This window comes from Oncorhynchus kisutch, unplaced genomic scaffold (assembly GCF_002021735.2).
Source record: "Oncorhynchus kisutch isolate 150728-3 unplaced genomic scaffold, Okis_V2 Okis06b-Okis10b_hom, whole genome shotgun sequence".
Lineage (NCBI taxonomy): Eukaryota > Metazoa > Chordata > Actinopteri > Salmoniformes > Salmonidae > Oncorhynchus > Oncorhynchus kisutch.
Window position 1 is genome coordinate 6,616,573 of NW_022261983.1, and position 72,089 is coordinate 6,688,661.

The 72,089-nt window shown below is 43.1% G+C and overlaps 3 protein-coding genes across 5 annotated transcripts in view; 2 read left to right on the top strand and 1 right to left on the bottom strand.

The window, feature by feature from the left end:
• Positions 1–709: 709 nt before the first annotated feature.
• Positions 710–18,774, top strand: LOC116359983 (cytochrome P450 2K1-like). The gene is made up of 8 exons (XM_031814271.1): positions 710–963; positions 10,219–10,381; positions 10,539–10,688; positions 10,790–10,950; positions 11,121–11,300; positions 13,133–13,274; positions 16,586–16,912; positions 17,118–18,774. The coding sequence occupies exons 1-8, from the start codon at positions 760–762 to the stop codon at positions 17,303–17,305; spliced, it is 1,515 nt and encodes a 504-aa protein (XP_031670131.1). The 5' UTR covers positions 710–759; the 3' UTR covers positions 17,306–18,774.
• Positions 18,775–23,550: 4,776 nt separating this feature from the next.
• LOC109881693 (cytochrome P450 2K1-like) lies at positions 23,551–50,343 on the bottom strand. 3 transcript variants are annotated; one of them, XM_031814277.1, is made up of 9 exons: positions 50,138–50,325; positions 40,691–40,819; positions 40,346–40,508; positions 34,718–34,799; positions 34,232–34,327; positions 27,589–27,730; positions 26,049–26,233; positions 24,847–25,015; positions 23,551–24,734 (listed from the first exon to the last, which is right to left on the bottom strand). In XM_031814277.1, the coding sequence occupies exons 2-9, from the start codon at positions 40,782–40,784 to the stop codon at positions 24,547–24,549; spliced, it is 1,119 nt and encodes a 372-aa protein (XP_031670137.1). In that variant the 5' UTR covers positions 40,785–40,819; positions 50,138–50,325; the 3' UTR covers positions 23,551–24,546. The 3 variants fall into 3 exon arrangements, with proteins under 3 accessions (XP_031670137.1, XP_031670138.1, XP_031670139.1); XM_031814278.1 differs by having other exon boundaries at positions 24,847–24,988; positions 50,138–50,313; XM_031814279.1 differs by lacking the exon at positions 27,589–27,730 and having other exon boundaries at positions 26,049–26,228; positions 50,138–50,343.
• Positions 50,344–68,628: 18,285 nt separating this feature from the next.
• LOC109877030 (cytochrome P450 2K1) overlaps positions 68,629–72,089 on the top strand; it is a 13,415-nt gene continuing 9,954 nt past the window's right edge. The window contains exons 1-2 of the mRNA XM_031814270.1: positions 68,629–68,950; positions 70,540–70,702. Coding sequence (XP_031670130.1) covers positions 68,747–68,950; positions 70,540–70,702 — 367 coding nt within the window. The 5' untranslated portion in view covers positions 68,629–68,746. The remainder of the gene's footprint in view (positions 68,951–70,539; positions 70,703–72,089) is intronic.

Sequence of the window (72,089 nt, forward strand, 5' to 3'; positions counted from 1 at the left end):
TGTCCTATTCAAACAGGCCAACCAAAGGTACATAACACTCACAATGTCAGTTACTTATAACAGTTAGATGACTGACTTCTCTAAGCTTGGATACACCCCAAAGATAAATAAGACAAGATGTAGACTTCTGATTAGCCTTGGTTAGCAGTGAGTCAGACTGCTCCATATAAATTGTTAATCAATCAGTATACTTGACATCGGCAGCTTTTTTTTGTGAAATTGGAGTTGGAGTCTGGATATTCAATTCCAACGAGTCAGAATTGGAGTTCACCAAAAAAGCACTCAGAATGTTTGTGTAGAATATACCTCGTCACAACACTGTGATCTATCAATCCACTGGGCACACACACTGGTTGAATCAACGTTGTTTCCACGTCATTTATATTTCTACACCCCACTAAAGTGTCAAATGTGAAAGACTCCCCAAAATGTGTGCATTTGTGAAAAAAGGTTGGAAATATGTATCTAATAGTTGCTAAATGACATTCAAAAGATGGTGGTTAACAGAGTCAAACCTTAAAGGTCTGTAAATGTTTATTTTTACACTTGCCTTCAATTGTATCTAGTGTTGATCAAGGTCTAATAAACTATGGGAAATCGTCATAGGACCTTCGCATAGATAAGAGCACGTTTTTTTCAGAATGTTTAGCCCCTCCCCTGAGGCTGTTCCATGCTCTATAAAAGGTGAGCCTCCATTGGCAGGCAGATCAATGAGCAGGAAGTAGTCACTATTTTTAGCCCTGTTAGAGCTGTTTGAAGATGTCTCTTTTAGAATGTCTTCTCCAGACATCGAGCACAGTGACACTGCTGGGGGCTCTGCTGTTTCTGCTGGCCCTTTACCGCCTCTCCTCTGGTTCCAACTCTGAGGAACAGGGGAAGCAGCCTCCAGGACCCAGGCCTCTGCCCCTGCTTGGTAACATGCTCCAGCTGGATCTCAAGAGGCCCTACCGCAGCCTCTGTGAGGTGAGAGGAAGTCCTGAGATTAAACTATGTTGTGGTTGTTGATATGATCTGTGACATTGTTTTATCTGGCTAAATATATTCAAAATGTCGGTATTTTAGCAGGTATAAAACTTCCAGTTAGTTTCAATAGGCATGTATTGTCAAATCAATATGTTGAGTACATGGTGTTTCAACCAGTTAGCCCTCTAAAATGTTTTTATTTTGATGTGGCCCTACTTACCACACTCGCTCTGAGTTTCTGAATGTTTTCAGAGAATGTTCCTCCATTAATGTTCCATTTCAGTTTTTTTTTAATGTTAAGTGTTGTCAAACAATACAGGTGAAATGATGACCACTGTGCATTCACTCACATAATAGAGGCCTTTGGCTTGAAAATCGTATCTGTCATAAATGCTTAAAGGGATTGTTTTGTGTGTTTTTACCCCTATCTTAATAGTTTTCTTGTCACAGACCAAACAACTCACCAAAATAGCTCACACATACTTTAATCCAACTTATATTGCAACAATATCACTCCTGAAGATATGTGTCAACAGAATTATTCTTTATTTGTTACAGAACTGCTGCCAACAACCTTTAGCTCAGGTTTTTATATTTACATTTCATGCATTGTTTACTTCACAGGGCGTTTCGTAACACCTGCATTGTTTACTTCACAGGGCGTTTCGTAACACCTGCATTGTTTACTTCACAGGGAGTTTCGTAACACCTGCATTGTTTTAAGTCACACACTGATCTCCACAGTCTGTTTGGTTAATTTATTTGGAATAACTTCCAGATGCTTTGAGAGCTTAGTTAAAGGGACAATCTGCAGTTCAAACAATAAAGCTTACACCCCACTACTGTTTTAGGTTAACAGCTGAGGAATGGGGCTGGAGAAATATAACCCCTCTGAAATTATAGACAAACCTATGGATGCAATGACCATCCATAATAATACAATTATAGTTTTAACCATGTTTAGAGGCTACATGTATTTATTTTTATGTTTAACAAACTCATACTTTGGGTTCTGATGGGGTATGACAGTTGAGCTATGCTCATAAGGTATTTCTAGTTATATTCTTCAAGAATCAATAGCTATAATTAGTCATTTAAACTTTAAAAAATGGATGTACCAATGGCAGATTGACCCTTTTTAAACTGGTTTACTCTTTAGAACTCAGTGTTTGTTTGTTTGTAAACAATGTGATTCTAAACAAACACTGTATAGCTTCACAACGTTGTTAAGGGCTAGATTGAATCCGATCACATTTGTCCACTATGCACGTTTTAAAGGCAATGTTCCCGCATTCTCAGAGATCACGTTCACGGAAAAAGCTGCGTATGTCGGCTCAATTGGATATTACCTTTACATTCTGCATTGTCCAAATCAGCAATCGGATTGAATCCTGGCCTAAAAAGATCCTTTCATGGATGGTCAGTCCTTGCATCCATAGCGCCATCTGTGAATTTGAGTGGTTGCATTTCTCCAGCCCCATTCCTCAGCTGTTTACCAAATTAAGTGATGGGATGATGTTTTGATGTTTGAATTATAGACTGCAGCTTTAAGATTGGTGTAAAACTCAGGAAAACATTGACAGACAGCTTGTGGAAACACCCTTGTGGTCATTGCCTGGTAAGGTAAACAATGGGCCACATGTCATTATGAGCCTAAATAGTACACTCCCCGTCAGTGTTACACGGGGAGTGTACTGCCCCATCGTGCATAAATGTATTTTGTCCCCACACACCAAACGCCATCATGACACGCAAGTTAAAATATCAAAACAAACTCTGAACAAATTATATTAATTTGGGGACAGGTCGAAATCATTCAACATTTTTAAGGCAATTTAGCTAGTTCGCTTGCACTTGCTAGCCAATCTGTCCTATTTAGCTAGCTTGCTGTTGCTAGCTAATTTGTCCTGGGATATAAACATTGAGTTGTTATTTTACCTGAAATGCACAAGGTTCTACTCCTACAATTATTCCACATATAAAACGGTCAACCGAATCGATTCTAGTCATCTCTCTTCCTTCCAGGCTTTTCACCTCTTGACTTTATATTGCGATTGGCAACTTTCATAAATTAGGTGCATTACCGCCACTGACCTCGTTCGTCTTACCCACGTGGGTATAACCAATGAGGAGATGGCACTTGGGTACCTGCTTCTATAACCCAATGAGGAGATGGGAGAGGCAGGACTTGCAGCGCAATCTGCATCAGAAATATAACTAATTTCTATTTTAGCCCTTGGCAACGCAGGCACTCGTTGGAGCACATGAGCAATAATTGAATAACATAGATTTCTACATTTATTTTGCAATGCTGAAGCAGGCGACGCGAGTACAACATGTCTTTTTATTCATTTATTTAACTAGGCAAGTCAGTTAAGAACACGTTTTTATTTTCAATGACGGCCTAGGAACAGTGGGTTAACTGCCTGTTCAGGGGCAGAACGACAGATTTGTACCTTGTCAGCTCGGGGGTTTGAACTTGCAACCTTCCGGTTACTAGTTCAACATTGCCTCTCCCTAGCGTTCTCACTACTTAGAAAAATTTAATATTGTAGGGCGTCCTGAATGCCCCTATTCATGACGGTGCTAGCAGCCACGTGAGTGCTAGCTAGCTTCCGACCAGAACGTTAGGCTAGCCAAGACGCAAACAAACTATACAGCTACAAGTAGTGAATGGAGTTACAAACGGACTGTGCTTGCTAAACAAGTTAAATGTCTTACCTGTGATTACATTGTTTCCACATTTATAGAGCTCTAACTATGTGTAGCCTACTTGGACACCGGCTCCCCACAATTTCCCACTCTCCCATGCCGAATAGCCTGAAGCCACAGGCTCTTCTTGCTGGCTCTATTTCCCTACGTGGGAGCATTGCGAACCGTAGGTCGTGATTTTTGACCTGGTTACATGTACATTGAACACACAGCAGGTTTTCAGCATGGTTTGTTGTTTATATATAACAAAAATATATCCAACAAAGTTGTCTCTCTTACACTGGGGGTCAATGGAAAAGAATGTTTGATTTTCCCCAATTTGTGGATGTGGTCGAGGGGAATTCCATATTACGTGAATATCGACTCGGAGTATGCCTCAACCCATTTTCTCTTCAATGCTCTCATGGTCAATAGAGCTGATCATGGACTGTTGGCTCTCAGACAAACAGTAGCAATACACAATTGCATTTCTATTGTTTTTTTTGGACTAATTACAGAATACAGTTCACTAATACAATTCTTCTTTAGTAAAGCCTGAGTCCCCTTAGAAGCTTAGACATAAGGGAACGTACATGAAAACACCATAAGTGTACTGAACAATTTTTGGCTTATATATTAACATTATAAATGATATGTTCAGAATTGTATTCATTGATCAGACATTCAGTTGATAACTTACAATAGGCCAGTATAGCTGAAATATTGATCAACATGAACAATCATGATAAATAATGGTGACATTTGACATAAATAGATTCTTAGAGCCATAATCCTAATATACTGTAGGCATCCGGCCTCACTACAGTGTGCAAGATCACACTGATTCGTACAATGTATAACACTCATCTTCCATCTGAATGCTTGAAATAAAACTATACAAAGTAACAATGTGATATCATATCATGTAAAAGTGAATTACTTAGGCTTTAGGAAATGCCACAAACTACAGAGCTTGATGGTGAGGCGAGCGGGAGAGGAGGGGGACCCATGTACCCCGCTTCAGTCACCCACTTGGCCACAGTCACCCCCAAGATATAAGCGGGAGACAAATCCAGCTTTGACCTCCTACCTGTCAGGCCTCTCATACTGGGCAGACAGGGGTCCTGGGATGGACAGCTCACACAGCTTCCCCACATACGGTGCTGGATCAAGTGTGACCTCGTTGAAGAGGCGATCCAGGAGCCTGTCTACGTAGCCTGAAATGTATTTTTTGTTGTTGTGACCAACTTGTTTAATTTGTTTTCTTCAGAGGGTTACAGATATAAAACCAAAATGCATGCATATAAAGATAACCATGACCCATTTCCCCCTTAGTCCCTGTACCCCCCCTTCACTGTGGGCCAGAAAGCAAGGAAAGTAACAAAAGTTTAAATACTGTATCATTGGTTTGTATACGTGGGCCTTAGCTGAGTTTGTTCTTTACAGAGTCCAATATATTTGTCCAGGTCTCAACTGCTCCTTGTCTAGTACCATTCATTCTCCCTGTTGATAATTCTAATGATGGAACTTCTAATAGTAACTGTGTCCTTTGGTTAAATGGTGAGAGTGAGGTGGTTGCCATCTTAAGAGTCAACATTTATTTCACAGCAGTGCTGCCTGCCAGCAGTCATTTTCTCTAAGAGAGGCTGTCAAGGGGCTGTCATTGTTAAGTAACATAATAGATGGAAAGCAATGAATATTTAAATTCATGCACTTCTACATTTATTTTGTAACTTTGCCCTTGAAGCATTTAACTGCAGGGCACTCCCACATTAGATGAATGTGCTTACCTATTTCAGGGGACACAGTGAACCGTTGGCGCCAATTTCATTGTAAAATCTTTCCTTGGTCCAAAACAAACTTAAAATGTATACTTTGATGGTTTGGATTACGGGATGCCAAGGTAATATTTTTCCATTTTCTGTTCCAGTTAAAGCGTGGTTCAGATTCAATTAGATCTGTGGGCCATACTTGTTTAATGGCTAGCTCAGATATGAGCTTTCCAAAAGTTGTTTATATTATACAGATCAGTCCTTTCGGGAGCCCAGATCATGTGTTTACAAATCTCATCATTGGATGGTTTGGTAGTCGCGTTTCCCACGGGACTCCATAGGCCAACATAGCTGACCTAAGTTGTAAATATAGAAAAAACGAGTTGCCTGTAATGTTTTTGAAAAGGGAAATCTTTCTTAAATGGATCGTGAAATGTATTTCATTTTATTTACTGTTCTGAGTTATGATACTATCAATTAGCTGATGTAGTGATCTACTCATTTGACAATGTGTTTTTGAAGTACTCAATTTGAAATATGCAATATTTAATTGTTGCACCTTTTTCTGAAACTTTTCAATGTGTGTATTTTTTATTTTTGTGTACCTGAAATGTTCAATTGATTTTAAATGAATAATTATGACTAGGGCTGTTACGGTGACCGTATTACTACCACACCGGCAGTCACGAGTCATGACAACAGTCAAATTCCACGTGACCATTTAGTCACAGTAATTTGGCTTCTCCAAGCTCTGATGCTGCTGATGGTCATTAGTAGCCTACCAAACATGCTAAATGACTGGTACCCAGCACTCTACTGTGCCTCTAAATACTCTGACATCACTGCAAATGTAATCTAAAAATCTATTCAAACACTTCATGAGAGCTCATGAGTTCATGTTGCGCAACATTTCTATAGGCCATGCAATTGCGCGAGAAAAAGCCTCTATTTAATAAGAGGAGGTTCCCATCAGCTTTCTATAGGCTATGCCTACTATATTTATTGCTCAGCTTTCCTAATATTAAGCACATTGCTTCTCTTTACAACAGAAGTATAGCCTACCTGGCTGGTATGAAAATGAACCGTGGGAAAGGCATCCTTCATTTGCTATTTAAGTGCTTTACATAAATTACATAAATGTTTTACCCCTGCCCCCGTTTGAGACAAATGCATAATAATGGTCCATTCTAAATCAAAACAAATGTTACACATATACAGTGCCTTGCGAAAGTATTCGGCCCCCTTGAACTTTGCGACCTTTTGCCACATTTCAGGCTTCAAACATAAAGATATAAAACTGTATTTTTTTTTGTGAAGAATCAACAACAAGTGGGACACAATCATGAAGTGGAACGACATTTATTGGATATTTCAAACTTTTTTAACAAATCAAAAACTGAAAAATTGGGCCTGCAAAAGTATTCAGTTAATACATTGTAGAAGAAATAGCATAATCGTTTATCAACAATTTATGCTAAACGTTCTGAACTGTTGTGTCAGGCTCATTGCTTAAAACAGTTTTTTTTAATGCTATTGGTTGTATTAATTTGGGATCTATCGCATCCCACAACTATCCCAGACTATGTTTGGAATATTTATTTCTAGTTAACTTTTGTACTATGGGGGATAGTAGATTGACATGGAGTAGTGCTTTTGCTGTTTGTTAGGCCCACTTATCTTGTTGGCTGACAAAAAGTCAATTACAGTTCTTCCAATATGCACCTTGAATTTGGATGCAAGCAGTTATGTCCCTCTTCACTTGTAGCCTGTGAGAAAGACCCAATCACTGACAGAGCCATGTGAGTGAGAGGCTTTTGGAAAGCAACCAGGAGAAGGGAATTTACTTAATTTTCATTTGAACAAGTCAGTTAAGAACAATTTCTTATTTACAGTGACAGCCTATTGGGAAACAGTGGTTTAACTGCCTTATTCAGTGGCAGAATGACAGATTTTTACCTTGTCAGCTCAGGGATTTGATCCAGCACCCTTTTGGTCACTGGCCCAACACTCTAACCACTAATCTACCTGCTGCCCCTTCAGCCCAAAGGCAAGACGGCCACTGGCTGCAAAAGGCATGGATTTTTTTTTTTAGGTTGTACACAAAGGGAATGCAGCAAGGAACTTCGAGGCATTATCAAGCGCTTGTCAAATTGTGAATGAGACTGATGAAGTGTGTACAGCCTGCGCAAAAAACAAAGCAGAGCTCATGCCCTTCATGCTTTTTTCAAATGATCATTAGTCGCATCATGCAGCCTTAGAATGTATTAAAAATCAAAACACTTAGCCCAACATTTGTATCACAACCAAAGCTAAATAAATAACTCTAAATGAAGCATATAGGAGGACCTGTTTCTTTGTTAACCGCTCAACACAGAATAGCCGTGTGCAAATATCCTTTCTATTTTTTTCAGCTATGTTAAATTTCATTCTTCATACTATAAAATATTTCCACGTAATTCTAACCAAATCTTGCCTGCTGAATGAACTAGTGAGCCCACAACCATATGGCATAGCCAGATCAGGGCCTAACATAAGGACAACTCAGCGTATGCTATTCTGTTCTTCTGAAATAGACTACATTTTCTTCATATCATGTTTCTAAAATAAATCATGGATTTATTGTGATGGTGTAGGCTATATTACATGGATTTATTAGACTTTTTAAAATGTTGATGTTCCGAAGGTCTGTATTGATGGCTTGTAGTCTATGCGTGGAAGCCATGAGATGGTAAATGTGCTTATGTTAATTAACGGTTAATTACCGTGAGACCGGCAGTTATTTGCTTGACAATCACCGGCTCTTTCATGACCACAGCCCTAACTATGACTTCCAGTATGTTGGGTCTGTCTTCGCAGGCTTCACAACATATCCCCTTTGCTTGGGAAAGCTGATTTTTGTATCACAGCATTCCTAATGCGGTAGTTGCCTGGGAAGCTATGCACACCGAGTAGATGTTTAATTTTCTAAAATGTCTCATTATAGCTTGATGATAGTGGAAAGACAAAAGGAGATGGAAAGTGAAATAATAATACCTCCCCACCATTATGATTAGCCCCAATGACACAAGCTACATCAACTGTAGGATAACCCACACAATGGAATAGAAGAATATGATTGTCAGTGGTAAATTACAAGTACTATACACAGGGACTTTCACTGGGGGGAAGCTTTGCCTTCACACAGCCTGTCAGCACGCTCTGTTGTGTTTGTGCAGTCTTTAAATCGAGTCCGATGAACACTCCAAACAGCCTACCGACAACTGAGGCATCCGCATGGTCCTAAAGGACGTTGGCACGTTTTTTAAAATCACATTTCAATGATAAAACTGGGGGGGACAAACATGCAATTTCATAATGTGGGGGGACGTATCTGAAATTGCATTTTTGTTCCCCTCAGTTTTATCATTGGAATGTGATCAAATTGTGGCAACTGTGTGCTTTAGGGCCATGCGGACACCTCATAGTTGTCGGGAAGGCTGTAACAGGCTGTGTGAAGGCAAAACATCTGGAAGGCTGGCTGGACGAGCACTTGAGAGTTGAGCACAATTCAGTCAGTGTGTATGTGTTCCGCTCTTTCATCGAGTTGTAAAAGGAAGCAGAACAGAAAATGGCTACTTTAGTTGACTGATATAGCTGGCAAGGTAACTGTTTAACTTTACAGAAAAAAATGAACTAATGTTTATTCGCAGTGCTGGGCTAGTATTGTAACTGACATGTAACGTTGTCTAATGTTTCATCCCCTCTCGATTGAGGTGAATGAATAAGCCACGCTAGTGAGTAGCTACCACCGCCAGGTCAGCTCTAGTCTCTAGTTATCTGGCAGTTGCGAGATGAGACAGTAATAATAACCATCTAACCACAGTGAGTTGTATTAGTCAGTATGGCAATGTAACGGTATTGATCTGTCAGTTTCCCTCGCTAGTTCCCTACTTTTCACACTGACAGTCATAAATAGCTCTAAAGTTACAGGCTTCACTGTCATGGTGCACAGTAGAGGTCTGCGCAGGACTGATTTCTAAATCCTGCTCCTGCTCTTCCACCCGCTACAGCAAGAACTGGTCTCAAACCTAACCGAAGTCCCGCAATGACATTTAGGCTTATGTGAAGCAGCTCATTAGCCAGCCATGGTCCCAGCTATTTTGCCCCCTATAGGCAATATCAAATGCGCAAAAATAACTAAAGATATGGGCTAAATTAGCTGAGATTCTCACATGGCCCTTTCTATTACTGGGCTATGTCAGGAAATATGCTAGATGTAGTTTAAAGAGAGCAGAGTTGGAGAAACTTACACTTTCTCTTGAGCTATTTTTATAGCCTACCTTTTTAGGAGTGAGAAGATTTTCAGACTGAGAAATATGGGTGATCAATATGTAGCCCTATTTCTAGGCAATGTAGTAAACTATAGCCTAATCATAGGCCTATTTAGGAAATATATTCAATTGGAAAGATAACTACACTGTGCTTCTCCGACCACGTATACATAGGCTATAGTCTACTCTGTTTAGTTGAGATCTCGAAAGGTACTGCTACTGAACTGGAAGCAGCAAGAATGATGACAGCGACACTTGACGTTTAGCAGTCTTATAGGTTAGGGAGGGAGGGAGGGAGAAGGGACCAGTAACTTTATCAGCTTTTCCAATGTACCAGCTACTGTACTTTTTTTTTACTTGGGTCAAACTGCTATGAACTGATTACATTCAAATATCATCGAATTTGATTTAAAAAACATGATTGTCACTGTCCGGGACCTTTTTAATAAACCATGCATTTAGTCTTATTTTATGTTCTACAGCTGTCCAAGAAATATGGGTCTGTTTTCACGGTTCATTTTGGACCCACAAAAGTGGTCATCCTGGCAGGATACAAGACGGTCAAGCAGGCGCTGGTCAACCATGCAGAGGAGTTTGGGGACAGGGGCATGCTTCCTGTGTTGTATGATTTCACCAATGGACATGGTAATGTAGTATGTGAAACTTGTAATCCCGGTTAACTGTTGCATTCAACAATATTCTGTCAAGCAAGCATATTTGGAGCTATAAATACTTGACAAATATATGATTCTCTCCTGACATGATTAGTTCCTGACACCTGCACAATGTTACTTTTAAATAGGTATTCTGTTTGGCAATGGAGACTCATGGAAAGAGATGAGGCGCTTTGCCCTGGCGAACCTTAGAGACTTTGGGATGGGCAAGAAAGGGAGTGAGGAGAAAATCTTAGAGGAAATTCATTACCTGATCGAAGTGTTGGAAAAACATGAGGGTAAGAATTCGTAGGTCTGATTTTGAAAACCAAAAAAAGGATTACATTTAAAAAATCCTTAGGTTTTCTAATTGAATTTCTGATCTTGATCTTTTTAATAGGTAAAGCATTTGACACAACCCAGCCATTGAGTTATGCTGTCGCCAACGTAATCTCCAACATTGTGTACGGCAGCAGGTTTGAATACTCTGACTCCAAGTTCCGAGCCACAGTGGATCGAGCCAATGAGAACCTACGAATTGCAGGCTCCGTTTCAGTTCAGGTATTGTACTATGTGCTCATGATGTTTACTTTGCCATTATTCTCAGAGTGAAAAACAAACTGGTCACACTTGACTAAACCAGGAAAATGTAATAGTCATTCAAATTTGTACTGGGGTACAGGAATAATAAAGGGTAATTCATGCTTAACTTTATGTTTACGGGGAGATAGTTGTACAACATGTTCCCCTGGCTGGGCCCTTGGCTGAAAAGCAGGAAGCTTTTGTTGAAGAATATTGAGAACAACAAGAAGGAGATGGAGGAGCTGGTGAGGAGGCTGAAGGAGACTCTCAACCCTCAGATGTGTAGAGGCTTTGTGGACTCGTTCCTCGTCCGAAAGCAGACCCTGGAGGTATGAAATCTCAATTAAAAACAAGATAACTCATGTAAAATATACGGTGTCCGTAAAATATATAGGTTCAGAACGTTTGTGAAACAGCACAGTTAGAAATATATGGCAAATATAAATCAAGCTGAATGGTCTTCAGAGATAGATGGGTGGGGTTGAGGGTAGCTGAAGGATGGGAATAAATACAAACAAAAGAACTATTGTACAGTGGGGCAACAAAGTATTTAGTCAGCCACCAATGGTGCAAGTTCTCCCACTTAAAAAGATGAGAGAGGCCTGTAATTTTCATCATAGGTACACTTCAAAGATGACAGACGAAATTAGAAAAAAAAATCCAGAAAGTCACATTGAATTTATTTGCAAATTATGGTAGAAAATAAGTATTTGGTCACCTACAAACAAGCAAGATTTCTGGCTCTCTCAGACTTGTAACTTCTTCTTTAAGAGGCTCCTCTGTCCTCCACTCTTTACCTGTATTAATGGCACCTGTTTGAACTTGTTATCAGTATAAAATACACCTGTCCACAACCTCACAGTCACACTCCAAACTCCACTATGGCCAAGACCAAAGAGCTGTCAAAGGACACTAGAAACAAAATTGTAGACCTGCACCAGGCTTGGAAGACTGAATCTGCAATAGCGGGGGGACCTAGTGAATGACCTGCAGAGAGCTGGGACCAAAGTAACAAAGCCTACCATCAGTAACACACAGGGACTCAAATCCTGCAGTGCCAGACGTGTCCCCCTGCTTAAGCCAGTACATGTCCAGGCCCGTCTGAAGTTCGCTAGAGAGCATTTGGATGATCCAGAAGAAGATTGGGAGAATGTCATATGGTCAGATGAAACCAAAATATAACTTTTTGGTAAAAACTAAACTCGTCGTGTTTGGAGGACAAAGAATGCTGAGTTGCTTCCAAAGAACACCATACCTACTGTGAAGCATGGGGGTGGAAACATCATGCTTTGGGGCTGTTTTTCTGCAAAGGGACCAGGACGACTGATCCGTGTAAAGGAAAGAATGAATGGGGCCATGTATCGTGAGATTTTGAGTGAAAACCTCCTTCCATCAGCAAGGGCATTGAAGATGAAACGTGGCTGGGTCCTTCAGCATGACAATGATCCCAAACACACCGCCCAGGCAACGAAGGAGTGGCTTCGTAAGAAGCATTTCAAGGTCCTGGAGTGGCCTAGCCAGTCTCCAGATCTCAACCCCATAGAAAATCTTTGGAGGGAGTTGAAAGTCCGTGTTGCCCAGCAACAGCCCCAAAACATCACTGCTCTAGAGGAGATCTGCATGGAGGAATGGGCCAAAATACCAGCATCAGTGTGTAAAAACCTTGTGAAGACTTACAGAAAACATTTGACCTCTGTCATTGCCAAAAAAGGGTATATAACAAAGTATTGAGATACACTTTTGTTATTGACCAAATACTTATTTTCCACCATCATTTGCAAATAAATTCATAAAAAATCCTACAGTGTGATTTTCTGGATTTTTCTTCTCATTTTGTCTGTCATAGTTGCAGTGTACCTATGATGAAAATTACAGGCCTCTCATCTTTTTAAGTGGGAGACCTTGCACAACAATATCTAGTTGTAGATCATCTACAACTCTGAGCAAGGTTTGAGAAATGATGGTTTTAGTCAAATATAATCTCTTGTGGTCAATTTGCAGTCTACAAATGTATATGTAATTATATTCCAGCCGTCCGCTCAGGGGAATTAAAATAAATAAATATACGCCTGCGGGTGAATCTAGTTGATGATCCCTGGTCTATGCCATGGAAACAAATATTTTCTCCCCTTTTTTAAAATACTTTGTCTGTATGTATAAGGAATCTGGCAACAAGAACTCTCACTACCATGACAACAACCTGATATCCTCTGTGAGAAACATGTTTTCTAATGGTACTAACACCACAGGGACAACGCTACGCTGGGCTTTGATGCTAATGGCCAAGTACCCTCTTATACAGGGTAAGTATCAATGTGCACACAGACACACACCGTTGTACAGACATTGCTACAAGTGATTGTAGTGATGCAAGACAATCAAGGTTTTACTTGCTGTGAACATTTCCCACTTAAACCACAGGCCAGTTTAGTTTGTTTCAATTGCAACCAGAGATATATATATATATACGGAGTTGTACTATGGTGTGGTCATAAAGGATACCGTAGCCATGGAGGACAACAGGTTATATATATGGAGTTGTACTATGGTGTGGTCATAAAGGATACCGTAGCCATAGAGGACAACAGGTTATATATATGGAGTTGTACTATGGTGTGGTAATAAAGGATACCGTAGCCATAGAGGACAACAGGTTTTATATACATATGTATATGGAGTTGTACTATGGTGTGGTAATAAAGGATACCGTAGCCATAGAGGACAAAAGGTTCATAACTTGAGGGAGAGCAGTGGGTCAAAAACCCAGAAGGATGCAGTGATCGGAGTAGAATACTCAATTATAATCTTTGTTCTAATAATAAATATCAAATATTTTTTAAACTGGTCTACAAAAGTATTTAGAAATATTCTCAAAAAAATCCACTTGCAAAAACAACATCCTTCCATGTTGATCAGATAATGTACTTTCCCCACTGTCTAGCTTGACTTTCCCCACTGTCTAGCTTGACTTTCCCCACTGTCTAGCTTGACTTTCCCCACTGTCTAGCTTGACTTTCCCCACTGTCTAGCTTGACTTTCCCCACTGTCTAGCTTGACTTTCCCCGCTGTCTAGCTTGACTTTCCCCGCTGTCTAGCTTGACTTTCCCCGCTGTCTAGCTTGACTTTCCCCGCTGTCTAGCTTGACTTTCCCCGCTGTCTAGCTTGACTTTCCCCGCTGTCTAGCTTGACTTTCCCCGCTGTCTAGCTTGACTTTCCCCGCTGTCTAGCTTGACTTTCCCCACTGTCTAGCTTGACTTTCCCCACTGTCTAGCTTGACTTTCCCCACTGTCTAGCTTGACTTTCCCCGCTGTCTAGCTTGACTTTCCCCGCTGTCTAGCTTGACTTTCCCCGCTGTCTAGCTTGACTTTCCCCGCTGTCTAGCTTGACTTTCCCCGCTGTCTAGCTTGACTTTCCCCGCTGTCTAGCTTGACTTTCCCCACTGTCTAGCTTGACTTTCCCCGCTGTCTAGCTTGACTTTCCCCACTGTCTAGCTTGACTTTCCCCACTGTCTAGCTTGACTTTCCCCACTGTCTAGCTTGACTTTCCCCACTGTCTAGCTTGACTTTCCCCACTGTCTAGCTTGACTTTCCCCACTGTCTAGCTTGACTTTCCCCACTGTCTAGCTTGACTTTCCCCACTGTCTAGCTTGACTTTCCCCACTGTCTAGCTTGACTTTCCCCACTGTCTAGCTTGACTTTCCCCACTGTCTAGCTTGACTTTCCCCACTGTCTAGCTTGACTTTCCCCACTGTCTAGCTTGACTTTCCCCACTGTCTAGCTTGACTTTCCCCACTGTCTAGCTTGACTTTCCCCACTGTTTAGCTTGACTTTCCCCACTGTCCATTTTGTTCCAACATTCCATCTTGGACAGGTGTATATATTGTGTGTGCAGTTCTTCTCATTCCTGCATAAGCATTTTATTTGGAACAATGTTGTAGATTTTCAAAAGAGTCACATGACAGTGCTGTTTTTCACAACACTAAATGCATTTTCTAAATGTACACTGAACAAAAATATGAAGGCAATTTCTAGAGGCTGTTATATCCTGCCCAGGGACTGCGGTTGAAAATTAGCCGGCTGGTTAAAACTGGCACTTTTACTGAAACGTTGATTAATGTGCACTGTTCCTGTAAAAACAAAATTAACTCGAACTCTACGATTTTACTGAGTTACAGTTCATATAAGGAAATCATTCAAATGAGAAAAATCTATGGATTTCACATGACTGGGAATACAGATATGCATCTGTTGGTCAGAGATACCTTAAAGGTAGGGGCAGTATCTGGTGTGACCACCATTTCCCTCATGCAGAGCGACACATCTACTTCACATAGATTTGATCAGGCTGTTGATTGTGGCCTGTCGAATGTTGTCCCAATCCTCTTCAATGGCTGTGCAAAGTTGATAGGTATTGGCAGGAACTAGAACACGCTGTTGTACACGTCGATCCAGAGCAACCCAAACATGCTCAATGTGTGACATGTCTGGTGAGTATGTAGGCCATGGAAGAACTGGGACATCAGCTTCCAAACATCTGTTGTGTACAGCATATAAAACAAAACTAAATCAGTACTCCCATAATGGTCTATCTTTTACCATTAACGTGTAAACTCTTTGTACAGTGACTGGTTTTACAGTACTTCAGTCACAATTGCACGTTCAACATCTCTTCTCTTTGATTTATCTTTACTGCATTGTAAAGCGTTACAATATACACCACCGAACACTTTTTCAATTCTAAACAGTATCAAATTTAGTTGAGGGAAATTCTTCCTGCTTTAGTATTAAATGCTAATTGAGAGAACAAGACTACAGCTAATTTCTAGTAAATGTTTGATAACCATATCCTACCATTTACTCTTTAATAGAAAAATATTGTCTATTGATGGTGATAGTGTCACGCCTGCTCCCTCCTTCCTGCAATCAACGTCGCTGGTCTCCTCTCACCGGTCCTGGCAACCCACATTGCGCATAGCTGCTCCCATCATTAAGCCCACCTGGACTTCATCACCACCCTGATTACTCTCCCTCCTTATAGTCCTCACCCACCCCAGTCATCAGGCAGTACTGGTTCTGTTTTCATGTCCTGATGCCGATCTTGTTTTGTATTCGCTATGTTGGTTATTATTAAACTCACCATCTGCACCTGACTTGGTGTTACAGTTAGTATTTGTTGAGACATTATGCAGTGAATGTTGAGATTACCATCTTGTTCTATGACAAATTATACTGTTTTGATAGTTAATTTACTGACAGGTTTTGATCGGGTTAATGCATTTTGGGAAATGTGGTGTTTTTTGCAAACACTTTTTCGTTTGCATTATCCCTGTTTTGAGGGAAGTGTTCAAACAATCCAGAAACTAACAGTTTTATTGGACATGATTTACACAATTTACTTATTGTGTAGCTGTTGACTACAAAAAGGTGTTATGCATTAAGTGAGAACATTGAACTGTGCAGAAAAGGTAACTGTTTTGGTACGTAGGTTAAGGTATCATTCCCAGCTTAATTCAGTTATCAAGTCATCTTGTAAAAATTATAAAATGTCCAGGGTAAAGATTAAGATGACATTTTCTGAGGGTAGTAACTTTGGTCCTCCCTCCTATCGGTCTCAGACCGGGTCCTGGAGGAGATCAGCAGCGTCATAGGAAGTCGTCAGCCCTTAGCAGAGGACAGGAAGAACCTGCCCTACACTGATGCAGTGATCCATGAGACCCAGAGACTGGCCAACGTTTTACCCATTGCCATCCCCCACACCACCAGCCGAGACATCACCTTCCAGGGATATTTCATCAAGAAGGGGACGCTTGTGTTTCCTCTACTGACGTCTGTCCTACAAGACGGAAGCGAATGGGAGAGCCCACACACCTTTAACCCTGCCCACTTTCTGGATGAGGAAGGTCGATTCACCAAGAGGGATGCCTTCATGCCCTTCTCTGCAGGTGAGTTCCACTGTTTCTGTATCCATACTGACTGGGTAAGTGAATCCTTCTATGGTACTCTAAAATTAAGAGTTTGGGGAATTGCTTTGACCCAGAGAGTTTATGGTTTAAAATGTGTGTACAATTTGGCATATTTACATGTGAACTATAGGAATCTATGTAAACCTAATTGTTATGTTGTCTACCTCATTTTATCTTCTTCCAGGTCGTAGGGTGTGTCTGGGGGAGGGTCTGGCCAGGATGACGCTCTTCCTCTTCTTCACCTCCCTCCTGCAGCGCTTTCATTTCTCTACTCCTCCTGGAGTAACAGAGGATGATCTGGACCTCACACCATCCGTGGGGTTCACCCTCAATCCTTCACCTCACCAGCTCTGTGCTGTGAGCCGGGTCTGAGATGAGTCTGGGCCTAATGTATGTTATACATGACTTAGAACAAATGCTCCACTTTAGACAAACATGCTGAAATGGGTTACCTCACCGGCTGTGCTGTGAACCAGGTCTGAGATGAGACCAGTCCCTCAATGGTTTTGGTTTAATCTGATTGCTCTACAATCCAACAATGTAATTGATTGATACAAAGCACTGCTATTATGTATGTACAGAATGCAATTGTTTTTGCTTGCTGTCCTGCCTTGTCTGGGACTGGACAGCTGTTGCTAAGTAAAGTCAATCATTTTTCTAGCTAATGTTATCAGCAGTTGATATCTATACCTACCCTTGTGGGCATGTTTTTATGTGACTAGCAAACATACTTAGCCATATCTGCTAGCTAGAACAATGACTAACCATAAGCTAGCTAGAACAATGACTAACCATAAGCTAGCTAGAACAATGACTAACCATAAGCTAGCTAGAACAATGACTAACCATAAGCTAGCTAGAACAATGACTAACCATAAGCTAGCTAGAACAATGACTAACCATAAGCTAGCTAGCTCCAGCAGGAGTGGAAGTTTGACTGCCTACTTTGACTCCATGAGCGGTTCTAGTTATGGAAGGAGACTTGAAACAAAGAAAGACTGCATTGACACAGGAAACCCAATTTGGATCTTTTTCCACTGTTTAGTCTTTTGACTTACCATATCAGCACTTTTGCCTACAATTGGACAAAAGGCCAGAATTGGGCTGCCTGTGTAAAAGCAGCCAAAAGGTCTCACTTAAAGTGAAGTTGTTTACAATCTATTCGCTCGCTGGTGGCTAGTTTAAGCTACTCCTTGTCCATTGATATTAGCTAGTGGTTAGCTCTAGCCACATTAGCTACTGTACTAATGACTATTTACACACATACATATATACACACACATATATATATATATACACACACATATATATATATACACACATATATATACACAATACATATACAGTATACATATTTGGGCACGAAAATCCATTTTATTGCACCTTTAAGCTTTCTTGTCCTATTCAAACGGGCCAACCAAAGGTACATAACATTAAGTGTCTGTTATTGATAACAGGTAGATGATTGACTCTGCTAAGCTTGATTACACCCCAAAGATAAATAAGCTAAGACGTAGGCTTCTGATTAGCCTTTGAGTATTTGATTAGTAGCGTGTCAGAGGGCTCCATATGTATTGCTAATCAATAATACAGTTGATGAGTGTGCTTGACATCGGCACCAGTTCGTCAAATTCTGGTCCATTTTGTCAACTTTGAGTCGGGGTTTGGAATAGAATAGAATTTGAATTACTGTCTGTGCTCAGTGGGAACCAATCACTGTGCAGCAATGAAAAATGTTCAACTAGTAGATTTCACCAAAGCTTTTAATAAAGTCTTAAAGTGGAACTGACAGTATTTTAGCAGCATGAAACGGTATTAAAATCTGTTCATATACACCCCCAGGAATAGTGACACCTTTTTCGTTTATATCTTCTGACAAGTGAGAACCTGAAAATGACCATATCTTAGTGATCATAAATTCATAAAATGTTTGGGAATGACGTATTGTAAGGCATTTTGTAAAAATTCTATAGTAATATAAAGCTGCCGTGCGTTTGCACAATGACTAGACACTGCGTAAACAGAGCAAATTAAATGTAACCATACTAAAGTAATATACAGTATTTAAGCAATAAGGCACGAGGGGGGGGGGGTGGAATATGGCCAATATACCATGGCTAAGGGCTGTTCTTAAGCACGACGCATCACGGAGTGCATGGACACAGTCCTTAACCGTGCTATATTGGCCATATACCACAAATCCCCAAGGTGCCTTCTTGCTATTATAAACTGGTTACCAACGTAATTAGAGCAGTAAAAATAAATGTTTTGTCATACCCATGGTATACGGTCTGATATACCACGGCTGTCAGCCAGTCGGCATTCAGGGCTCGAACCACCCAGTTTATAACATCAATTATACTATTTATTTGCTGCGGGTGATTCTTTGATCCACCTCTACACAGACGACACCATTCTGTATACATTTTCCCCTTTGGACACTTTTAACAAACCTCCAAATGAGCTTCAAAGCCATACAACACTCCTTCCGTGGCATCCAACTGCTCTTATGCTAGCATGCTAGTAAAACTAAATGCATGCTCGTCAACCGACCAGCATCACTACTCTGGACGGTTCTGACTTAGAATATGTGGACAACTATAAATACCTAGGTGTCAGGCTAGACTGTAAACTCTCCTTCCAGACTCACATTAAGCATCTCCAATCCAAAGTTAAATCTGGAATCGGCTTCCTTTTTCGCAACAAAGCCTCCTTCACTCATGCTGCTCAACATACCCTCGTAAAACTGACTATCCTACCGATCCTTCCTTCATAGCTACCGTGCAACACCACACTGCTCAATGGGGATGGTTCCAGCTAATGTACTGTTCGGCAGGCCAATGAGGATCAAGCTGACTGGGCCCCCCATCAGGCGACAGCTGGATGACACTGCGAAGTGCTGACACTGCAGCCAAACAGAAGATGAAAGAGCATGCCGACAAGACATCCCATGCCATCCACACTGAAAGTGGGTGACACAGTTCTCTGTTCTCAAAGAGAGGAAGGGAAACTGCCAACTCCATTCAATCCAAGACCACACCAGGTGATCGCTGTCAAAGCACCTATGGTCACAACAATCATGTCATTACCAGGTGGGAAGCACAATAGAGATTCTTTATCCAAGTTCTAATAAAGAAGTTCTGCACAATAATCAATCTGGATTCATTCCTCAATTAAACATTACAGGCCCATGGTTGTACACAGATATAAAAAATGAATTCATGACTTTCTAGTAGATAGACCAAATGGTTGAAGAGAAGCATAATTAATGGAAAAAAGCATCCAATCAACCATGGCGTTATTTTAAATTAACTTTGCATCTCTTCCAACTATTGACTTTTACAACTCCCACCAGTTTGGGGCCAAAACATTAACAAAGACATAATAGTAAAATAAATAAGTGTTTAAAAATAAATATATTTCATACTGAAACCCTCGTATTAAACACCAATGTTATTCACTAACTTGATGGTTTGTAATTAGGATTATGTTTTACAGCTTTGTCATTCATTTTCTTTATAATCTTATTTACATGTGATAAGGTCACACCGAGGGTCAGATCATTACAAACGCCTGTGATGATCTGAAGTACCCCAAAAGGCCACTAGATGTCATATGATACAATTTCTAAAAAACATTGAAAGCTACCAAAATTCTGGTAGTTTACTGGTAAACTTCGAAAGTCTCCATTAATATACTCTCCCCTACTGACTATATAAAAATATTTAGAATGAAACCTGCTACTGCCATTATTCTGTGGTTCTTAAAGGTGTGTGAGCTCTCACATTCGCTCCCGTCTTGTAGGACAGACGTCAGTAGAGGAAACAAGTGTCCCCTTCTTGATGAAATATCCCTGGAAGGTGACATCTCGGCTGGTGGTGTGGGGGATGGCAATGGGTAAAATGTTGGCTAGTCTCTGGGTCTCATGGATCACTGTATCAGTGTAGGGCAGGTTCTTCCTGTCCTCTACCAAGGGCTGACAACTTCCTATGACGCTACTGATCTCCTCCTGGATCCAGTCTGTAAAATAAAGGAAGAGGAAGAGCCAAAATGACTACCTTCAGAGAACATTTACCCTGGACCTTATATTGGTTTTCTCGATTGCTTGAACACTTTCCTCGAACCAGGATTCCCCGTTCCAAAACATTTTGCTTGGGTAAAACGCAGGTGGGCAATTTGCCAATGTTAACAGGAAGTAAAACTGTCTTGCATTACCTTAATCAACTACAATGTCTGTGTGTGGTGGTCTGTGTGCACATTGATGCTTACCCTGTATAAGGGGGTTCTTGGCACTTAGCCTCAAAACCCAGCGTAGGGTTGTCCCTATGGTGGCGAGTAACAGCAGAAATCAGAATATATTAGGTTGTTGTCATGTTAATGAGAGTTTGTTGCCTGATTCCTTATACATACATAAAAACACAATGCATTTTAAAGAGTAGGAATTATTTGTCAAAAGGGGTGTGGCGTAGGAGGGTCTAGCCTCCAGAACAGATGCCACTGCTGCATGGGTTTGAACGAAGCCCACTGCTATTTCAGCTATCTTCATCTTTACGCTGTCCTCTATCACAGGGCTCTCCAAACCTGTTCCTGGAGAGCTATTTTCCTGTTGTTTATTTAAATGATTTTTAACTCCAACCCTGTTCCTATGGAGCTACTCTCCTGTAGGTTAACATTAACCCTATTCCTGGAGAGTTACCATCCTGTCAGTTCCTGGAGAGATACTGTACCCTCCTGTAGGTTTTAACTTCAACCCTGTTCCTGGAGACCTCCCTCATCTCCTTCTTGTTGTTGTCAATATTCTTTAACAAAAGCTACTTGGTTTTCAGCCAAGGCCCCAGCCATGGGAACATGTTGTACCACTATCTTCCCATAAACCAAACTAAAGCATAAATGTAGCCTGCTACAAATATAATATTTATTGAATTTTCCTGGTTTAGTCAAGTGTGACCAGTTTGTCATTTTTCTCTAAGAGTGAGAAACAAAGTAAACATCATGTACCTGCATTGAAACAGAGCCACTAATTCTGAGGTTCTCAATGGCTTGATTCACAGTGGCTTGGATCTTGGGGTCAGAGCATTCAAACCTGCTGCCATACACAATGTTGGAGACAGCATAATTCATTGGCTGGGATGTGTCAAATGCTTTACCTCTCACAAAGACCAACAGAATTAGCAAAACGAAGAAAATGTATATATTTGTTATCTTATTTGGGGTTTTCACAAATCGGAACTTCAAATTTTTACTCTCACGTTTTTCAAACAATTGAATTAGGTAGCGAATTTCCTCTTCACTTCCTTTCTTGCCCATGCCAAAGTCTAAGGTTCGCTACGGCAAAGCATCTCATCTCTTTCCATGAGTCTCCATTGGCAACCAGAACACCTGTATAAAAGTCACATTGTGCGGGTGTCAGGAATTAATCATGCTATGAGAGAATAATATCTTGGTCAAATATTTGGGTCTGGAGTTACAGCACTAAGTATGCCTGCTTGACAGACCATTGTGTAGAATGCAAGTTTGACTTATCCAACATTACCATGTCCATTGGGGAAATCTTAGAACACAGGAGGCACTCCCCGGTCCCCAAACTCCTCTGCATGGTTGACCAGCGCCTGCTTGACCATCTTGTATCCTACCAGGATGACCACTTTTGTGGGTCCAAAGTGAACCATGGAGCCATATTTATTGGATAGCTGGAGGGATAAAGCATACAGATAGTCTACCTATAGATACTGGTGTACCGGATAGCCCGCACATAAAAAATTACAGTAAATTGAACTCTTATTGAAGAAATGTAACTCTGCCAAGGATAACATTTGGTCCCACTCTGAAGAATTTATTTGGCCTGCAATCTGATGTGCAATTAATTGCTGATTTCTGAGGCTAGTAACTAATGAAATTATCTTCTGTAGCAGAGGTAACTCTGGGTCTTCCTTTCCTGTGGCGGTCCTCATGAGAGCCAGTTTCATCATAGCGCTTGATGGTTTTTGCGACTGCACTTGAAGAAACTTTCAAAGGTTTTAGAAATTTTCCGGATTGACTGACCTTCATATGTTAAATCATGATGGACTGTCATTTCTCTTTGCTTATTTGAGCAGTTCTTGCCATACTATGGGCTATCATCTGTATACCACCCCATACTTTGTCACAAAACAACTGATTGGCTCAAACGCATTATGAAGGAAAGAAATTCCACAAATTAACCTTCAACAAGGCACACCTGTTAATTGAAATGCATTCCAGTTGACTACCTCACCTGATTTGTTTAACTCTTTTTTGTTACTACATGATTCCATAAATGTTATTTCATAATTGTCTTCACTATTATTCTACAATGTATAAAATAGTACAAATAAAGAAAAACCCTAGAATGAGTAGGTGTGTCCAAACTTTTGACTGGCACTGTATATACAGTGGGGCAAAAAAGTATTTAGTCAGCCACCAATTGTGCAAGTTCTCCCACTTAAAGATGAGAGAGGCCTGTAATTTTCATCATAGGTACACTTCAACTATGACAGACAAAATGAGAAAAAAAACAGAAAACTGTAGGATTTTTAATGAATTTATTTGCAAATTATGGTGGAAAATAAGTATTTGGGCAATAACAAAAGTTTATCTCAATACTTTGTTGGCAATGACAGAGGTCAAACGTTTTCTGTAAGTCTTCACAAGGTTTTCACACACTGTTGCTGGTATTTTGGCCCATTCCTCCATGCAGAGCTTCCTCTTGTTTTTACCTGGTAGGAGTGGAACCCTGTGTGGTCGTCTGCTGCAATAGCCCATTTGTGACAAGGATCAACAAGGTGTGCGTTTCAAGATCGTTCTACACACAACTGTTTTATTTCTGTTTGCTGTCTGCCTGTTAGCTTGCACGATTCTTGCCATTCTCCTTCAACCTCCCTCATCAATGAGCTGTTTTCACCCACAGGATTGCGGCTGACTGGATGTTTTTTGTTGTCGCGCCATTCTCTGTAAAACCTAGACACTGTCGTGCATGAAAGGAGATACTGAATCCGGCGTGCCTTCCTCCGACGATCATACCACCTTAAGTCAGTTAGATCACACCTTTTGCCCATTCTAATGTTCAAACAGTAAATGATTGTCTCAATGCCTGTCTGCCAGCTTTATATAGCAATTGACGTGACTCACTGTATAAGTACGATCCATTTTCATGAACAGGGTGTACCTAATAAACTGGCTGATGAGTATATGTATGGAAGGTTTCATTCAAATCAAATGGGGTGCTGTCAAAAAGTGATGGAATTTAAATGGATTTACCCTGATAGACTGTTTTAATTTCCCATGGAACTTTAAACAATGCAATGGTTGAAGCCAAGCAGAAGCTTTATAAACTTTTCTTAGCTGGAACATGACATTTTGAATTAAAATTAACTTTACTCTATGAAGTATGTGCAATTAAATCTAAAAGGATATTGGAATCAGCCTACGCACCGATCAAACAAAATATAATAATGTTTGTGTGTGTGTCACGCAAGCTCATTTCTGGGATTGGTTATTATGATGGAGCATTTAATGTGTAGTGGTTTCGATGCATATTAGCTTTTTTGATTGAGTTTGTCCCACCAATATTTTCATGTTAAAATCACCACGGCATGTCAGACCCGGCTCACAGCACAAAGCTGGTGAGGTGAAGGATTGTGGGTGAACTCTACAGATGGTGTCAGGTCCAGATCATCCTCTGTTACTCCAGGAGGAGGAGAGAAACGAAAGTGCTGCAGGAGGGAGGTGAAGAAGAGGAAGAGCTCCATCCTGGCCAGACCCTCCCCCAGACACACCCTACGACCTGCGAGAGAGACCAAAGATACAGTAAATAGCATGAAGTCTGTCCAAAAGGCAACCTGAATTGTTCCACTTCTTGCAATTCAATTATTTGTTGCATAATGAAGATAATATACCTGCAGAGAAGGCCATGAAGGCGTCCCTCTTGACAAATCTTCCCTGCTCATCTAGAAAGTGGGAGGGCGTTAAGGTGTGGGGGCTCTCCCATTCGCTATCGTCCTGTAGGACCGACGTCAGTAGAGGAATCACAGACGTCCCCTGCAGTAAGGGTGAAGTATGGGATCCCTTATTTTCAGAGTAAAAATGATGAAACCTGGTTTAATAAATGTGCACATTCAAAAGGAGTGGATTACAACTTCAGGCAGCAATATATATATATACTTATGGCATGCCCATACTCCAATATTTCACAATAATGTGTTGTGATCTGGATGCCGTCTTTTTGCATCCCCCAAATGTGGAATCCTTACCGATATCATGGACAGTAATGGTTTGAGAACATTCCTAGATTTGAAAGATACATACACATTACCGGGCTACTCCTTTTTTCTATATTTACAACTAAAGTCAGCTATGCTGGTCTATGGTGTCCCTTGGGAAACCCAACTACCAAACCTTCCAGTGATGGATTTATAAATACATTATCTGGGTTCCCAGAAGGACTGATCTCTATAATATATAAACAACTTTTGGAAAGCTCATATTCTGAGCTAGCCATTTAAACAGTATGGTCCACAGATCTAATTCAATCTGAACAATCATTTAACTGGAACAGAGTATAGATGTCACGCATACTCCCTCTCCAGCATGCTAGGTTACCAGGCTGCTCATTATTATACACACAAACCTGTCACCATCATTACGCGCACCAGCACCTCAGACTCACCTGGACACCATCACCTGCCTGATTACCTTCCATATATTACTCCCTTTGGTTCCTTCCCCAGGCTGGGTTTCTGTTTCATGTCTGTGTATTGTTTGTTCTTGTTTTGTATTATGTTTAGTTTATTAATTAAATGATTCACTCCCTGAACTTGCTTCACGACTCCCAGCTGACATGTTACAATAGAAAAATATGACCTTGGCATCCTGTAATCCCAACCATCAATTTATACAGGCGGGGTGGGAGGCATGGTTTCCAGGTGGGGAAGGAGGATGCGGGGTTGGATAGGGACTGAAGGGGGGAATGGATTTCGCTTCTGTTTGCATGTATTTCATTTATTGTTTTTGAACCTGTAACTTCCCTTCAGGAAAAAATAAGACAATTTGAAGTTGGTCTCAAAATAAACAAAGAGATTTGGATATCCAGGTATCTGACCTTTTTGATGAAATATCCCTGGAAGGTGACATCTCGGCTGGTGGTGTGAGGGATGGACATGGGTGCAATATTGGCCAGTCTCTGGGTCTCATGGATCACTGCATCAGTGTAGGGAAGGTTCTTCCTGTCCTCTACCAAGGTTTGACGACTTCCTATAACCCTGCTGATCTCCTCCTGGACCTGATCTGAGACAGAAAGGAGGGAGGGTTGGAGTTAATACAATAAAATGTACACTGAGTAGACAAACATTAAAAACACCTGCTCTTCTTTCCATGACAGACTGACCAGGTGAATCCAGGTGAAAGCTATGATCCCTTATTGATGCCTCTTGTTAAATCAAATTCAAGCAGGGTAAATGAAGGAGAGGAGACAGGTTAACAAAGGATTTTTAAGCCTTGAGACAATTGAGACTTTATTTAACTAGGCAAGTCAGTTAAGAACATATTCTTATTTACAATGACTGCCTACCAAAAGGCCTCCGGAAGGGACTGGGATTAAAAATGAATTAAATATAGGACAGCACACATCATGACGAGAGAACACAACACTACATAAAGAGAGAACTAAGATGACAACACATCATGGTAGCAGCACATAACATGGTACTAACATTATTGGACACAGACAACAGCACAAAGGGCAAGGTAGAGAGCAATACATCACGCAAAGCAGCCACTGTCAGTAAGACTGTCCATGATTGAGTCTTTGAATGAAGAGATTGGGATAAAACTGTCCAGTTTGAGTGTTTGTTGCAGCTCGTTCCAGTCGCTAGCTGCAGCAAACTGAAAAGGTGAGCAACCCAGGGATGTGTGCGCTTTGGGGACCTTTAACAGAATGTGACTGGCAGAACGGGTGTTGTATGTGGAGGATGGGGGCTGCAGTAGATATCTCAGATAGGGGGGAGTGAGGCTTAAGAGGGTTTTATAAATAAGCGTCAACCAGTGGGTCTTGCGACATGGATTGTGTATGTGTTCCATTCAGAGTTTGAATGGGCAAGACAAAAGATTTAAGTGCCTTTGAACGGGGTATGGTGAAGGTTGCAAGCGCATTGGTTTGTGTCAAGACCTGCAACGCAGCTGGGTTTTTCACACTCAACAGTTTCCCATGTGTATCAAGAATGGTCCAGCACCCAAAGGACATCCAGCCAACCAGGATTCAACATGGGCCACATCTCTGTGGAATGCATTCAACACTTTCTTGAGTCCATGCTCCAACGAATTGAGGCTGTTCTGAGGAAGATGTTCCTCAGTTAACGTTTAACCTTCATTAACCAAGCCATCCTTATCTAGTTTCATAATATATTCTTCAATCTGGCTCTTTGCCAATGTTGATAACTTGTAACACCCTGAGTGCTTTACTGTTTCATGTCTGTGTGTCACAGGTGGCACCTTTATTTGGGAGGACGGGCTCATAGTAATGGCTGGAATTGAACACATGGTTTCCATATTTTTGATACCCCTCCATTCCAGCCGTTATGAGCCATCCTCCCCTCAGCAGCCTCCTGTGGTGTGCATGCGTTTGTGTTTATATCAATCCTTACCCTGTATATGGGGGTACTTGGCCATTAGCAGCAGACCCCAGTGCAGGGTTGTCCCGGTGGTGTCGGTACCAGCACCAAACAGATTACCAACATTAAATACCAGGTTGTCGTCATGGTAGAAAGAATCCATATTGTCAGATTCCTAACAGAAACAGACCCTCAGATGACATGAGTTATATACAGTCAGTCTTTCCTCAACTCTTAGCCAAGAGAAACTGGCATGCATAGTATTGATATTAGCCCTCTGATTACAATGAAGAGATAAATGTGTCATGCTGTTCTGGGCAGATTAAGTTGGCCCTTCTTTTGACTGGACAATAATTAAGATAAGATCAAACTAGAGCTTGCTTTGTGGAGAGTGGTGCTTCTACACCTGCATTGCTTGCTGTTTGGGGATTTAGGCTGGGCTTCTTTACAGCACTTTGAGATATCAGCTGATGTAAGAACAGCTTTATAAATACATTTGATTGATTAAAAAAAGCAGAGCATCTATTTATCACGGACAATCCTCTTCAAATCTTTACAATCATTGAATCAATATGTTCTGACCATGAGAGTTTACAATCTAAAATAACACCAAGTGTCACGCCTTGGTCTTAGTATTTTGTGTTTTCTTTAATTATTTGTTCAGGCCAGGGTGTGACATGGGTTATTGTGTTGTCGTATTGCTTTTTTTTGTAGGCATTGGGATTGTGGTTGATTAGGGGTGTGTCGAGTGTAGGCTTGGCTGCCTGAGGCGGTTCTCAAACAGCAGTCAGGTGCTTCTCGTTGCCTCTGATTGGGAACCGTATTTAGGTAGCCTGAGTTTCGCTTTGTCTGTCGTGGGTGATTGTTCCTGTCTCTGTGTAGTGTTCACCAGATAGGCTGTAATAAGTTTCACGTTCCGTTTGTTGTTTTTGTATTTATTAGTTATTTCATGTATCGTCACGATTTTCTTCATTAAAGACATGAGTAACCACCACGGTGCATTTCGGTCCGACTCTCTTTCGACAAACGAAGAACGCCGTTACAGAATCACCCACCACACATGGACCGAGCGGCGTGGTTACAGGCAGCGACCGCAGGAAAAGCGAAAGGAGGACGTTATGGACAGCAATGGCATGGAGTATACGACGTGGGAAGAAATCGACAGGTGGGCGGCCGACCCAGAGAGAGTGCAGGAGCCCGCATGGGATTCGCTAAAGCAGTGCGAAGAAGGCTATAGGCGAATGGAGTTGGAGAAACAGACACGGCGGCGCAGAGCGAAACCCGAGAGTCACCCCAAAAAATTTATTGGGGGGGGGGCTCAGAGGGAGAGTGGCTGAGTCAGGAGATGGACCTGAGCCAACTCTCCTTGTTTTTCGTGAGGAGCCAAGGAGGAGACCAGAACCAGAGCCGGTGTTAGAGGTGAGCGAAGCAGAGACTGTGAAGGAGTTAATGGGGAAGGTGGAGTGGAGAGTAATGAGGGAGTTGCTAGCTTGGTGCTATAGATATCATATTCGTCCGACGGGATCGTGTCGGGGATTTGATGGCACCTGAGTTAGCGCTCCATACTCGTCCTGAGGTGTGTGTTAGTCGGCTGGTGAAGTTGGTGCCAGCCTCACGCACCAGGCCTCCTGTGCACATCCCTAGCCTTGCACATCCTGTGCCACCTCCACACACCAGTCCTCCGGTAGCAGCTCCCCGCACCAGGCTTCCTGTGCGTGTCCTCGCTCCAGTATCACCAGTGCCCGCACCACGCATCAGGCCTACAGTGCGCCTCGCCTCTCCTGCTCTGTCGGAGTCTCCCGCCTGTTCAGCGCAGCCAGCGTTTTCCTCCTCTCCTGCGCTGTCGGAGTCTCCCGCCTGTTCAGCACAGCCAGAGCCTTCCTTCCCTCCTGCGCTGTCGGAGTCTCCTGTCTGTTCAGCGCAGCCAGCGTTTTCCTCCTCTCCTGCGCTGTCGGAGTCTCCCGCCTGTTCAGCGCTATCAGAGCCTTTCTTCTCTACAGCGCTGCCGGAGCCTCCTGCCTGTTTGAAGCAGCCTGAGCTGCCAGTCTGCAGGGTGCTGTCAGCCTGCATGGAGCAGTTAGAGCTGTCAGTCTGCATGAAGCAGTCAGAGCTGTCAGTCTGCAAGGAGCTGCCAGTCTGCAAGGAGCTATCAGCCTGCATGGAGCAGTCAGAGCTGTCAGTCTGCAAGGAGCTGCCAGTCTGCAGGGAGCTGCCAGTCTGCAAGGAGCTGCCAGTCTGCAAGGAGCTGCCAGTCTGCAAGGAGCTGCCAGTCTGCATGGAGCAGTCAGAGCTGTCAGTCTGCAAGGAGCTGCCAGTCTGCAGGGAGCTGTCAGTCTGCAGGGAGCTGTCAGTCTGCAAGGAGCTGTCAGTCTGCAAAGAGCTGTCAGTCTGCAAGGAGCTGTCAGTCTGCAAGGAGCTGCCAGTCTGCAAGGAGCTGTCAGCCTGCATGGAGCAGTCAGAGCTGTCAGTCTGCATAGAGCAGCTAGATACGCCAGTCAACCAGAATCTTCCAGATCTGCTAGTCAACCAGAATCTTCCAGATCTGCTAGTCAACCTGAATCTTCCAGATCCGCCAGCCAGCCAGGATCTACCGGAGCCTACTACCTACCTGAGTTTCATCTCAGTACTGGGCTTCCTCTCAGTACTGGGCTTCCCCTCAGTACTGGGCTTCCCCTCAGTTCCGGGCTGCCCCTCAGTTCCGGGCTGCCCCTCAGTTCCGGGCTGCCCCTCAGTCCCGAGCTGCCCCTCAGTCCCGAGCTGCCCCTCAGTCCCGAGCTGCCCCTCAGTCCCGAGCTGTCCCTCAGTCCCGAGCTGTCCCTCAGTCCCGAGATGCCCCTCAGTCACGAGCTGCTCCTCAGTTCTGTGGGGTTCTGGGTGAGGACTATTAGGCCATGGTCGGCGAGGGTGGATTATCCCAGGACGCGAAGGGGAGGAACTATGACATTTATGGAGTGGGGTCCACGTCCTGAGCCGGAGCCGCCACCATGGACAGACGCCCACCTGGACCCTCCCTATGGTTTTGAGGTGCGTCCGGGAGTCCGCACCTTGGGGGGGGGGGGGGGTTCTGTCACGCCTTGGTCTTAGTATTTTGTGTTTTCTTTAATTATTTGTTCAGGCCAGGGTGTGACATGGGTTATTGTGTTGTCGTATTGTTTTTTTTTGTAGGCATTGGGATTGTGGTTGATTAGGGGTGTGTCGAGTGTAGGCTTGGCTGCCTGAGGCGGTTCTCAAACAGCAGTCAGGTGCTTCTCGTTGCCTCTGATTGGGAACCGTATTTAGGTAGCCTGAGTTTCGCTTTGTCTGTCGTGGGTGATTGTTCCTGTCTCTGTGTAGTGTTCACCAGATAGGCTGTAATAAGTTTCACGTTCCGTTTGTTGTTTTTATATTTATTAGTTATTTCATGTATCGTCACGATTTTCTTCATTAAAGACATGAGTAACCACCACGGTGCATTTCGGTCCGACTCTCTTTCGACAAACGAAGAACGCCGTTACACCAAGTAACAGCCACACCATTAATTACCAGATTCAGCTGATGTCCAGAACTTAGGGAATGATTTGTATCAATATAATGCTTCATTTTGAATATGTTCAGGACCAGTTTATTACTGGCCACCCATGATTTCACTAGCTGTGATTGCTGACGGGTTGAATCATCAGCTTACATGGACACAGGTTCTGTTTAATGCCAGTGGCAGGTCATGAAAATAGAAAAGAGTAGAGGGCCAAGAGAGCTGCCATGCAGTACACCTCACTTTACATGTTTAACATTAGAGAAGCTTCCATTAAAGAAACCCCCTTTGGGTTCTATTAGATAGATTGCCATATTGTGGATTCAGAGCTGAGGTTGAAAAGCCATAACACATAGGATTTTTCAACACGTTATGGTCACTAATATTAAAGGCTGCACTGAAATATTTTCATTATACATTTCTTTAAACCAATCATCAGTCATCTGTGCCAGTGCATGTTCAGTGGCCTTCTCTATAAGCATTCGGAAAGTCTTGATTTGTTTACAGAGAAATAGCATTGTATTTGGTCAAACACCATTTTTTTCCAACAGTTTACTAAAAGCTGGCAGTAAGATGATAGGTTGGCTGTTAGAACCAGGCCTGAGGACAAACACTTCACTAGGCTCAGATTAAAGACATGACAGTTGTCAATACCAGGAGGTTTGTCATTATTGATCGACAATCATTTCGTCACCTCTCCCACACTAACTTTACAAAATGAAAGATAAGCATTGTAAATTTGAATTATGTGGGTTTTTTAATGCATGAATATTATGGCTCACTGTTTTGCTGGCATTTCCTGCTCAACTTCATTGGCATGGTGGCAAATTTATCATGAAAATAATTGGCAACATAAATAAGCCATCTGGTTCCATTTTAATAGAATTAGTCTTTCTAACCATAATTTCCTTTTATTTATTTAACTAGGCAAGTCAGTTAAGAACAAATTCTTATTTACAATAACAGCCTACTGGGGAACAGTGAGTTAACTGCCTTGTTCAGGGGCAGAACGACAGATGGTCAGCGACCTGGTCAGCTCGGGGATTCAACCCAGCTACGTTTCAGTTACCAGCCCAACGCTCAAACCACTAGGTTACCTGCCGCCCCAATTTAAAGTACTCTAAAGTCTCCCCCATCATTCTTTATATCCTTGATCTTGGCTTCATAATACAGTGTCTCCTCTTTGTTGAGTTTAGTCACATTATTTCTCAATTTGCAGTAAGTCAGTCAGTCAGATGTGCAGCCAGACTTATTAGCCACTCCTTTTGCCCCCATCTCTTTCACCTATAAAGTTTTTCAATTCCTCATCAATCCATGGAGCCAGTTTCTTAAAAGGTTCATGTTTATCAATAACTAGAAGAAGTAATTTCATAAATGCATCAAGTGCAGCGTCTGGATGCTCCTTATTAATCACATGAGACCAACAAATATTTTTTAACATCATCCACTTAAGTGTCACAGCAAAATGTGACTTCTTATTTTTTTAGGTATTTTTCTTAAAACGTCATTGTTGGTTAAGGGCTTGTAAATATGCATTTCACTGTTGTATTCGACACATGTGACAAATACAAAAGATTTTCAAATCAAATCAAATGGTATGATCTCATACACTATTTTAGTCCCATCTTTTAGAAGTGTCGCTTTCCTGGAAATAACCACTGGATATTGTGATCACTGCATCCAATGGTACGGTTACAGCCTTAGAACAAAGATCTATATTATTAGGACAAATGTAATCAATACAGTGCATGTGGATGATCGTTCCTGTTCTGTTTGTAAACACACTAGTAGGTTGATTAATAACCTGAACCAGATTACAGTCACTGGTTACAGTGAGATGCTTCCTCTTCAGCGGAGAGCTTGATGACAACCAAGATATAAACAGAGAGGTCTTCTATCACATAAACTATTTTTTTATTTCACTAGGCAAGTCAGTCAAGAACAAATTATTATTTACCATGACGGCGTACCCCGGCCAAACCCTAACAATGCTGGCCCAATTGTGTGTCGCCCTATGGGACTCCAATCATGGCCGGTTGTGAGCCAGCCTGGAATCGAACCAGGGTCTGTAGTGATGCCTCTAGCACTGAGATGCAGTGCCTTAGACCTCTGCGCCACTCAGGAGCCCCCATCAAGCATTTCACACACATTATCTGGATACTGACAGTTAGAACTCGGTGGCCTATAGGAGCTACACTAAAATAGGCTTTAGAGGAGGCAGGTGATCCTGCAACCACAACACTTTAATAACACGAGATCCTCTATAAGCATTACAGGGATATGGCTCTGAATATGTACAGCAACAACTCCCCCATATGCATTCCTGTGTCTTCTGTAGATGTTATATCATTGTATTGCTAATGATGTATCAAATGAATTATCGACGTGAGTCTCATAAATGGCTAATATATGAATATATATCTGATGTTAGCAAGTTATTAATTGTATTAACCTTATTTCTAAGCCTACATGTATTATTAATATGGGCTATTTTTATCCCTTTCCTGGGTAGCTTATCAGAGAGACATAATATGGAAAACAACAAAAAAGCAACATAACAGATAATCAACACATTCTTTTAAATCAGCCTGAGGAACTGTTTCAGTGTTTGAGTCTGACTTTACATGTGATTCTACTGATACAGAGAACTAGTTAGATCCTCCCTCAGCTGGCATTCAGTCAAACTGGTTGAATCAACATTGTTTCCTTGTCATTTTAATTAAATTATGTTGAATCAACATCGAATAGATGTTGAATTGACTTCTGTGCCCAGTGGGATGTTAGTGTTGGACAACTGAAGTTAGTTGTGTTTTTCAGCAGTAAAGTGAACCACAAGGTGGTGTAATAAGTCATATAAACCCGGCAGTTTGGTTCCTGGATACTGATTATCCGAATGTCTTGGTAATTTAGACAATATACAACTAGTGTGGCGCAAAATAACTTGGTAACATGTTGGTAACAAGTTTATAACACCAGCAAGGCACCTCTTGGTTTGTGGTTTTGTGGAATATGGCCAATATACAAGGACTGTATACAGGCACTGCACTTAGCTGTGGTAAATTGATCATATACCACACCCCCTCGGACCTTATTGATTAATTATATTCTGTATAGTCATAATGAGCAATATTAATGCAACACTTTGTTATGAATGAGTCTTCATACCTCCAGGGTTTGCTTTGGGACGAGGAACGAGTCCACAAAGCCTCTACACATATGAGGGTTCAGAGTCTCCTTCAGGCCCCTCACCAGCTCTGTCACCTTGTCACGTTTTACTTCTGTTGAAGGAAAGGCGGACCAAAACGCGGCGTGGTTTGTGTTCATCTTGATATTTAATTAAAGAAAATACTGAACACTGAATACAAAAACAATAAACAAATAACGACCATGAAGCTAAATGAGAACTGTGATGACACAAGCAATCAACATAGACAATCACCCACAAACAAACAGTGCAACCCAGGCTACCTAAGTATGATTCTCAATCAGAGACAACTAATGACACCTGCCTCTGATTGAGAACCATACTAGGCCGAAACATACAAATCCCCAAATCATAGAAAAACAAACATAGACTGCCCACCCAACTCACGCCCTGACCATACTAAATAAATACAAAACAAAGGAAATAAAGGTCAGAACGTGACACACCTTCATCTTCATATCAGCAATATTCTTTTTCAGACGTGTCAGGTCGTTTATCCACGGACCCAACCAGGGAAACATGTTGTAACACAGAGATTCAGGTAGAATACGCATAAAACAATATTATATTAATTATAACATAACACACCACAACTATGATTAGATTATTAAATGCATAAATTCAAATGTGATACACATATGCATAAATATGTAATTATTAGTTGTGAGCACCAATAGTGATATTCAATATTATTTGATATCGATATGAGCAAGGCATATTGTATGTCGGTTTATTATTTTTACTATTGTTAAGTGTGTGTACTGGAGGTGAAGTCAGGTGCAGGAGAGCAGAGTGTAGTGAACAGGCACACTTTTATTCCGGTCCAACGAAAGCACAACAGTACATAAATGTGCCCAAACACAGAACATAGACAAAAAGTATGGCGTGTAACAACACCCACATAACATAAAATCAATTTCACACGGAGGGGAACAGAGGACTAAATACATGCTGTGTGATTAGGGAATGAAAACCAGGTGTGTATGTATGGAACAAGACGAAACAAATGGAAATATGAAAAATGGAGCGGCGATGGCTAGAAAGCCGGTGACGTCGATCGCCGAACGCCGCCTGAACAAGGAGAGGAGCCGACACCGGTGGAATCGTGACAACTATTCTGTAAAAAGAACACATTACTTTTCCTGCATACACAAAACCCTCAAACAGAACTCACAGGCTCTCAATTTAGCATATTTAATTAGTTGCCTGTTGATGGTGCTATAATACAGGCCTCCCTAACTAACCAGTATGAATACAATATTATAATACCAGAATATTCACGCCTGGCCCAACGGACAATCTGCTAACAGTTGTCTGAACTTCAAAGAGCCATGGAAGTGAACAGAAAAGTGAACATACACAGGTGCAATATATTTTATGCAAACCGATACGATATGGAATCACAAAAATGGTACTGATATTGTGAATATCAGTGCCCATCACTAGTGATTACATATTATATATAATAATTACAATGATATAATTAATAAAATATTTTAGCCATTTAGCAGACGCTCTTATCCAGAGCGATTCACAGTTAGTGCATTCATCTTAAGAGTCATGACTTCCACCGAAGTTGGTGCCTCTCGGGCAGCATTCGGCAGTCATCGTCCCCGGCTTTCTAGCTGCCACCGATCTACGTTTCTTTTTCCATTTGTATTGTCTTGATTGTACACACCTGGTTCCCATTACGTTAATATTTATTCCCTATTTAACCCGCTGCTTCCCACAGGGTTTTGTGCGTGTTTGTTCTTTGTTTAGTGTTCAAGACTTCTGTGAGCTGGTGTGTTTTCCCTACGTGGAAATATTCTGTTGTTTCTTTTCGAGTAAAGTACGTATTTTACTCAGTTCTGTGTCCTGCGCATGACTCCTAACCGCTGCACATTGACACATGACAGAAACACACACCCCTTATGGAGTCAGCAGGTGTACCCAGTCCTCCGTTACCAGTGGAGGAACACGTCCAGCAGCACGCGACAATGCTCCAAAATCTTGGCACAGCCATGGATCGCGTGCTGCACACCATGAAGCGATGGGAGAGAGGGGGTTTTCCCACACCCCAATCAACTTCACCCCAACCCACACCGCTGTCCACCCCTCCGTCACCTGGACCCAGTGTAGACGTCACCTGGACCCAGAATAGACGCAGCGTTGGTACGCTATGAGGATTTCACCCGCCGCATCCGGGCGGTCTTCGATCATCCACCTGAAGGGAGCACGGCGGGGGAACGCTTGTTCCATCTCAGACAGGTGATGAGGAGCACACAGGACTTCGCACTGGACTTCAGGACCCTGGCTGCCAGCGCGGGATGGAATGAGAGGGCCCTGATCGACTATTACCGGTGTAGTCTACGTGAGTACGTTCATCGGGAGCTGGCCTGCAGGGACACCACCCTTACCCTCGACCAGCTGGTGGATTTATCCATCCGGCTGGATAACCTGTTGGCCACCCGCGGACGTCCGGATCGGGGTACGTTCATTCCATGCCCCAGCACCTCCGATCCTACACCTATGGAGCTTGGAGTTGCTGCTCTCAGGGTGACTGGAAGGGGGCCGTTTCCTGCACTACCTGTGGAGGCAGAGGGCACACTGCTGGTCGGTGCTGGGGAGGATCCCCAGCGAGTCGAGGCAGCAGTCAGGGCACTGGTGGATCATCCCAGGTGAGTAGGCACCCGACTCACTCAGAGCTCCCTGTTGAGCACATGTGTGTATGTATAGAATTTCCTTAGTTTTCCCCGCATTCCCAGCATAAGGCGCTAGTAGATTCATGCGCAGCTGGGAACTTTGTTGACCGTTAATTTGCACTTAGATTAGGGATCCCTATTGTTCCTGTTGATGTTCCCTTCCCTGTACATGCCTTAGATAGTCGTGCTTTGGGGTCGGGCCTGATTTAGGAGGTCATGGCTCCACTATGTATGATAACGTAGGAGGGTCATGAGGAGAGTCTCTTCTTGATCGATTCTACTGCGTTTCCTGTGGTGTTGGGGCTTCCCTGGTTGACCTATCATGACCCCACTGTTTCGTGGCAACAGAGGGCTCTCAAGGGATGGTCACATCAGTGCTCAGGGAGGTGTATAGATGTTTCCATAGTTGCAACTACGGTGGAGAGTCCAAACCAGGTCTCCACCACGCACATCCCCCCTGAATATGCCGATTTGGCTCTTGCCTTCTGTAAAAAGAAGGCGACTCAACTACCTCCCCATCGACAGGGGGATTGTGCGATAAATCTCCTGGTAGACACAGCACTTCCCAGGAGCCACGTGTATTCTCTGTCACAGGAGGAGACGGCAGCTATGGAAACATACTGTATGTCTCCGAATACATTCGGCCTTCCACCTCACCTGCCTCCTTGAGGTTTTTTTTGTGAAGAAGAAGGATTGAGGTTTACGCCCTTGCATTGACTGTAGAGGTATAAATCAGATCACGGTGAAGTATAGTTACCCGCTGCCTCTCATAGCCAGTGTGACAGAGTCATTGCATGGGGCACGCTTCTTCACCAAATTGGATCTCAGAAGCGCTTACAACCTGGTGCGTATCCGGGAGGGGGATGAGTGGAAGACGACATTTAGTACCACCTCTGGGCACTATGAGTACCTCGTCGTGCCGTACGGGTTGATGAATGCTCCATCAGTCTTCCAATACTTTGTAGACAATATTTTCAGGGACCTGCACGGGCAGGGTGTAGTGGTGTACAGTATATAGATGACATTCTAATATACTCAGCTACACGCGCCGAGCATGTGTTCCTGGTGCGCAAGGTGCTTGGTCGACTGTTGGAGCATGACCTGTACGTCAAGACTGAGAAATGTCTGTTCTTCCAACAGTCCGTCTCCTTCCTAGGGTACCGCCTGTCAACGTCAGTGGTGGAGATGGAGAATGACCGCATTTCAGCCATGCGTAATTGGCTGACCCCAACCACGGTAAAGGAGGTGCAGAGGTTCTTAGGGTTCGCCAACTACTACCGGATGTTTATCCGGGGCTTTGGTCAGGTAGCGGCTCCCATTACCACCTTGCTGAAGGGGGGACCAGTGCGACTGCAGTGGTCAGTTGGGACGGACAGGGCTTTTCGTCACCTGAAGGCTCTCTTTACCTCAGCTCCTGTGCTGGCTCATCCTGATCCCTCCTTGGCATTCATAGTAGAGGTGGACGCGTCCGAGGCTGGGATAGGTGCTGTGCTGTGCCGTCACCAAAGCTCCACCCCTGTGCTTTCTTTTCGAAGAAGCTCAGCCCAGCGGAGCAAAACTATGATGTGGGGGACCGGAAGCTGTTGGCTGTTGTCAAGGCTCTGAAGGGCAAAACACCCTTTTCTCATTTGGACTGACCACCGCAATCTGGAGTAGGAGAATGAGGAGGAGAATGAACCCTCGCCAGGCAAGGTGGCCATGTTTTTCACCTGTTTTGTTTTCACCCTACCCTACAGATCAGGTTCCCAGAACGCTAAGGCAGACACACTGTCCCAGATGTATGACACAGAGGAGCGGTCCACAGATCCCACTCCCATATTCCCGGCTTCTTGCCTGGTGGCACCGGTGGTACGGGATGTTGACGCGGACATCGAGCGGGCGTTACGTGCGGAGCCAACTCCCACCCAGTTGGGTGTCTGTACGTTCCGTCTGATGTCCGTGATCGATTGATCTGTTGGGCCCACATGTCACCCTCCTCTGGTCATCCTGGCATCTGTCGGACAGTGCGCTGTCTTAGTGGGAAGCACTGGTGGCCCACTTTAACTAAGGACGTGAGGGTTTATGTGTCCTCCTACTCGGTGTGCGCCCAGTGCAAGGCACCTAGACACCTGCCCAGAGGGAAATTACAACCCCTACCCATTCCACAACGGCCGTGGTCACACCTATTGGTGGATTTCATGACAGATCCTCCGTCACAAGGAAACACCACGATTCTGGTCGTTGTGGATCGGTTCTCTAAGTCCTGCCGTCTCCTTACTTTGCCCGGTCTCCCTCCGGTCTCCCTACAGACTGCAGAGGCCCTGTTTACACACGTCTTCCGGCACTACAGGTGCCTGAGGATATAGTGTCTGATCCCCAGTTCACATCGAGGTCTGGAGGGCGTTCATGGAACGTCTGGGGGTCTCGGTCAGCCTGACCTCAGGGTTTCACCCCGACAGTAATGGGCAGGTGGAGAGAGTTAAAACCAGGATGTGGGTAGGTTTCTGCGGTCCTATTGCCAGGACTGGCCGGGGAATGGGCGGCTTTCATCCCCTGGGCAAAGATGGCCCAAAACTCCCTCCGCCACTCCTCCACTAACCTGTCTCAGTTTCAGTGTGTACTAGGTTATCATCTGGTCCTGGCACCGCGACATCAGAGTCAGATTGAGGCACCTGCGGTGGATGAATGGTTTTGGCGCTCGGAGGAGACATAGGACCCTGCCCATGTGCGCCTGCAACGGGCCATCAGGCGACAGAAGGTGAGCGCCGACCGCCACCGCAGTGAGGCCCCGGTGCAGGCACCAAGGGACCGGGTCTGGCTCTCGCTTCGAAACCTGCCCCTTCGCCTGCCCTGCCGGAAGCTGGGTCCGCGGATTGTGGGGCCATTTAAAGTCCTGAGGAGACTGAATGATGTTATAGGTTACAGCTTCCCCCTGATTACCGTATTAACCCCTCGTTCCATGTGTTTCTCCTCAGGCCGGTGGTGGCTGGTCCACTCCAGCAGTCTGAGGTGCGGGATTTATTTAAGATACTTTTTGAGGAGATGGAGTTTCAGGTGTTTTCGGAAGTTGGGCAGGGACTCTGCTGTCCTAGCTTCAGGGGGAAGCTGGATCCACCATTGGTGTGCCAGGACAAAGAGCTTGGACTGGGCTATGAGGATTTTATTTGATATGTTATACATAATGAATATTGTATATAATGATTTATAAGCAGCATAGTGATGGGTTATAAACGGTACAATAATGGTTTATAATAAGTTTACTGGCACATCAAGTAAAGTATAACTGAGTATGTACATATTAATTTTCAAGAATTCATAACAGGCATCTGTTTCCTAGTTTTGTTGATTGCACTGAAACAGACATTATTTAGAAAAAAACAGTAAAAACAAAATGGTCTGAATAAGCAGAATACCTGAATTGATGCAGAACCTGTAAGGTGAACACTCTCATTGACCCTGTCCACCATGCCTGTGAATAGTGGGTCAGTGTATTCAAACCTGCTGCCGTAGACAATGGCCGAGATTATGTTGGAGACGGCATAAAGCACAGGCTGTGCTGTGTCAAATGCCTTACCTGTAATAGACAAAACATCTAATTACAAAATAACCTTTCCAGAACCCACACGATCACTTAGCTATTTACTAATAATGTGGTTAAAAAAAGCCTGATTTTTAACCAGGCAATGAAGCCTAGGCATCCCCTATAAATACATCATACTACTTCTACTACTAGTGTAGAGATACTAATTCTCTTACCCTCATGTTTTTCCAACACCTCTAAGATTTTCTCCTCACTCCCTTTCTTGCCCATCCCAAAGTCTCTAAGGTTTGTCAGGGCAAAGCGCCTCATCTCTTTCCATGAGTCTCCATTGGCAAACAGAATCCCTGTAGAGAACATAGTTTGTTTCCATGACAATACAAAGTAATACAAATAAATAAATTACTATAATATGCCATTTCATAATGAGCATGTACCAACTTATGTGGTCAAGATAATCTGTGTCTATTTAAGACATTTTAGACATGTATATTATTTGCAGCAGATTAGAGTTAGAACCTTTGATGATCTCTGATCTCTGCATTCACCATTCTAGTCTGATCTCTGCATTCACCATTCTAGCCTGATCTCTGCATTCACCATTCTAGCCTGACCTCTGCATTCACCATTCTAGTCTGCTCTCTGCATTCACCATTCTAGTCTGATCTCTGCATTCACCATTCTAGTCTGATCTCTGCATTCACCATTCTAGCCTGATCTCTGCATTCACCATTCTAGCGTGATCTCTGCATTCACCATTCTAGCCTGATCTCTGCATTCAGCATTCTAGCCTGATCTCTGCATTCAGCATTCTAGTCTGATCTCTGCATTCTCCATTCTAGCCTGATCTCTGCATTCAGCATTCTAGCGTGATCTCTGCATTCAGCATTCTAGCCTGATCTCTGCATTCAGCATTCTAGCCTGATCTCTGCATTCACCATTCTAGTCTGATCTCTGCATTCACCCTTCTAGTTTGATCTCTGCATTCACCATTCTAGTCTGATCTCTGCATTCACCATTTTAGCCTGATCTCTGCATTCACCATTCTAGTCTGATCTCTGCATTCACCATTCTAGTCTGTTCTCTGCATTCACCATTCTAGTCTGATCTCTGCATTCACCATTCTAGTCTGATCTCTGCATTCACCATTCTAGTCTGATCTCTGCATTCACCATTCTAGTCTGATCTCTGCATTCACCATTCTAGTCTGATCTCTGCATTCACCATTCTAGTCTGATCTCTGCATTCACCATTCTAGTCTGATCTCTGCATTCACCATTCTAGTCTGATCTCTGCATTCACCATTCTAGTCTGATCTCTGCATTCACCATTCTAGTCTGATCTCTGCATTCACCATTCTAGTCTGATCTCTGCATTCACCATTCTAGTCTGATCTCTGCATTCACCATTCTAGCCTGATCTCTGCATTCACCATTCTAGCGTGATCTCTGCATTCACCATTCTAGCGTGATCTCTGCATTCACCATTCTAGCCTGATCTCTGCATTCACCATTCTAGTCTGATCTCTGCATTCACCATTCTAGCCTGATCTCTGCATTCACCATTCTAGTCTGATCTCTGCATTCACCATTCTAGCGTGATCTCTGCATTCACCATTCTAGTCTGATCTCTGCATTCACCATTCTAGCCTGATCTCTGCATTCACCATTCTAGCCTGATCTCTGCATTCACCATTCTAGCCTGATCTCTGCATTCACCATTCTAGCCTGATCTCTGCATTCACCATTCTAGTCTGATCTCTGCATTCACCATTCTAGTCTGATCTCTGCATTCACCATTCTAGTCTGATCTCTGCATTCACCATTCTAGTCTGATCTCTGCATTCACCATTCTAGCGTGATCTCTGTATTCTAGCCTGATCTCTGCATTCACCATTCTAGCGTGATCTCTGCATTCTAGCCTGATCTCTGCATTCACCATTCTAGCGTGATCTCTGCATTCAGCATTCTAGCGTGATCTCTGCATTCAGCATTCTAGTCTGATCTCTGCATTGAGCATTCTAGTCTGATCTCTGCATTCACCATTCTAGCGTGATCTCTGCATTCACCATTCTAGCCTGATCTCTGCATTCAGCATTCTAGCCTGATCTCTGCATTCACCATTCTAGTCTGATCTCTGCATTCACCATTCTAGTCTGATCTCTGCATTCACCATTCTAGTCTGATCTCTGCATTCACCATTCTAGTCTGATCTCTGCATTCACCATTCTAGCCTGATCTCTGCATTCACCATTCTAGTCTGATCTCTGCATTCACCATTCTAGTCTGATCTCTGCATTCACCATTCTAGCGTGATCTCTGCATTCACCATTCTAGCGTGATCTCTGCATTCACCATTCTAGTCTGATCTCTGCATTCACCATTCTAGTCTGATCTCTGCATTCACCATTCTAGTCTGATCTCTGCATTCACCATTCTAGTCTGATCTCTGCATTCACCATTCTAGTCTGATCTCTGCATTCACCATTCTAGTCTGATCTCTGCATTCACCATTCTAGTCTGATCTCTGCATTCACCATTCTAGTCTGATCTCTGCATTCACCATTCTAGTCTGATCTCTGCATTCACCATTCTAGCCTGATCTCTGCATTCACCATTCTAGCGTGATCTCTGCATTCACCATTCTAGCATGATCTCTGCATTCACCATTCTAGCCTGATCTCTGCATTCACCATTCTAGTCTGATCTCTGCATTCACCATTCTAGCCTGATCTCTGCATTCACCATTCTAGCCTGATCTCTGCATTCACCATTCTAGCCTGATCTCTGCATTCACCATTCTAGCCTGATCTCTGCATTCACCATTCTAGCCTGATCTCTGCATTCACCATTCTAGTCTGATCTCTGCATTCACCATTCTAGTCTGATCTCTGCATTCACCATTCTAGTCTGATCTCTGCATTCACCATTCTAGTCTGATCTCTGCATTCACCATTCTAGCGTGATCTCTGCATTCACCATTCTAGCCTGATCTCTGCATTCACCATTCTAGCCTGATCTCTGCATTCAGCATTCTAGCCTGATCTCTGCATTCAGCATTCTAGTCTGATCTCTGCATTCACCATTCTAGCGTGATCTCTGTATTCTAGCCTGATCTCTGCATTCACCATTCTAGCGTGATCTCTGCATTCTAGCCTGATCTCTGCATTCACCATTCTAGCGTGATCTCTGCATTCAGCATTCTAGCGTGATCTCTGCATTCAGCATTCTAGTCTGATCTCTGCATTGAGCATTCTAGTCTGATCTCTGCATTCACCATTCTAGCGTGATCTCTGCATTCAGCATTCTAGTCTGATCTCTGCATTGAGCATTCTAGTCTGATCTCTGCATTCACCATTCTAGCCTGATCTCTGCATTCAGCATTCTAGCCTGATCTCTGCATTCACCATTCTAGTCTGATCTCGGCATTCACCATTCTAGTCTGATCTCTGCATTCACCATTCTAGTCTGATCTCTGCATTCACCATTCTAGTCTGATCTCTGCATTCACCATTCTAGCCTGATCTCTGCATTCACCATTCTAGTCTGATCTCTGCATTCACCATTCTAGTCTGATCTCTGCATTCACCATTCTAGCGTGATCTCTGCATTCACCATTCTAGCGTGATCTCTGCATTCACCATTCTAGTCTGATCTCTGCATTCACCATTCTAGTCTGATCTCTGCATTCACCATTCTAGCGTGATCTCTGCATTCACCATTCTAGCGTGATCTCTGCATTCACCATTCTAGCCTGATCTCTGCATTCACCATTCTAGTCTGATCTCTGCATTCACCATTCTAGCCTGATCTCTGCATTCACCATTCTAGTCTGATCTCTGCATTCACCATTCTAGCGTGATCTCTGCATTCACCATTCTAGTCTGATCTCTGCATTCACCATTCTAGCCTGATCTCTGCATTCACCATTCTAGTCTGATCTCTGCATTCACCATTTTAGCCTGATCTCTGCATTCACCATTCTAGCCTGATCTCTGCATTCACCATTCTAGCCTGATCTCTGCATTCACCATTCTAGTCTGATCTCTGCATTCACCATTCTAGTCTGATCTCTGCATTCACCATTCTAGTCTGATCTCTGCATTCACCATTCTAGTCTGATCTCTGCATTCACCATTCTAGCGTGATCTCTGCATTCAGCATTCTAGCGTGATCTCTGCATTCAGCATTCTAGTCTGATCTCTGCATTGAGCATTCTAGTCTGATCTCTGCATTCACCATTCTAGCGTGATCTCTGCATTCAGCATTCTAGTCTGATCTCTGCATTGAGCATTCTAGTCTGATCTCTGCATTCACCATTCTAGCCTGATCTCTGCATTCAGCATTCTAGCCTGATCTCTGCATTCACCATTCTAGTCTGATCTCTGCATTCACCATTCTAGTCTGATCTCTGCATTCACCATTCTAGTCTGATCTCTGCATTCACCATTCTAGTCTGATATCTGCATTCACCATTCTAGCCTGATCTCTGCATTCACCATTCTAGTCTGATCTCTGCATTCACCATTCTAGTCTGATCTCTGCATTCACCATTCTAGCGTGATCTCTGCATTCACCATTCTAGCGTGATCTCTGCATTCAGCATTCTAGTCTGATCTCTGCATTCACCATTCTAGCCTGATCTCTGCATTCACCATTCTAGCGTGATCTCTGCATTCACCATTCTAGCCTGATCTCTGCATTCACCATTCTAGCGTGATCTCTGCATTCAGCATTCTAGCCTGATCTCTGCATTCAGCATTCTAGTCTGATCTCTGCATTCACCATTCTAGCGTGATCTCTGTATTCTAGCCTGATCTCTGCATTCACCATTCTAGCGTGATCTATGCATTCTAGCCTGATCTCTGCATTCACCATTCTAGCGTGATCTCTGCATTCAGCATTCTAGCGTGATCTCTGCATTCAGCATTCTAGTCTGATCTCTGCATTGAGCATTCTAGTCTGATCTCTGCATTCACCCTTCTAGTCTGATCTCTGCATTCACCATTCTAGCCTGATCTCTGCATTCACCATTCTAGTCTGATCTCTGCATTCACCATTCTAGCCTGATCTCTGCATTCACCATTCTAGTCTGATCTCTGCATTCACCATTCTAGCCTGATCTCTGCATTCACCATTCTAGCCTGATCTCTGCATTCACCATTCTAGTCTGATCTCTGCATTCAGCATTCTAGCCTGATCTCTGCATTCACCATTCTAGCGTGATCTCTGTATTCTAGCCTGATCTCTGCATTCACCATTCTAGCGTGATCTCTGCATTCTAGCCTGATCTCTGCATTCACCATTCTAGCGTGATCTCTGCATTCAGCATTCTAGCGTGATCTCTGCATTCAGCATTCTAGTCTGATCTCTGCATTGAGCATTCTAGTCTGATCTCTGCATTCACCCTTCTAGTCTGATCTCTGCATTCACCATTCTAGTCGGATCTCTGCATTCACCATTCTAGCCTGATCTCTGCATTCACCATTCTAGTCTGATCTCTGCATTCACCATTCTAGTCTGATCTCTGCATTCACCATTCTAGCCTGATCTCTGCATTCAGCATTCTAGTCTGATCTCTGCATTCAGCATTCTAGCCTGATCTCTGCATTCACCATTCTAGTCTGATCTCTGCATTCACCATTCTAGTCTGATCTCTGCATTCACCATTCTAGTCTGATCTCTGCATTCACCATTCTAGTCTGATCTCTGCATTCACCATTCTAGCCTGATCTCTGCATTCACCATTCTAGTCTGATCTCTGCATTCACCATTCTAGCCTGATCTCTGCATTCACCATTCTAGTCTGATCTCTGCATTCACCATTCTAGCCTGATCTCTGCATTCACCATTCTAGTCTGATCTCTGCATTCACCATTCTAGTCTGATCTCTGCATTCACCATTCTAGTCTGATCTCTGCATTCACCATTCTAGCCTGATCTCGGCATTCAGCATTCTAGTCTGATCTCGGCATTCAGCATTCTAGCCTGATCTCTGCATTCACCATTCTAGCGTGATCTCTGCATTCAGCATTCTAGCCTGATCTCTGCATTCAGCATTCTAGTCTGATCTCTGCATTCACCATTCTAGCGTGATCTCTGTATTCTAGCCTGATCTCTGCATTCACCATTCTAGCGTGATCTATGCATTCTAGCCTGATCTCTGCATTCACCATTCTAGCGTGATCTCTGCATTCAGCATTCTAGCGTGATCTCTGCATTCAGCATTCTAGTCTGATCTCTGCATTCACCATTCTAGTCTGATATCTGCATTCACCATTCTAGCCTGATCTCTGCATTCACCATTCTAGTCTGATCTCTGCATTCACCATTCTAGTCTGATCTCTGCATTCACCATTCTAGCGTGATCTCTGCATTCACCATTCTAGCGTGATCTCTGCATTCAGCATTCTAGTCTGATCTCTGCATTCACCATTCTAGCCTGATCTCTGCATTCACCATTCTAGCGTGATCTCTGCATTCACCATTCTAGCCTGATCTCTGCATTCACCATTCTAGCGTGATCTCTGCATTCAGCATTCTAGCCTGATCTCTGCATTCAGCATTCTAGTCTGATCTCTGCATTCACCATTCTAGCGTGATCTCTGTATTCTAGCCTGATCTCTGCATTCACCATTCTAGCGTGATCTATGCATTCTAGCCTGATCTCTGCATTCACCATTCTAGCGTGATCTCTGCATTCAGCATTCTAGCGTGATCTCTGCATTCAGCATTCTAGTCTGATCTCTGCATTGAGCATTCTAGTCTGATCTCTGCATTCACCCTTCTAGTCTGATCTCTGCATTCAGCATTCTAGTCTGATCTCTGCATTGAGCATTCTAGTCTGATCTCTGCATTCACCCTTCTAGTCTGATCTCTGCATTCACCATTCTAGTCGGATCTCTGCATTCACCATTCTAGCCTGATCTCTGCATTCACCATTCTAGTCTGATCTCTGCATTCACCATTCTAGTCTGATCTCTGCATTCACCATTCTAGCCTGATCTCTGCATTCAGCATTCTAGTCTGATCTCTGCATTCAGCATTCTAGCCTGATCTCTGCATTCACCATTCTAGTCTGATCTCTGCATTCACCATTCTAGTCTGATCTCTGCATTCACCATTCTAGTCTGATCTCTGCATTCACCATTCTAGTCTGATCTCTGCATTCACCATTCTAGCCTGATCTCTGCATTCACCATTCTAGTCTGATCTCTGCATTCACCATTCTAGCCTGATCTCTGCATTCACCATTCTAGTCTGATCTCTGCATTCACCATTCTAGCCTGATCTCTGCATTCACCATTCTAGTCTGATCTCTGCATTCACCATTCTAGTCTGATCTCTGCATTCACCATTCTAGTCTGATCTCTGCATTCACCATTCTAGCCTGATCTCGGCATTCAGCATTCTAGTCTGATCTCGGCATTCAGCATTCTAGCCTGATCTCTGCATTCACCATTCTAGCGTGATCTCTGCATTCACCATTCTAGCCTGATCTCTGCATTCACCATTCTAGCGTGATCTCTGCATTCAGCATTCTAGCCTGATCTCTGCATTCAGCATTCTAGTCTGATCTCTGCATTCACCATTCTAGCGTGATCTCTGTATTCTAGCCTGATCTCTGCATTCACCATTCTAGCGTGATCTATGCATTCTAGCCTGATCTCTGCATTCACCATTCTAGCGTGATCTCTGCATTCAGCATTCTAGCGTGATCTCTGCATTCAGCATTCTAGTCTGATCTCTGCATTGAGCATTCTAGTCTGATCTCTGCATTCACCCTTCTAGTCTGATCTCTGCATTCACCATTCTAGCCTGATCTCTGCATTCACCATTCTAGTCTGATCTCTGCATTCACCATTCTAGCCTGATCTCTGCATTCACCATTCTAGTCTGATCTCTGCATTCACCATTCTAGCCTGATCTCTGCATTCACCATTCTAGCGTGATCTCTGCATTCACCATTCTAGTCTGATCTCTGCATTCACCATTCTAGTCTGATCTCTGCATTCACCATTCTAGTCTGATCTCTGCATTCACCATTCTAGCCTGATCTCTGCATTCACCATTCTAGTCTGATCTCTGCATTCACCATTCTAGCCTGATCTCTGCATTCACCATTCTAGCCTGATCTCTGCATTCACCATTCTAGTCTGATCTCTGCATTCAGCATTCTAGCCTGATCTCTGCATTCACCATTCTAGCGTGATCTCTGTATTCTAGCCTGATCTCTGCATTCACCATTCTAGCGTGATCTCTGCATTCTAGCCTGATCTCTGCATTCACCATTCTAGCGTGATCTCTGCATTCAGCATTCTAGCGTGATCTCTGCATTCAGCATTCTAGTCTGATCTCTGCATTGAGCATTCTAGTCTGATCTCTGCATTCACCCTTCTAGTCTGATCTCTGCATTCACCATTCTAGTCGGATCTCTGCATTCACCATTCTAGCCTGATCTCTGCATTCACCATTCTAGTCTGATCTCTGCATTCACCATTCTAGTCTGATCTCTGCATTCACCATTCTAGCCTGATCTCTGCATTCAGCATTCTAGTCTGATCTCTGCATTCAGCATTCTAGCCTGATCTCTGCATTCACCATTCTAGCCTGATCTCTGCATTCACCATTCTAGTCTGATCTCTGCATTCACCATTCTAGCCTGATCTCTGCATTCACCATTCTAGTCTGATCTCTGCATTCACCATTCTAGCCTGATCTCTGCATTCACCATTCTAGTCTGATCTCTGCATTCACCATTCTAGTCTGATCTCTGCATTCACCATTCTAGTCTGATCTCTGCATTCACCATTCTAGCCTGATCTCGGCATTCAGCATTCTAGTCTGATCTCGGCATTCAGCATTCTAGTCTGATCTCTGCATTCACCATTCTAGTCTGATCTCTGCATACACCATTCTAGTCTGATCTCTGCATACACCATTCTAGCCTGATCTCTGAATTCACCATTCTAGCCTGATCTCTGCATTCACCATTCTAGTCTGATCTCTGCATTCACCATTCTAGCCTGATCTCTGCATTCACCATTCTAGTCTGATCTTTACATTCACCATTCTAGTCTCAAATGTCAGAAAGGAGTGGTGTTATTAAAAATTAACTTGTTAGCTATTGGATCACTTTCAACCAATCAGAGGGCAGCACAGTATTTGGCAACATTGGTTGTTGTCCTAAACCCAACCACTGTTTCTGCGAGGGCACTGATTGGAACATACATTTTCTGGCTTATTCCAAACGCCAATCTATTGGATAAAGGGCAGGCTGATATACATGCAGCAATCAGACTTGTTCCCGCCAGGCTAGAATAAGACTTTCAACAGATTGTAATGCATTTAATTTCCAAATCATCTCAAAGTGTCTGAAATTGATTGTGTAGCTCAATAAAGTGTATTTAAAGTAACTGTTAGGTGAAAATCTCACTTTTAAAAGTTCATAATTTGTTAACTTATACCCACAATGTTGTTGACTCATCCTATGCTCATATTTGTGGCCAACGCATACATTGATTGGAGAACAAACACGTGGATTGCTATTTTAGCTTGTTCATAGACTGCTTACCGATTAAGGAAATCAATAAGACAGGTTGTAATTTGGGTGATCTATCCCTTTAAGAAGTGGACATAGCCAGCAGAAGAGTAAAATATCATTACCATGTCCTTGGTTGAAATCATAGAACACAGGTGTGATGTCCCTGTCCCCAAAGTCCTCTGCCTGGTTAACCAGCGCCTGCTTGACCGTCTTGTAACCTGCCAGAACAACCACTTTCTTGGGTCCAAAATGAACCGTGAAGATGGAACAATATTTCTTGGAGAGCTGGACAGATAAAGTTTACATAAAGTACACCATAGACTCAGTTACAGTGGGGCAAAAAAGTATTTAGTCAGCCACCAATTGTGCAAGTTCTCCCACTTAAAAGGATGAGAGAGGCCTGTAATTTTCATCATAGGTACACTTCAACTATGACAGACAAAATGAGGAAAAGAAATCCAGAAAATCACATTGTAGGATTTTTAATGAATTTATTTGCAAATTATGGTGGAAAATAAGTATTTGGTCACCTACAAACAAGCAAGATGTCTGGCTCTGACAGACCTGTAACTTCTTCTTTAAGAGGCTCCTCTGTCCTCCACTCGTTACCTGTATTAATGGCACCTGTTTGAACTTGTTATCAGTATAAAAGACACCTGTCCATAACCTCAAACAGTCACACTCCAAACTCCACTATGGCCAAGACCAAAGAGCTGTCAAAGGACACCAGAAACAAAATTGTAGACCTGCACCAGGCTGGGAAGACTGAATCTGCAATAGGTAAGCAGCTTGGTTTGAAGAAATCAACTGTGGGTGCAATTATTAGGAAATGGAAGACATACAAGACCACTGATAATCTCCCTCGATCTGGGGCTCCACGCAAGATCTCGCACCGTTGGCTCAAAATGATCACAAGAACGGTGAGCAAACATCCCAGAACCACACGGGGGGACCTAGTGAATGACCTGCAGAGAGCTGGGACCAAAGTAACAAAGCCTACCATCAGTAACACACTACGCCGCCAGGGACTCAAATCCTGCAGTGCCAGATGTGTCCCCCTGCTTAAGCCAGTACATGTCCAGGCCCGTCTGAAGTTTGCTAGAGAGCATTTGGATGATCCAGAAGAAGATTGGGAGAATGTCATATGGTCAGATGAAACCAAAATATAACTTTTGGGTAAAAACTCAACTCGTCGTGTATGGAGGACAAAGAATGCTGAGTTGCATCCAAAGAACACCATACCTACTGTGAAGCATGGGGGTGGAAACATCATGCTTTGGGGTTGTTTTTCTGCAAAGGGACCAGGACGACTGGTCCATGTAAAGGAAAGAATGAATGGGGCCATGTATTGTGAGATTTTGAGTGAAAACCTCCTTCCATCATCAAGGGCATTGAAGATGAAACGTGGCTGGTTCTTTCAGCATGACAATGATCCCAAACACACCGCCCGGGCAACGAAGGAGTGGCTTCGTAAGAAGCATTTCAAGGTCCTGGAGTGGCCTAGCCAGTCTCCAGATCTCAACCCCATAGAAAATCTTTGGAGGGAGTTGAAAGTCCATGTTTCCCAGGAACAGCCCCAAAACATCACTGCTCTAGAGGAGATCTGCATGGAGGAATGGGCCAAAATACCAGCAACAATACCAGCAACAGTGTGTGAAAATCTTGTGAAGACTTACAGAAAACGTTTGACCACTGTCATTGCCAACAAAGGGTATATAACAAAGTATTGAGATAAACTTTTGTTATTGACCAAATACTTATTTTCCACCATAATTTTCAAATAAGTTCATTAAAAATCCTACCATGTGAATTTTCTGGACTTTTTTTCTCAGTTTGTCTGTCATCGTTGAAGTGTACCTATGATGAAAATTACAGGCCTCTCTCATCTTTTTAAGTGGGAGAACTTGCACAATTGGTGGCTGACTAAATACTTTTTTGCCCCACTGTATACACACAAGTGTAAAGGGATAAAGAATATGTACATAAAGATATATGAATGAGTGATGGTTTAGAGCGGCATAGGCAAGATGCAGTAGATGGTATCGAGTACAGTATATACATATGAGATGAGTATGGAAACAAAGTGGCATAGTTTAAAGTGGCTAGTGATACATGTATTACATAAAGATGCAGTAGATGATATAGAGTACAGTATATACGTATACATATGAGATAAATAATGTAGGGTATGTAAACATTATATTAAGTAGCATTGTTTAAAGTGGCTAGTGATATATTTTACATCAATTCCCATTATTAAAGTGGTTGGAGTTGAGTCAGTGTGTTGGCAGCAGCCACTCAATGTTAGTGGTGGCTGTTTAACAGTCTGATGGCCTTGAGATAGAAGCTGTTTTTCAGTCTCTCGGTCCCAGCTTTGATGCACCTATACTGACCTCACCTTCTGGATGATAGCGGGGTGAACAGGCAGTGGCTCGGGTGGTTGTTGTCCTTAATGATCTTTATGGCCTTCCTGTGACATCGGGTGGTTTAGGTGTCCTGGAGGGCAGGTAGTTTGCCCCCAGTGATGCGTTGTGCAGACCTCACTACCCTCTGGAGAGCCTTACGGTTGTGGGCGGAGCAGTTGCCGTACCAGGCGGTGATAAAGCCCGACAAGATGCTCTCGATTGTGCATCTGTAGAAGTTTGTGAGTGCTTTTGGTGACAAGCCTCCTGAGGTTGAAGAGGCGCTGCTGCGCCTTCTTCACGATGCTGTCTGTGTGGGTGGACCAATTCAGTTTGTCTGTGATGTGTACGCCGAGGAACTTAAAACTTACTACCCTCTCCACTACTGTCCCGTCGATGTGGATAGGGGGGTGTTCCCTCTCCTGTTTCCTGAAGTCCACAATCATCTCCTTAGTTTTGTTGACGTTGATTGTGAGGTTATTTTCCTGACACCACACTCCGAGGGCCCTCACCTCCTCCCTGTTGGCCGTCTTGTCGTTGTTGGTAATCAAGCCTACCACTGTTGTGTCGTCCGCAAACTTGATGATTGAGTTGGAGGCGTGCATGGCCACGCAGTCGTGGGTGAACAGGGAGTACAGGAGAGGGCTCAGAACGCACCCTTGTGGGGCCCCAGTGTTGAGGATCAGTGGGGTGGAGATGTTGTTACCTACCCTCACCACCTGGGGGCAGCCCGTCAGGAAGTCCAGTACCCAGTTGCGGGGTCGAGACCCAGGGTCTCGAGCTTGATGACGAGTTTGGAGGGTACCATGGTATTAAATGCTGAGCTGTAGTCGATGAACAGCATTCTGACATAGGTATTCCTCTTGTCCAGATGGGTTAGGGCAGTGTGCAGTGTGGTTGAGATTGCATCGTCTGTGGACCTATTTGGGCGGTAAGCAAATTGGAGTGGGTCTAGGGTGTCAGGTAGGGTGGAGGTGATATGGTCCTTGACTAGTCTCTCAAAGCACTTCATGATGACGGAAGTGAGTGCTACGGGGCGGTAGTCGTTTAGCTCAGTTACATTAGCTTTCTTGGGAACAGGTACAATGGTGGCCCTCTTGAAGCATGTGGGAACAGCAGACTGGGATAGGGATTGATTGAATATGTCCGTAAACACACCAGCCAGCTGGTCTGCGCATGCTCTGAGGGCGCGGCTGGGGATGCCGTCTGGGCCTGCAGCCTTGCGAGGGTTAACACGTTTAAATGTTTTACTCACTTCGGCTGCAGTGAAGGAGAGTCCGCATGTTTTGGTTGCGGGCCGTGTCAGTGGCACTGTATTGTCCTCAAAGCGGGCAAAAAAGGGGAAGCTCCAGATAGCCCAGAATAAGCTGATCAGGGTAGTTTTGAAGGTGAGTCCATGTACTCACATAGGCAGGAGCTGCTTTCAGAAACTAAACTGGCTGCCTGTTGAGGCTATGGTGTCCCAGATTAGACTAGGTTTGGTGTACAGGAGTATTTATGGTCCTGCGCCCAGATATCTAAGGGATTACTTTCCTCATGTTAGGGATGCACACAATCACAGCACCAGATCAGGTGTTGCTGATGTGTGCTTATACAGGTAGTAATAATACAGGTAGTAGTAATGCTGGGGAAGGTACTTTCTTGTATACTGGAGCCTCAGAATGGAATGAGTTGCCTCTGACTATAAAAACAACGTCCTCTCTGGGCAGCTTTAACAATAATGGAAAACAAATGTCTTCTGTGCATATATGAATAACCCCTATGATGTACCTGGAATGATGAGATAATGTTCTTCTTCTATGTTGTTGTGTTATTATTTTACTGCCATACTGTGTTGGATCTTGTCTAGCCGTCTTGTCTCGAGGACCACAATGGAAATAAGTCCCAGACTTCATTGTGTGTTATCCTCGATGATTTGATTCATGTGCAAGTATGGCTTTTAAGTTTTATGTGTGCTTGTTTTTTAATTAATAAACTAAACTTAACTAAACACCTTGCCCAGGTTGTCCATGCCTCCTTTGTTGTGGTTGTAGTCCAGGATGATGGCTGTGCTCCGGGAAGACCACATTCTTGTTCCTCTTTGGGAGGTGAGAAACTAGAGTGGTGGTGGGGTTGGACACAAACTTTGATGAGAAGGCCTCTCTTCCCCTTGTTGTGAGAAGTGTAGAGGGAGCTCAGGCTTGTTCTTTCTAACTGTGCCAACCATGGTGATCTTCCTCTTCAGGAGCTGCTGGCTGAGTTCATAAAAGGTGAAGAAATTGTCACACGTGACATTGTGCCCCCTCAGTCCATCTGTCACATCAATCACAACCAGGATACCCTGGTTCTTCTCCTGGCCTCCACTGGTCGGCTTCCCTATGTACTGTAGACTTGCATCTTCCAAGGGTAGCTGGATTGTGCATCACAGGCCACCCATTTCTTGATGCCATACTTCCCGGAAAGGACAGTGACCTTTTGACAAAAGTCAGTAATTAGTATGCTGCCAGTAATTAGTATCAGACTCACAGAAAACAGTCTGTGCATATTTGTAAACAATAGCTGGTGCACGAAATCTAAGGAAGTCTCTAGATTTTGCTCGCCTGAAGTAGAGTATATTGTGATATATTGCAGGCCACACTACTTGCCTAGAGAGTTTTCAGCTATATTTTTTGTGGCTGTTTATTTACCACCACAGACAGATGCTGGCACTAAGACTGCACTCAGTCAGCTGTATAAGGAAATAAGCAAACAAGAAACCACTCACCCAGAGGCGGCGCTCCTAGTGGCTGGAGACTTTAATGCAGGGAAACTAAAATCAGTTCTATCAAATTTCTATCAACATGTTAAATGTGCAACCAGAGGGAAACACATTTTAGATCACCTGTACTCAACACACAGACGCGCGTACAAAGCTCTCCCTCGCCCTCCATTTGATAAATCCGACCAAAAGTCTATCCTCCTGATTCCTGCTTACAAGCAAAAATTAAAGCAGGAAGCACCAGCGACTTGGTCTATAAAATAAGTGGTCAGATGAAGCAGATGCTAAACTACAGGACTGTTTTGTTAGCACAGACTGGAACATGTTCCGGGATTCCTCCGATGGCATTGAGGAGTACACCACATCAGTCACTGGCTTTATCAATAAGTGCATTGAGGACGTCGTCCCCACAGTGACTGTACGTACATACCCCAACCAGAAGCCATGGATTACAGGCAACATTCGCACTGAGCTAAAAGGTAGAGATGCCGCTTTCAAGGTGCCGGACTCTAAACCCGGAAGCTTACAAGAAATCCTGCTATGCCCTGCGACGAACCATCAAACAGGCAAAGCATCAATAGAGGGCTAAGATTGAATCATACTACACCGTCTTCGACACTCGTCTCATGTGGCAGGGCTTGCAAACTATTACAGACTACAAAGGGAAGCACAGCTGCGAGCTGCCCAGTGACGCAGGCCTACCAGACGAGCAAAATCACTTCTATGCCCTCCTGTACTCCCTGGTCACCCACGACTGCATGGCCAGGTACGACTCCAACACCATCATTAAGTTTGCAGATGACGCAACAGTGGTAGGCCTGATCACCGACAACGACGAGACAGCCTATAGGGAGGAGGTCAGAGACCTGGCCATGTGGTGCTCGAATAACAACCTATGCCTCAATGTAACCAATACTAAGGAGATGATTGTGGACTACAGGAAAAGGAGGACCAAGCACGCCCCCATTCTCATCGACGCTGCTGTAGTGGAGCAGGTTGAGAGCTTCAAGTTCCTCGGTGTCCACATCAACAACAAACTAGAATGGGCCAAACACACCAAGACAGTCGTGAAGAGGGCACGACAAAGCCTATTCCCCCTCAGGAAACTAAAAAGATTTGACATGGGTCCTGAGATCCTCAAAAGGTTCTACAGCTGCAACATCGAGAGCATCCTGACTGGTTGCATCACTGCCTGGTTCGTCCATTGCTTGGCCTCTGACCGCAAGGAATTACAGAGGGTAGTGCGTACAGCCCAGTACATCACTGGGGCTAAGCTGCCTGCCATCCAGGACCTCTACACCAGGCGGTGTCAGAGGAAGGCCCTAAAAATGTGCATTATGTGCCCCCCCACCCCCAACCCCTCTTTTTACGCTGCTGCTATTCTCTGTTTATCATATATGAATATTCTCTTTAACTATACATTCACGTACTTACTACCTCAATTGGGCCGACCAACCTGTGCTCCCGCACATTGGCTAACCGGGCTATCTGCATTGTGTCCCTCCACCCACCACCCGCCAACCCCTCTTTTATGCTACTGCTACTCTCTGTTCATCATATTTGCGTAATCATATCTACATGTACATTCTACCTCAATCAGCCTGACTCACCGGTGTCTGTATGTAGCCTCCCTACTGTATGTAGCCTGTCTTTTTACTGTTGTTTTATTTCTTTACCACTTACCTATTGTTCACCTAACACCTTTCTTTCACTATTGGTTAGAGCCTGTAAGTAAGCATTTCACTGTAAGGTTTCACCTGTTGTATTCGGCGCACGTGACAAATACACTTTGATTTGATTTGTTTTTTATATTTTCTGGGTCAAAGTTTGGCTTTTTCAAAAGAGGCTTTATTACTGCCACTTTTAGTGAGTTTGGTACACATCTGGTGGATAGAGAGCCGTTTATTATGTTCAACATAGCAGGGCCAAGTACAGGAAGCAGCTCTTTCAGTAGTTTAGTTGGAATAGGGTCCAGTATGCAGCTTGAAGGTTTAGAGGCCATGATTATTTTCTTCAACGTGTCAAGAGATACAGTATTAAAAAAGTTGAGTGTCTCTCTTGATCCTAGGTCCTGGTAGAGTTGTGCAGACTCAGGACAACTGAGCTTTGGAGGAATACACAGATTTAAGTAGTCCGTAATTTGCTTTCTAATGATCATGATCTTTTCGTCAAAGAAGTTCATGAATTTATCAATGCTGAAGTGAAAGCCATCCTCTCTTGGGGAATGCTGCTTTTAAGTTAGCTTCAGATCCACAACATTTATTCTTACGGGACAAAACTAGGTCCAGAGTAGGACTATGGCAGTGAGTAGGTCGGGAGACATGTTGGACAAAACCCACTGAGTCGATGATGGCTCAGAAAGCCTTTTGGAGTGGGTCTGTGGACTTTTCCATGTGAATATTAAAGTCACAAAAAATGTGAATATTATCTGCCATGACTATAAGGTCCGATAGGAATTCAGGGAACTCAGTGAGGAAAGCTGTATATGGCCCAGGAGGCCTGTAAACAGTAGCTATAAAAAGTGATTGAGTAGGCTGCATAGATTTCATGACTAGAAGCTCAAAATTCGAAAACGCAGTCTTTTTTGGGGTAAATTGAAACTAGCTATCATAAATGTTAGCAACACCTCCGCCTTTGCAGGATGCGCGGGGGATATGGTCACTAGTGTAACCATGAGGTGAGGCCTCATTTAATTAATCTCGGGCGAACATGCCTCTCATGATTAAGTTTAGTTTATTTACGGTAGTGCACGTTGCCGCAGGTTTTTGCGAACCTGCCCAGTGTATATCGGTCATACATAACCCAGTGTATATCGGTTATACAAAACCCTGTGTATGTTGGTCATACAAAACCCTGTGGGAATAGTAAAGCTCCCATTATTGATCAATTCTAGAAATTGAATTGAACATCAAATCAAAGATAACTTAAATCATTCCCCCAAGAATCGAGAATATAGGCTACTGACCTTGTCGCCGACTGGGAAAAGCAATGTTCGTTGGATCTAGTCACCGTCCCTGTCGGTCTGGGGTGTACACCGGCCTGGTCTTTAACCTCAATTCAGAGGCCAGGTCTTAAATAACGGGACCAGACCCCGCTCGTGCACGATTTTCGGCATACGACTTTCATATGACAGAGACGGGTATTTTAGATCCCGGTTCGAAGAACCAATTGTTACGGGAATTAAATTCCGATATGTTTTAATACCCAATTAAATTAAACACTCTGTCCACTCCTAAGAATTTGTAAGACTATTATTTGCATAAAATGGACAGAGACCAGTCTCAAAACCAATCTGTAGCGTTTATTCTCGAGAGTACTGAACACGATACAGTTTACCACAGGTTATAAACTGAAAATGACGTCCTTAGTTTTTCGAACTGTCCCGTCTCTTCTCCCACCCTGGTACAAAGGCAGTATCTCAAGCCTTCCCACATCGTATCCGACCAATTTAATATAATTTATGACCGAGACAAGGTCTCCCTGTGTAGATAAGCATTCTAGCCAGTCTGACGATAAGTTCATTCATTTCTACCAAGGAACAGACAGTCATTGTTCTAATTCTTGATTATATTTACCCACATTATATTCAGTACTAGGATTCAAATAAAATTCATACATCTATACAGTGACATAATAGTATTCTGATTAGTCAGTACTGATTGAAATGTATACATAATTAGTCATTATTGATTTAAAAAAATCCCTTAACAGTCCCCCCTTTCCTGCTATAATAGCCTCCACTCTTCTGGGAAGGCTTTCCACTAGATGTTGGAACATTGCTGCAGGGACTTGCTTCCATTCAGCCAGAAGAGCATTAGTGAGGTCGGGCACTGATGTTGGGCGATTAGGACTAGCTCACAGTCGGCATTCCAATTCATCCCAAAGGTGTTCGATGGGGTTGATGTCAGGGCTCTGTGCACGTCAGTCAAGTTCTTCCACACCGATCTCGACAAACCGTTTCTGTATGGACCTCACTTTATGCATGGGGGCATTGTAATGCTGAAACAGGACAGAGCCTTCCCCAAACTTGTGCCACAAAGTTGGAAGCACAGAATTATCTGAATGCAGAATGATGTAGCGTTAAGATTTTCCTTCACTGGAACTAAGGAGCCAAGCCTGAACCATCAAAAACAGCCACAGACCATTATTCCACTTCCACCAAACTTTACGGTTGGCACTATGCATTGGACAGGTAGCATTTACCTGGCATCCGCCAAACCCAGATTCATCAGTCGGACTGCCAGGGGGTGAAACGTGATTCATCAATACAGATAACACGTTTCCACTGCTCCGGTCCAATGGCGGTGAGCTTTACACCACTCTAGCCTTGGCATTGCGCATGGTGATCTTAGGCTTGTGTGCGGGTACTCGGCCATGGAAACCCATTTCATGAAGCTCCTGATGGACAGTTATTGTGCTGACGTTGCTTCCAGAGGCAGTGTGGAACTTGGTAGTGAGTGTTGCAACCGAGGACAGCGGATTTTACACGCTATGCGCTTCAGCATTCAGCGGTCCCGCTCTGTGAGCTTGTGTGGCCTACCACTTCGCAGCTGAGACGTTGTTGCTCCTAGGCCTTTCCACTTCACAATAACAGCACTTACAGTTGACCGGGGGCAGCTCTGGCAGGGCAGACATTTCACAAACTGACTTGTGTGGAAAGGTGGCATCACTATGACGGTACCACGTTTTTACAGTCACTGAGCTCTTCAGTAAGAACCATTCTACTGTCAATGTTTGTTTATGGAGATTGTATGGCTGTGTTCTCGATTTTACTTCCCTGTAGCAACGGGTGTGGGAACTTTGAAATAGCCAAATCCACAAATTTGAAGGCGTGTCCACACATTTTAGTATATATAGTGTATAGACATTAAATCAAATAGCCTAGTAACAAAACACCTAAAACTTTTCAAATCAAAAGGCTAATGCACAGAACAATGTGGACAGTTGGGTGCATCTCAAATTCAGTACCATTGGACAGCAAGATAATAAACTAAAGCACTGATCATCAGGAATGAGATCAGAATGAGTGCTAAGGCCTACATTTGAACACAACCGCGGAAGCTTCAGGCATTTGTGGTGCTCACCAAGAGGGATGTAAACACATTTGTGGTGCTCACCAACAGGGATGTAAACACATCTGGAGATACACTCCTCCACTATAACTGGTCCTGCTTCTGTAGATACAACTCACACTATAACTGTTCCTCTGGAGATACAACTCACACTATAACTTTTCCTGTCTGGAGATACAACTCACCACTATAACTGTTCCTCTGTCTGGAGATACAACTCACCACTATACTGTTCCTCTGTCTGATATACAACTCACCACTATAACTGTTCCCCTGTCTGGAGATACAACTCACACTATAACTGTTCCTCTGAGATACAACTCACCACTATACTGTTCCTTTGGAGATACAACTCACCACTATAACTGTTCCTCTGTCTGGAGATACAACTCACCACTATAACTGTTCCTCTGTCTGGAGTTCCAACTCACCACTATAACTGTTCCTCTGGAGATACAACTCACCACTATAACTGTTCCTCTGTCTGGAGATACACTCACCACTATAACTGTTCCTCTTCTGGAGATACAACTCACCACTATAACTGTTCCTCTGTCTGGAGATACAACTCACCACTATAACTGTTCCTCTGGAGATACAACTCACCACTATAACTGTTCCTCTGTCTGGAGATACAACTCACCACTATAACTGTTCCTCTGTCTGGAGATACAACTCACCACTATAACTGTTCCTCTGTCTGGAGATACAACTCACCACTATAACTGTTTCCTGTCTGGAGATACAACTCACCACTATAACTGTTTCCTCTGTCTGGAGATACAACTCACCACTATAACTGTTCCTCTGTCTAGAGATACAACTCACCACTATAATGTTCCTCTGTCTGGAGATACAACTCACCACTATAACTGTTCCTCTGTCTGGAGATACAACTCACCACTATAACTGTTCCTCTGTCTGGAGATACACTCACCACTATAACTGTTCCCCTGTCTGGAGATACAACTCACCACTATAACTGTTCCTCTGGAGATACAACTCACCACTATAACTGTCCTTTGGAGATACAACTCACCACTATAACTGTTCCTCTGTCTGAGATACAACTCACCACTATAACTGTTCCTCTGTCTGGAGATACAACTCACCACTATAACTGTTCCTCCTGTTCTGGAGATACAACTCACCACTATAACTGTTCCTCTGTCTGGAGATACAACTCACCACTATAACTGTTCCTCTTTCTCTGTCTGAGATACAACTCACCACTATAACTGTTCCTCTGTCTGGAGATACAACTCACCACTATAACTGTTCCTCTGTCTGGAGATACACAACTCACCACTATAACTGTTCCTCTGTCTGGAGATACAACTCACCACTATAACTGTTCCCCTGTCTGGAGATACAACTCCCACTATAACTGTTCCTCTGTCTAGAGATACAACTCACCACTATAACTGTTCCTCTGTCTGGAGATACAACTCACCACTATAACTGTTCCTCTGTCTGGAGATACAACTCACCACTATAACTGTTCCTCTGTCTAGAGATACAACTCACCACTATAACTGTTCCTCTGTCTGGAGATACAACTCACCACTATAACTGTTCCTCTGTCTGGAGATACAACTCACCACTATAACTGTTCCTCTGTCTGGAGATACAACTCACCACTATAACTGTTCCCCTGTCTGGAGATACAACTCACCACTATAACTGTTCCTCTGTCGGAGATACACTCACCACTATAACTGTTCCCTGGAGATACAACTCACCACTATAACTGTTCCTCTGTCTGGAGATACAACTCACCACTATAACTGTTCCTCGTCTGGAGATACAACTCACCCTATAACTGTTCTCCTGTCTGGAGATACAACTCACCACTATAACTGTTCCTCTGTCTGGAGACACAACTCACCACTATAACTGTTCCTCTGGAGATACAACTCACCACTATAACTGTTCTCCTGTCTGGAGATACAACTCACCACTATAACTGTTCCTCTGTCTGGAGATACAACTCACACTATAACTGTTCCTCTGGAGATACAACTCACCACTATAACTGTTCCTCTGTCTGGAGATACAACTCACCACTATAACTGTTCTCCTGTCTGGAGATACAACTCACCACTATAACTTTTCCTCTGTCTGGAGATACAACTCACCACTATAACTGTTCCTCTGGGATACAACTCACCACTATAACTGTTCTCCTGATGGAGATACAACTCACACCATAACTGTTCCTGTCTGGAGATACAACTCACCACTATAAACTGTTCCTCTGGAGATACAACTCACCACTATAACTGTTCCTCTGTCTGGAGATACAACTCACCACTATAACTGTTCCTCTGTCTGGAGATACAACTCACCACTATAACTGTTCCCCTGTCTGGAGATACAACTCACCACTATAACTGTTCCCTGTCGGAGATACAACTCACCACTATAACTGTTCCTCTGTCTGGAGATACAACTCACCACTATAACTGTTCCTCTGTCTGGAGATACACTCACCACTATAACTGTTCCTCTGTCTGGAGATACAACTCACCACTCACCATAACTGTTCCTCTGTCTGGATATACACTCACCACTATAACTGTTCCTCTGTCTGGAGATACAACTCACCACTATAACTGTTCCTCTGTCTGGAGATACAACTCACCACTATAACTGTTCCTCTGTCTGGAGATACAACTCACCACTATACTGTTCCTCTGTCTGGAGATACAACTCACCACTATAACTGTTCCTCTGAGATACAACTCACCACTATAACTGTTCCTTTGGAGATACAACTCACCACTATAACTGTTCCTCTGTCTGGAGATACAACTCACCACTATAACTGTTCCTCTGTCTGGAGATACAACTCACCACTATAACTGTTCCTCCTCTGGAGATACAACTCACCACTATAACTGTTCCTCTGTCTGGAGATACAACTCACCAATAACTGTTCCTCTGTCTGGAGATACAACTCACCACTATAACTGTTCCTCTGTCTGGAGATACAACTCACCACTATAACTGTTCCTCTGGAGATACAACTCACCACTATAACTGTTTCCCTCTGTCTGGAGATACAACTCACCACTAAACTGTTCCTGTCTGGAGATACAACTCACCACTATAACTGTTCCTCTGTCTGGAGATACAACTCACCACTATAACTGTTCCCCTGTCTGGAGATACAACTCACCACTATAAACTGTTCCTCTGTCTGGAGATACAACTCACCACTATAACTGTTCTCTGTCTGGAGATACAACTCACCACTATAACTGTTCCTCTGTCTGGAGATACAACTCACCACTATAACTGTTCCTCTGTCTGGAGATACAACTCACCACTATAACTTTTCCTCTGTCTGGAGATACAACTCACCACTATAACTGTTTCCTCTGTCTGGAGATACAACTCACCACTATAACTGTTCCTCTGGAGATACAACTCACCACTATAACTGTTCCTCTGTCTGAGATACAACTCACCACTATAACTGTTCCTCTGTCTGGAGATACAACTCACCACTATAACTGTTCCTCTGTCTGGATACAACTCACCACTATAACTGTTCCTCTGTCTGGAGATACAACTCACCACTATAACTGTTCCTTGTCTGGAGATACAACTCACCACTATAACTGTTCCTCTGTCTGGAGATACAACTCACCACTATAACTGTTCCTCTGTCTGGAGATACAACTCACCACTATAACTGTTCCTCTGTCTGAGATACAACTCACCACTATAACTGTTCCTCTGTCTGAGATACAACTCACCACTATAACTGTTCCTCTGTCTGAGATACAACTCACCACTATAACTGTTCCTCTGTCTGGAGATACAACTCACCACTATAACTGTTCCTCTGTCTGGAGATACAACTCACCACTATAACTGTTCCTCCTGTCTGGAGATACAACTCACCACTATAACTGTTCCCTGTCTGGAGATACAACTCACCACTATAACTGTTTCTCTGTCTGGAGATACAACTCACCACTATAACTGTTCCTCTTGGAGATACAACTCACCACTATAACTGTTCCTCTGTCTGGAGATACAACTCACCACTATAACTGTTCCTCTGTCTGAGATACAACTCACCACTATAACTGTTCCTCTGTCTGGAGATCAACTCACCACTATAACTGTTCCTTCTGGAGATACAACTCACCACTATAACTGTTCCTCCTCTGCTGAGATACAACTCACCACTATAACTGTTCCTCTGTCTGGAGATACAACTCACCACTATAACTGTTCCTCTGTCTGGAGATAAACTCACCACTATAATAACTTTCCTCTGTCTGGAGATACAACTCACCACTATAACTGTTCCCCTGTCTGGAGATACAACTCACCACTATAACTGTTCCTCTGTCTATGAGATACAACTCACCACTATAACTGTTCCTCTGTCTGGATACAACTCACCACTATAACTGTTCCTCTGTCTGAGATACAATCACCACTATAACTGTTCCTCTGTCTGGAATACAACTCACCACTATACTGTCCTCTGTCTGGAGATACAACTCACCATTATAACTGTTCCTCTGGTCTGGAGATACAACTCACCACTATAACTGTTCCTCTGTCTGGAGATACAACTCACCACTATAACTGTTCCCTCTGTCTGGAGATACAACTCACCACTATAACTGTTCCCCTGTCCTGAAACAACTCACCACTATAACTGTTCCTCTGAGATACAACTCACCACTATAACTTTTTCCTCTGGAGATACAACTCACCACTATAACTGTTCCTCTTGTGTGCGGGTTACTCGGCCATGGAAACCCCATTTCATGAAGTCCTGATGGACAGTTATTGTGCTGACGTTGCTTCCAGAGGCAGTGTGGAACTTGGTAGTGAGTGTTGCAACCGAGGACAGCGGATTTTACACGCTATGCGCTTCAGCACTCAGCGGTCGGGCCATTGCTCTGTGAGCTTGGTGTGGCGCTACCACTTCGCAGCTGAGACGCTGTTGGGCTCCTAGGCTTTCCTCTTGTCTCACATAACAGCACTTACAGTTGACCGGGTTCATCCCTCGCTCTGGGCGGGAAGCACATTGCACAAACTGACTTGTTGGAAAGGTGGGCATCCTATGATGGTGTCACGTTTAGCAGTCACTGAGCTCTTCAGTAAAACCATTCTACTGTCAATGTTTCGTTTATGGAGATTGTTTAGGCTGTGTCTCGATTTTATCTCCCTGTAAGCAACGGGTGTGGCTGAAATAGCCAAATCCACAAATCTGAAGGCGTGTCCACATATTTTAGTATATATAGTGTATATACATTAAATCAAATAGCCTAGTACAAACACTAAAACTTTCAAATCAAAAGGCTACTGCACAGAACAATGTGGAAAGTCTGGTGCATCTCAAATTCAGTACCATTAGACAGCAAGATAATAAACTAAAGCACTGATCATCAGGAATGAGATCAGAATGAGTGCTAAGAACTACATTTGAACACAACCGCGGAAGCTTCAGGCATTTGTGGTGCTCACCAACAGGGATGTAAACACATTTGTGGTGCTCACCAACAGGGATGTAAACCCATTTGTGGTGCTCACCAACAGGGATGTAAACACATTTGTGGTGCTCACCAACAGGATGTAAACACATTTGTGGTGCTCACCAACAGGGATGTAAACACATTTGTGGTGCTCACCAACAGGGATGTAAACACATTTGTGGTGCTCACCAACAGGGATGTAAACACATTTGTGGTGCTCACCAACAGGGATGTAAACACATTTGTGGTGCTCACCAACAGGGATGTAAACACATTTGTGGTGCTCACCAACAGGGATGTAAACACATTTGTGGTGCTCACCAACAGGGATGTAAACACATTTGTGGTGCTCACCAACAGGGATGTAAACACATTTGTGGTGCTCACCAACAGGGATGTAAACACATTTGTGGTGCTCACCAACAGGGATGTAAACACATTTGTGGTGCTCACCAACAGGGATGTAAACACATTTGTGGTGCTCACCAACAGGGATGTAAACACATTTGTGCTCAGATTTAGCGAAAAAGAAGCTTTTTCTGCATATGGAACATTTCCGGCATCTTTTATTTCAGCTCATGAAACATGGGACCAACACTTTACATGTTGCGTTTATATTTTTGTTCAGTGTATTTAGGATGCAAGTATGGGTATTCAGACCTTGAGGGGAGTGTCCACAGAAACTACTTGACACGTTCTATAGATACTGATAAAGACAACTTGAAGTCAGTTTACTTTTGAGGTTAAAGAACACAAGTTATGTTTTGTGGATACAATGTGTCAGAGGTCTCTTCTGTCAACAAACATTAATTTTTAAACTGTAGCAAATGGAACTCTATGTATTTGCCACTTCAACATTTATTAACAAATGCCATGCTTGAGTCATGAAGTTCTCGGGAAGAATAATCTCTAGTCACTCAAAAGCCAGAGATGTGGATCTGATTACAAATTAAATGAAAAGCTGCCATACCTTTGTAGATTTGTCAGTAGCACCATGGGTAGTGAACCTCATTTGATCAATTTAAAGGAGAGATGAGACATACTAACCCATTGAGGGTGGGTGGTTGGGGAAGCAGATCTCCACTCAAATCTTAAAAAAGAAATGACAAAACTTTTGGAGAGCAAATTAAATTGTGGGTCGACTTCTGGCTTAGACGACACATGATATACAAATATAGGACTATGGTGAATGTTGTATTTTAAGGAAGTATCTGTATATGCAGGGCTAAGGTGACTTCTGTTAGTTATGCTTCCCTCTATTCAAGAAGAGGTTTTCAGACTTTTACAGAGATTGGAAATGTATTCTGTCTTTGGAATGTGTAAACTGACCTTTGTAACCTCGTGGCAGAGGGATTATTGGGATCCAGCCTGACCTGTTCTTCCTCCCACTGTCTGCACTGAAGATAGTTTTATGTTTCAAATATTTTTTATTGAACACACACAAGAATGGTGTATAGGTATACAAGACAGGTATACAATTCTCATCTAAACATAAAAGAGCAGACAGAAACAACAAGACCCAGAGTTCAAGGTACAGAGTTCAAGGTACAAAACAAATAATACAAAACACGACATACAGAACAAGGACATGTAGAAAGAAAGAGGGTAGATGTCACCCCCCCCTTTAGTCCCCCCTATCCCCCCCCCCCTCCCAACTGCTCACGTGGCAGGGCCAGCACATCAAAGGTAGATTAATATATTACAATTGAGAGTGCGTTAAGGCAAAATGGGAGGAAGAACTAGGGACTGACATTTCGGTGGCAGACTGGGAAGAGAGCTTGGAGTATATCCACACATGCTCCATTAACTCCAGACATTGTCTCATACAATTCAAGGTATTACACCAATTACACTATTCCAAAACTAAACTGCATAGGATATTTCCTGATACTACCCCTTTGTGTGATAAATGATAGGCTACGCAGGGTACACTACTCCACTGCTTTGCCCTATGCTCTAGCTTGCATGGTTATTGGTGTGGAATTTTTGGGATCCTCTCTGAATTTTTGGAGACTTCAATAGACCCAGACCCTCTTCTGATAATCCTGGGAGTGTCTGAGTCCCTAAACGGATTAACCAACCCCCCAAAACAACTCATCTCTTACGGTCTCATTTCGGCAAAAAAAACTAATCTTGTTGTTTTGGAAAAGGAGGGAAGTGCCCTCTACCAAATTATGGCTCAGTGAATTGGCAAACACTGTACACTTAGAAAGAATTAGATATATTCTGAACAATAAATTATCAACATTTGATCAAATCTGGCAGCCTTTCATCTCCTACTTGGACGAGTCGGCGCTGTGAATTTGTACTTATTAATGGCATCTGCACTGAAGATAGTTTTACCAGACCATTTACCTGATCATCATTGACTCACACTAAACAAATAAAACATCAAATGTGGAACACCTTCAAGTGTCTAAAAAGTTATTATATATGATTGGAGATGTAAATATGTGTCAATCAGTAATTTATTATCGTTTTTATATGATATTTATAGAGTTTTCAAAGTATATAGACAACGGAGGGGGATTTCTGAAGATCTTTAGTAACACAATCAAATCCCAAATATGATTAGATTTAACCTCATTCTATCTATGTAACCCTCACCATCCCTTTGGTGATGCAATCAAGTTTACATGTGTTCATCTGGTCTATCAGCCTAATTCCATTTCGCCGGGCGTATAAATGCCTTTCGATGTATTACCTTTTTTGGAAAGACCAGGACACAAATCATATGGAGAGTTTGTCAATGACCTGCAGGTGAGATCATGTGAGTTTCACAATTATATAAAGACAGACCTGCTGGAGTTGCATTGTTTAGCTCCTCCTCTGAGGTTGTACCCTCCCTCTTCTCATCTTGCTCCAATAGGGTGGTGTGGGGAGGTTATACAAATAGCATTCATTGGAGTTCTGTTGTCGTGGAAGTTCTCTGAGCACACACACTTGTTCCATAACGGAGCATTGATGTGTTGTATTTTTTGCCCAGTATAAGGTGTATGAGCTCAGTCTGAAGATGTCTCTTATAGAAGGTCTTCTACAGACATCAAGCACAGTGACACTGCTGGGTACTGTGCTGTTTCTACTGGTCCTCTACCTCCGCTCCTCTGGTTCCAGCTCTGAGGAACAGGGGAAGGAGCCTCCAGGACCGAGGCCGTTGCCCCTGCTTGGTAACATGCTCCAGCTGGACCTCAAGAAGCCCTACTGCACTCTCTGCGAGGTAAGATGAAGTCATCCTTTGCTTTCAGAACAAAACATGTTGATTTGATCTGTTTTATCTCACTTATATAGTTTTTTTGCTGTTTCACCAGGTTTGAAAAGTTCAGTAAGCAAACTGATGAATGAACTCTGGCACATTGTACATGCTTTTAGCTGGTTAATGTTGTTTAGTGTTCTATTCTGTAGTGTATTTCAATAGATATATATGTCCTGCCCAAGTAGCCTGGTCCCAGATGTTTTTTGTTGGGAACCAGGATATGGACAAAATACTTTGTGACAGTGACCAATGTGTTGCAAGGAAAGAGAGGAGGCCACTTTAGAATATTGAAAGTAAAGGGGATACCTGGTCATTTGTACAACTGAACTCATTCAACTGAAATGTGTCTTCCGCATTTAACACAACCCCTCTGAATCAGAGAGGTGCGGGGGGCTGCCATAATCGACATCCACGTCTTCGGCGCCGAGATGCACCCTGGAATATCCCTTCAGGGATCTTGTTATAACAGACCTGGGTTCAAATACATAGTGTACTTAATTATTTGACATTTTGTGTTTGAGTATTTTCTAATACACAGCCAAAAACAACTACATCAAATAAAAATAACAAGTAGTTGTAAATACATGCCACTTGTAACATAGGTGCAGTTAATGACCGGTGCAGTTAATGACATGACCAGACAAACAATACTATCTGATGACGGATTATAAAATAATGCTTTTTAAAGGGTAGGTAATCAAGGGAGTAATGAAGTCCAGGTGTGACTGATGAGTCGCAGGTGTGCGTAATGATGGTTGCCATGTGTGCATAAAGATGGGTTGCCATGTGTGCGTAATGATGGTTGCCAGGTGTGCATAATGATGGTTGCCAGGTGTGCATAATGATGGTTGCCAGGTGTGCATAATGATGGGTTGCCAGGTGTGCATAATGATGGGTTGCCAGGTGTGCATAATGATGGTTGCCAGTTGTGCACAATGATGGTTGCCAGGTGTGCATAAAGATGGTTGCCAGGTGTACATAATGATGGTTGCCATGTGTGCATAATGATGGTTGCCAGGTGTGCATAATGATGGGTTGCCATGTGTACATAATGATGGGTTGCCAGGTGTGCATAAAGATGGGTTGCCAGGTGTGAATAAAGATGGGTTGCCAGGTGTGCATAAAGATGGGTTGCCAGGTGTGAATAAAGATGGGTTGCCAGGTGTGCATAAAGATGGGTTGCCAGGTGTGCATAAAGATGGGTTGCCAGGTGTGAATAAAGATGGGTTGCCAGGTGTGCATAAAGATGGGTTGCCAGGACCAGTGATTAGTAGACCGGTGACATTGGGAGTGGGAGCTCGACACCAATACTTTCCAAATGTATTTCCAATAAAAAACTTTGTCTAAATACTAATTGTTTGTAAGTACTTCAATTACATTGACTGGTATTTGAACGTAGGTCTGACATCAACTGTAAACCACTGTCTTCACGCTATTTCTTGACTGAAACATGTTAAACAAGCTGTATGATATGTCCAGTTATGTGCTTAGTCAGAGATCATTACGAGACATAACTGAGTCTATGGTGTACTTTATGTATACTTTCTGTCCAGCTCTCCAAAAAATATGGTTCCATCTTCACGGTTCATTTTGGACCCAAGAAAGTGATTGTTCTGGCAGGATACAAGACGGTCAAGCAGGCGCTGGTCAACCAGGCAGAGGACTTTGGGGACAGGGACATCACTCCTGTGTTCTATGATTTCAACCAAGGACATGGTAATGACATTTTACTCTTCTGCTGGCTATGTCCTATTCTTAAAGGGATAGTTCACCTGTCTTATTGATTTCCTTAATCTGAAGCAGTCTATGAATAAGCTAAAACAGTTTGTTCTCCAATGTATGTGTTGGCCACAAATATGAGTATAGGATGAGTCAACAACATTGTGGGTACGAGTTAACAAATTATGAACTTTTAAAGAGAGATTTTCACCTAACAGTTACTTTAAATACACTTTATTGAGATACACAATCAATTTCAGACACTTTGAGATGAGTTGGAAATTAAATGCATTACAATCTGTTGAAAGTCTTATTCTAGCCTGGTGGAACAAGTCTGATTGCTGCATTCACCATTCTGTTTTACTGCATGTATATCAGCCTGCCCTTTATCCAATAGATTGGCTTTTGGAATAAGCCAGAAAATGTCTGGTCCAATCAATGCCCTCGCAGAAACAGTGGTTGGGTTTACAAACAATGTTGCCAAATACTGTGTTTGAATTAGGCTGTCCTCTGATTGGTTGAAAGTGATCCAATAGCTGACAAGTTAATTTTTAATAATACCACTAATTTCTGACATTTGAGACTAGAATGGTGAATGTAAAGATCAGACTAGAATGGTGAATGCAGAGGTCAGGCTAGAATGGTGAATGCAGAGGTCAGGCTAGAATGGTGAATGCAGAGGTCAGGCTAGAATGGTGAATGCAGAGGTCAGGCTAGAATGGTGAATGCAGAGGTCAGGCTAGAATGGTGAATGCAGAGGTCAGGCTAGAATGGTGAATGCAGAGGTCAGGCTAGAATGGTGAATGCAGAGATCAGGCTAGAATGGTGAATGTAACGATCAGGCTAGAAGTGTGAATGCAGAGATCAGGCTAGAATGGTGAATGCAGAGATCAGGCTAGAATGGTGAATGCAGAGATCAGACTAGAATGGTGAATGCAGAGATCAGACTAGAATGGTGAATGCAGATATCAGACTAGAATGGTGAATGCAGAGATCAGGCTAGAATGGTGAATGCAGAGATCAGGCTAGAATGGTGAATGCAGAGATCAGGCTGTCATCCTCTGCAAATAATATAAATGTCTAAAATAGTTACAGATGATCATGACCAGAAAGGATGCAGAGATACTTTGGCAGATTATGTATATATATATCTGCCAAAGTATCTCTGCATCCTTTCTGGTCATGATCATCTGTAACTATTTTAGACATTTATATTATTTGCAGAGGATGACAGCCTGATCTCTGCATTCACCATGTGTGTACATGATAATGATCATGTACACACACACATACATATATATATATATATATATATATAGGATGCAGAGATACTTTGGCAGATTATGTATATATATATAATCTGCCAAAGTATCTCTGCATCCTA

What these genes read in the sequence shown, in the direction of transcription:
- LOC116359983 (XM_031814271.1), top strand. Translation starts at nt 760, where the DNA reads ATGTCTCTTTTAGAATGTCTTCTCCAGACATCGAGCACAGTGACACTG. An exon ending in TCCGAAAGCAGACCCTGGAG is followed by an intron (nt 11,301 to 13,132) that starts GTATGAAATCTC and finishes TGTATGTATAAG; the next exon opens with GAATCTGGCAACAAGAACTC. An exon ending in CAAGTACCCTCTTATACAGG is followed by an intron (nt 13,275 to 16,585) that starts GTAAGTATCAAT and finishes TATCGGTCTCAG; the next exon opens with ACCGGGTCCTGGAGGAGATC.
- LOC109881693 (XM_031814277.1), bottom strand. Translation starts at nt 40,784, where the DNA reads ATGAGGCGCTTTGCCCTGACAAACCTTAGAGACTTTGGGATGGGCAAG. An exon ending in GGTTCTGCATCAATTCAGGT is followed by an intron (nt 34,800 to 40,345) that starts ATTCTGCTTATT and finishes TGAATCTCTGTG; the next exon opens with TTACAACATGTTTCCCTGGT. An exon ending in TCCCAAAGCAAACCCTGGAG is followed by an intron (nt 27,731 to 34,231) that starts GTATGAAGACTC and finishes TGTTTCTGTTAG; the next exon opens with GAATCTGACAATATGGATTC.